Genomic DNA, 72089 nt, shown 5'->3' on the forward strand with positions numbered 1-72089 from the left:
AGCCTACCAGCTAGCATTTATGTAATTGATGATTCTCACCCGTGCCGACTGGCTCAGTGATGGCTGCCAAATCATGATTTGATTCCCTATTTTATCAAGTGATTCAGAAAAAAAATGATGAACTACTCTGAGGAAGTTCTTTTCCTTCTTTCTTATTTATCTACTTATGTAAGTGTGGAGTGGTGGATTTCTACTTTATTTATTGGTTTGCAATCTAATATTCTCTAATCTATTGTGATGCTCAAATTTTAACAAATTTGGTGAATAGTTCCTTCAAACTTGAATCTGTGTGTTTCTGCCATGTCCCCAAAAGCCTTTAAGCATTTACTTATTTTCTAGAACAATATGATACAAGCTAATCTTAATACTCCTGTTAGATGCTCACTGGCCCCAGCTCTATAATCTAAGGAGCCTTGGTTCCTTTTAGTGGAAGACTGTTTCCAAAACTCAAATTCAAGTGTTCGATGTTTACATTACTCCTGGATTTCATAGTTCACAGTCTCTCAGCAAAAAGTGCTACAAAATATAGAAAGATACATATATATATATATATAATTTTTATCTATTTTTATTTTTATATATAATCTATTTATAAAGCCATACATAATATCCATATCTATATACAAATGTTTATATACACAATAATGCACATATACCTATTAACTCTCAGTATCTATGTATTCACAGTCCTGAGCTTTATAGGTTTACAAGTCCTAGTTCTTTAATATTTATTTATTTGAGAAAGAGAGAAAGAGAGAGAGAGCTAGTGAGAGAGTGCACAAGCACAGGGAAGGACAGAGGAAGAGGGAAAAGCAGATTCCCCCACTGAGCAGGCAGCTTGGATGGAGTGCTCCATCCCAGGATCCCAAGATCATGACCTGAGCCAAAACCAAGAGTGAGATACTTAATCAACTGCACCACCCAGGTGCCCTGAGTTCTGAAGTTCTGGTTCTTAAGGGAGCACTAAGATATAGCAAGAGTCCCACTCAACTTTAAATTACAGCTGCCTCTCTCCTGCTTTGAATTATTTGTGCCAAGGGATTAGGGGGCAAGAGCAACAGTCATCATGCTGTCAGGGATCACTGGCTCTGGTCAGGAGAAGATAGCTTCTGTTAGCTAAGTAGGGCGAGGAGTCATTATTTGGCACCAATGTGAATCATCTAAGTATGTCTTGGTATTCCTTTGCTCATTTTTAAAGTTAAATAAAAAAATACAAAAGCCTGAGAAGGATGGGTCAAGGACTCAGAGCCTTCAGTGTAGAGAGTCTGGTTCACACCACCGAGTAAGCTACCTGGGACAGCAAAATGCTGAGACTGAAGGCAATCCAGAATGGACAGTAGAGGGAGATGTTAAATACCAGTTGCAGCCCTGAGATCTTGACTCGTGTAGATTAAAGTGTATACCACTGCCCTCCCTTTTCAGCCATCTCCCCTAGGAAAAGAGGCCCACCAGAGTGAAGTCACTGTACCAAGAACGTTCATGAAGAAGTGGACACCTTGTTCTGCCACTGAGATCCCCTGTATAGGACCTGAGGGCTAATTCCTTGCTTCTGTGAGTACAGCCTACCAATAGGCATCACCTCTTAATCTTCCCCAGAAATTGCCCTTGGCTCAAAAGAGCTATCTATCACCATCAAAAACTGATCAAATGTATTATTTTTTATTCTAAAATTTGAATTATACAAATTAATATATGAATACATTCTCTTCATTAAATGCAATGACAGATAAGGTAATTAAGTTCTCATGTTTGACAGCATCTATCCTTGTCTTTTCAGAGACATATATTATATTTGGGACATATATTATATTTGGGACACAATATATATTATATTGATGTTCTAGCTTGGATATTTTTCTCCAACTTGAAGTAATAATTAATTATTATGATAATTTCCTAAGGACTTTAACAAGCCCTTAGCAGTATATAATAAATAATAAAGCTAGCATTCCAGAAGTCTATAAGGATGTAATTTTACAATTTACAAAAAAACATTTGAAATCATTAATGGTAATTGCTTCTGATTACAAAAGAGAGGATTAAACATTAGCAAGTAAAAAAGAAGTCACTTATAATCCAATGACTCATGTTTTAGATGTATATAACAGTAAGAAAAAATATCTTTCTCCAGTATGACAGAGGTACCAATACCTTATTTTACCTATATATCTGCTTATATATCAACATGTTTTGTTTAATCTCATAGCTAGAAAGATAACACAGACATATGTACAAAGCTAATTTTGTTTAGTTTCCTACCAAAACAATGGTATTTTACAGCCCACTTTGTTACAGATGAAGCATATATCATGAGCTATCTTTACAAGTCAGCACATAAATGTGAATGCCGTTTTCACATAAATGATGGAAAACTGTCATTTTAATTGGCCTTTTATAATATTTATCTATTTCTATCAGATGATTTTTAGTCATTACAATTCAAAACTGAATTGTTATTCTTTATCTACTGTCTACTTCTCTTCTAGGCTGTGGGATTTTTTTTTCTTGTATATTTTGTTGCTCTTCTTCTATATAGTGAGGTATTAAACCTTTTTCTATTCAAATTCATCGTAAATGTTTCTCCCCATTTTCCCTTCTAACTTTGTTAATAGAATCATTCAATGTTTTTCATGTTAATGTAACCAAACCTGTCCATCTCATCCTTTATGACTTTCAAGGTTTATGTCATCGCTAGGAAAGCCTTCCCTACCATAGTATTTATAGCTTCTTTATCTATATAAAACCCACAGCAGTTTTGGTCTGCTTTCAGTAACTTTTTTTGATAATGTTAAATATGGACAAAGTTTATCTTTTTCCAAGGAAATGGAAAATTGTACCAACCCAGTTAACTGAAAAATAATTATTTTTACCAATGATATAAAATGCTTTATCCTAGCCTACAGTAACGTTCTGTATCTTTTTTTCTTATATACATAAAATAACAGTGTCTCTGTGATTAATACTGGTGTGGTGGTAAAAGCAAAAATTTTACAGTTGAAAACACCTGCATCATGTGTTATCACTGTGAATATATAACTTGATCTAAATCTGTTTCCACATCCTTAAAATGGGGATAATTGGCTTCCTCCTAGGGTTGTCTTAAACATTCAATTACATTAAAGTCAATTGCCTGAAGTACAAGTGTGTGCTAAGAAATTAATTGCTGTAGGTCCCTTTTCCTCTATCCATTCTTACCAACAGCTTTAATTAGGTTTTCCCAGGTAATAGACTTCACTTTGGCTCATTCTAGTGGAACACTTGAGGTGCAAGTAATACATACCAAAATTTAGAAATTCTATGAGCCCCCACCCTCAAATTCAATTTTCCTTTGTAATTGCCCCAGCACTGAGATATTTATAGGACCTCATCTCTGGGGAATGATAGGAGCTTACTGTAAGCGAATTAAAAGTGGATGACTTTCAGTTCAGCACAACTGTCCCTTCATTTTGATGTATAGTAGGCTTCTTAACAGACTTTCACTGTAATAATGTTCCGTATCTGCTAGGAAGTAAGTTTTCTCCAAACTATTCTATTGAAAGTACAAAGAATCTCAATGTTCAAGAAGCTGAAATAGAGTGGGAGTTGTCAGAGGAGTAAATGATGGCAAATATACAGCATTTCATTAATGCCAATGGGGTTAATAATGGTATGAAGTCCTTAATAAGAGGAAAAAATGTTATTACTCAGACTTTCAATAATACTTTTAGTTTTAAAAAACACAGATAACATGAGGTTACCTATTAAAGAGGGAAATTAAAACAGAAGGAAAACCAAGGGCAGATATCTTTGTTCCATGTTTTAAAGAAGTTTAAGTCAATGTTTATTTTATAAATTACCTGCTATTCCCAGGTACTGGGCCAGCTCTACAAGTTACAGTCTTAGAAAAAATATGCTTTTACCAAGTTTTTCCAGAAATACTATAAATAATAATTTCATATTAGTTTTCAAAACTTGGGAAAGCTTCCACTTCCAACCCAAGTCAAAATATATGTGATGTAACTGAATATATGATATTAACAACTTTTTAAATTTGATAACAGTATCATAGTTCTCTATTTTTTGAGATAAGATACAATATTTTGGATTTCTTTAAAGTAATTTAGTTTTCTTAAAGGGTATGGTTGGGAGTACAAAACAAACAAGATTGGGTTATTACTGAAGCAGCATAATGGATATAAAAAAATTCCCCCTACTTTTCCATGTATTTGAAAAATTCTGTAATAAAAAGATTTTTTGAGGGGGCAATGGGGGGGAAGGACAGAGAGAGGCAGAGAGAATCTTTTTTTAAAGATTTTATTTATTCATTTGAGAGAGAGAGAGAGAGAACATCAGCAGCAGAGAGGGGCAGAGTCAGAACCAGGCTACCCACTAAGCAAAGAGCCTGAAGCAAGGCTCAATCACAGGACCCTGAAATCATAACTAAGACACCCAGGTGCCCCAGAAAGACAATCTTCAGAGTTCCCACCAAGCCCAGAGTCATATGCAGGGCTTGATCTAAGGACTCTGAGATCATGACTTGACCCAGAATCAATAGTCAGACTCAATCGACTGAGCCACCCTGGCACCCCTATAATAAAAAGCTTTTTAATGACAAAATAAATCCACAAATCTCAGTGGCTGGAGTGCCTATCATAGTCCATACAAAAGAGCAATTCCCTGATCTCATCAGATGAGTCTATTCTCATTCATATCTTTTAGGTTCATATCCCAAACCCTATCACTTACTGTTTTATAAATCAGGTCAATTAACCATTTTGTGCCTTGACTGTCTTACCTGTAAAACTCATTATGAGTATTGTGACAATTAAATCAGTTCATCCCATTTAACTGGTTAGAGGTACTTAGAACATTGTAAACAAAAAATAGTTGTTTGCTATTTTTATTATGTAGTAGGAATAGTTCTATTTGGTCTCCAGGTTCATTACTCATATTAGAAATGCCTACAGATTACTCCCTGGATTATTGGGCTTCCAACAAAAACAATTTACCTGTCTTGTTAAGTCTCAACTAGTTAACCAAAGTCTTGTTGTATGTAACAGTAAGAAGCAATATATCCCTAAGTTTATAATTACTGTGTTATCAAGCTCAATATTGGCAAAAGATTAAAAGAATTTTAAACAGTTTTAGAAAAGAAAAACACACTAATTCAAGTTCATACATGGCTAAATAAATATAAAAAAGGAAAACAAAATACATGATATAAACATAAATATATAACTACTGTATTTAGCCCGAAGGCCAGTAACCAAATATACAGAAATGATCTCAAAAAAATAAATTTTAAAAAAATTAAAATAAAAAAAGAAATAATCTCAAAGCTCCCAAATGGTAATATTTCATGTCAAAATAACTTATTCAGGAAAATATTTTATTATTTATTATTATTTTAAATATTTATTATTTATTTAATATATCCCAGTAGGATATATTAGATTATGCAGAAATTCCTTTCATACTTATTATAATAAAAGTCTAGCCTTAAAATGTGGTCAAATTTGTCAAATAATTTCACACACGCCATTCATTGTCAATGGTAAGCCTAATCATAAAAATTACTTTTAAAATCAGCAGAATAGGGGTGCCTGGGTGGCTTAGTCAGTTGACATCAGACTCTTAATTTCCACTCAGGTCATGATCTCAAGGTCTTAAGATCAGCTCAGTGATGGACTCCTTGCACAGTGGAGAGCCTGTTTAAAGATTCTCTCCCTCTGCCCCTCCCCTGTCTCTCCTGTGTACACACTCTTTCTCTCCCAAATAAATAAAATCTATTAAAAAAATAAAATCAGCAGAACATATAAGGAAAGATGAACCAAATCAAGGGGATGCATCCAGAAAGTATAACATGACATCTAAAATTAATAGTTAGGACTACTTTTAATTGAGTGCTGACAAACTCACATGTTTCAACTCTGGGCCTCAGGAATATAGTCCAAGAGGTGGAGACTGTGGCAAATTGGGTTTCAAATTACCTGGTGAATCTAAACACATTCAAACTCACTTATTTTAAATAGAAGGAACCAGGACACCATTGGACCAAAGAATGTTCATAAGTCACTTGGCAATCTATGTCTTAGACCAATATATTGAAATAAAATAAACCATTATCCATAAAATTCAGATGTTTCTTTCAAAGGATTAATTATCTGTATTTTTCCCATCGTGGATAATGAAACCACTCACATGAATCACCTCCCTGGAATTTTTTTTAATATTTTAAAATATTAAATATAAATATTTAATATCTTAAAAATTCCTAATTGGTTTCTCTGAAAATTGCATGGGCTTTGACTCTCTCTCCAGTGCAGCTGTAGCATGCTATTTCTTAGAACCCACATCTGCTTTAAATGCTAAGAATGGCCTATAGAACCCTGCAAAAATGTTCTTCAACATGCTAGCTCTTTCTCCAGCATTCCCCATACCCATTCCCAAGCTTTCAGTCATGGTGAAGCACTTAATATTGCAATTTTCCTAATGTCTCTCACCTTGGTGTTTTCTACACTGTTCCCTTTCCTACTTGGTTAAATCCTACATTATTCAAGCTCCATTTCAAGAGTCACATCGCCTGACTTCTGTCTTAGCTGAGACAGAAGCTGCTCCTTAATGTTCCCACCGTTCTCTGTTCTTACTTCTTGCATGACCTTTATTAGGTTATTTTGTACTCACTTAAGATTGCCAAGGGAAGGGCAGCCCGGGTGGCTCAGCGGTTTAGCTCAGCCGCCTTCAGCCCAGGGTGTGATCCTGGAGACCCGGCATAAAGTCCCACATTAGGCTCCCTGAATGGAGCCTGCTTCCCTCTGCCTGTGTCTCTGCCTCTATGTGTCTCTCATGAATAAATAAATAAAATCTTACTTTAAAAAAAAAAAAAGAAAAGAGATTGCCAAGGGAAGATTAAGTCTATGTCTCTTTTTATTTCCTACCTTTTCTTTCTGTATTCTCAGCTTTATGCACATTACCAGGCACATGGCATATACTCAATTTCTTTTTCCCGAATAAATGAATTCATTAATTAAGTGGAACACAAACCAGGTCTGCTCTATTCCATACAATGTTCTCTTTTGTTGAATTGTGCTAAACACATAGTATGGTTTTCATTTTTACTTAAGCACATAGATACCACGTCATGAAACTAACCAAGAAGAGACACTCAGGTGGCTCAGTCGGTTGACTATCCAATTCTCAATTTCAGCTCAGGGCTTGATCTCAGGGTTATGAGTTCAAGCCCCACATTGGGCTCCATGCTAGCTGGGGAGCCTACTTAAAAAAATAATCAAAGTAAATAAACTAACCAAGTACATACCTACAAAACAAGGGAATAAATAATTCTACCTCATTGTAAAAAAACTACCACCAACAAACTGAATACTGATTTTCTGTAACTAGAGAATGCCAGATGTAAAGGAAAAAAGGTTTGTGTAAGGATTCTTAACATGAGAGCAATACACAGGTACTAATTTAGGTGTCTTCTAATTTTTCAAAACTCTCTGATAAGTTCACTAATTAAGAGATTTTTCTCCTCACTCCAAAAGCAGTGATATATTGTCATTTCACGGGTGTCTTATTGCATCTTTTTCCCCCCAGAGTGAGCCTCAAACTTCATTATTCTATTTCCAAAGAAATTTTTCCCCCCAGATTATTTTACATGCACCTTTCTATTACCACATGACAAACCCCAATAGTTTTTTTAAACTTAAGAAGATACAAAAATATGTCTAATGAAGTCACTCATTGGCAGGTTGGGTTGAATTCTGGAGCACCTCATATCTGTGATCAGAAAGGTGGAGGAATTGCCAGGACTTATGGATGTCAGTGCCCTCGGGGCCATCTCTGTTCAGTTCACCTTTGTATCTCCATGGAAACGATGGGTTTTTTTTTTTTTCTCCATTTCTAGAAAATAAATCATGGGGAACACTTACTGTGTTCCCATGGAGATGTGGAAGCCGTCCGTATTAAGCTTCTCTTTTAAATAATAGCGAAATATAAGATTCTCCCTCTCTTTTCAAAGGTAAATAACTCGGGGCACCCAGGTGGCTCAGTGGTTGAGGGTCTCCCTTCGGCCCAGGGCATGATCCTGGAGACCTGGGATCGAGTCCCACATTGGGCTCCCTGCATGGAGCCTGCTTCTCCCTCTGCCTGTGTCTCTGTGTCTCTCATGAATAAATAAAATCTTTAAAAAAATAAATAAATAAAAATGAAAGGTAAATAAATCTCCATGAATTTTATAGAAATAAAAAAATGGTTGGTACCTTATGAATGAAAATATGAAAAGATAATTAAGGATATCATTTTATACTAGAAAAAATTAAAGTTAAAAAAAAGTCAAAAAAAATCAGAGTGTACCTAAAAAAAATCATTTGGTTAAAAAAAAAAGAAACACACATACACTATCAAGTTGATATTTATAGGCCACAAGGTATAAGTTATTATGTAGACAGAAATGGAGAATTTCTTCGAACTATTGGAAAGTAATAATTTACTCCTTCTGAGAATAGTTCCAGAAAAGAAATATTCCTTTAGGGAATGAGGGATCAAACAGTTAACTTTCTAGGATACACAAACTCACATCCTTAATTTTTCTTTTCTTCTCACAACATATTTAACCTTCTAATCCTCTTCTAAACCTTGAGCAAAATTTCGTAAGTCACTTGTTTTAAAAAGGCTCAAATTTATTCTACCTATGAGGCACAATTTCGGGTAACAGGAATAGTCTTTGGGTGTTAAAATGGATTTAGCAACTCATTTTATTATACATTGTAATTGACATCTATCAAGGATCAGCCATACATCTTCTCCAATTTTTATGAATGGTACTACAATCTCTACTTAAGGCTCACCTGATTCCTACCTTTAGTTCATACAGTCAAGGAGAGCAACTCCACCCAGCCAGGCAACATGAGTAGGCTTATAATGCAGCCACAGCAATTCAGAGAACTGCATACATACCCTAGTCTGGCCTAACGTGAATATGCAACTTAGGTAGCAAAAATGAGAATTAGGCTCAGATGCTTGAAAGCTTAAAAGGAATAAAATATTCCGAAGTTAACTGTGGAGGTGTTGCATAGGGTATGCCTGTATTACTGGTCTATTAATGCTCAGAGGAGAAAGTAGAATGAAGGTATTAGGATTCCTATCCTGCGTTCATTATAGGTGTGTTCCAAAATTTTCAATATAAGTCCTAAGATTTTTGATTGAACAAGCTAAAGCTTTATATTTGAAGGCACAGTGGAATCAACTTCTCTGGAATCACAAGGATATGTGGTATAATCAACAATGCTAGAAAGTGGTAAAGTAGTGGTGGATAATGGGAAAATAACGAAAAGATAATCTCTCTGCTTCCCAAAGTTAGACATTCTTTCCTTAGGTTCCTAGAGCACCTTATGCTAATGTCTACAGCTGCAGAAAATACACTGTATTACAATGATTCACTTACTGCTTCCTTCAGTGACCTATGAACTCCTTGATGGGAATGATTTTATATGCTTATCTGTAACAGTGAGCACAGTGGTAGACACAGAGTAGAGGGGGGACATAAATGTTTATTGCTACCGAATCATACATTTTTAGAAGTTGAAAATTCCTTAGAATTTATCTAGCTCCTTCCATTTTTCTAAGTGTGGATGTAAAGAGATTGATCAGAGGTGAAATTCTGAACCTGAAGTCACAGTTAGTTCAGGGGGATTTAGAAGCAAGTTGTATTATCTCCAATTTTGTATTTATTAAACATTACCCGTTACATGTTTACTAATATTCTTCATTTTTTCAAGTGAATGAACCATACAAAGGTTCACCACTAGGATTCACAAACATTCTAGCATGATGGCAGACTGGTGGTTAAGGCAATTAAAAAACACTTTTACATGCAGTCTTCTAAATAAGGACTCATCCTAGAGAAACAGCATAGCAAACTGCACTTAGTAATCAAATCGAAGTAATGAGCTGTCAATCATCTAGATTTGTTCCTGTTCTAGCCCTTCATGTATTTATGTCTTAGTTCGAGATGAAACATTGAGAAAAGTTTAAATGTTTTTTTGTTTTATTTTTTGAAGATTTAACAAATTGCACATATAAGTTTTAACAGCTAGACAAAATCCCTCCCCCAAAAGTTTCTTCCTTGTCAATTACCATCCCTCATGTCTTCTCCTCTCCCTGCTTTGCCCCAGGGAAATACTGATGTGCATATTGCCACTATAAATTAGTTTACATTTTCTGGAATTTTTATTGTTCGCAGTTTTAGAATTCTATACAAACAGAAGCAGGAAGTATTTACTTTTGGGTTTTTTTCCAATCAACTAAATTATTTTTAAATCCCTCCATGTTACTTCTTCTATCAAGAGTTCATTCCCCATATAAGAAAAAACATATGATAATGTGGAATATGAGAAATGGCATGAGGAACTACAGGGGAAGGAGGGTAAACTGAAAGGGAAAAGTCAGAGAGAAAGACAAACAAGATTGCTGGAGGGGAGGTGGTAGGGGATGGAGTAACTGGGTGATGGGCACTAAAGAGGACACATGATGTGATGAGCACCAGATATTACATGCAAATGATGAATTATTGAAAACTACATCTGAAACTAATGATGTACTATATGTTAGCAAATTGAATGTAAGTTTTTTTAAATAACCTAAAGGAAAAAAAAAAAAAGAGTTCATCCCCTTTACTGTTCTGTTGTATCCCACATAATGTTTTTCACCAGTTGTTGATGGACATTTAAGTTTTTTTCAAGTTTTGGCAATCCAAATTGCTATGAGCAATTGTGTATGAACCTCGGTCCAGACATATGCTATTTTCTTACTTTCATATCTAAAGATAAAATGGCTGAAACAAATTAGAAATGTATGTTTAACTTTTTAAGTAACATCCAAACTTTTTTCCTCAGCGGTTGTACTATTTTATATTCCCACCATCAATCTACAAGAATTCCAACTGCTACACATTCTTGCCAAGACTTAATATGATCAGTCTTATTTCTAGGCATTTTGATATATGTTAAATGTTATTTCATTCTTTTTTTTTTTTTTTTGGTCTGTTTTATATATTCTGAAACTGGTATCATTGGTTTGGTACATAGCTGTTTAGAATTGTTTTATCTTCTTGGAGAATGGACCCCTTAATTGTAATGAATGTCTCTCATTATCTCTGGTCTTATTTCTCCTTATGAAGGTTACAGGTCTGACATGAATATATCTACCTGGCTTTATTTTAATTTGTGTTAACACAGTTTATCTTTTCATCCCTATGCTTGTCCTGTACATATGTCTTTTTATTTATGTTAGGTTTCCTATTGGCAACACATAATTGGTCTATTTTTTAAGTGTAATTTCATAATCTGTGTCTTTACATTGGTGTGCTTAGATTCTGTGTACTTAGCATAAATGTTAATATTGTTGATCAAAATTTACCATTTTTCTAGCTGTTATTTTTTCTGCCTTTTTTTTTTTTTTTTTTGAATTAAGTGAGCAGTTTTTAAGACTCAATATAATCTCCTCTATGGGCTTTTATTTACACCACTTTAAAAATTGTGTTTGGAGGCTACCCTAGGTTTTATATGTATCTTTAATTAATGTATTACTTCACATATAGCGTAAAAACCCTACAAAAATATATTTCTAGTTCTCCCTTTCCATTTTTTGTACTATTGTTGCCCCACATCTTACGTTTGCATATGTAATAAATACAGAACACTTTGCTGCTATTTTTCTTCCTAGAGTCTGTAGATTTTTTTAGAACAGTTAATAAGTCATCTCATCTTTCCCTACGTCTGAAAAGAATCCACCATGGCTTTGTTAGAAAGTTCTTTTCTTAACACATACCTGACACAGAAGGTACACAAATAAATATTTGGTGGATGAGTAAATTAATATATTCTTTCCTGAAAATACAATTTTTGTAGTTTTTGCGAACTAAGAAAACCCAGGAAATAATTCACAAGTCTACACATTATTTCAATTAAGAAAATATTCACACTATGAGGAAGTATGGTTACCCAAACTTACAGGAAGGGTGGGGAGCAGAGAGACAGAAAGGGAGAATGGGAATTAGGCTATTTGAACTCCTACTAAATGATACAGCAGAGTTAGCACGTACCTAAGAAGGAGGTTAATATTCAAATAAATCATATTAACAGAAAAAGTGTACTTTCAATTCTGCGTCTTTATTTTTTCTCAGGATAACTTTAACTAAAAGAAGGAAAGAAATCCAGTCATATATTTCTGGTCTCTTACTGCCCATTTTGCATTTTAAAATTAATATGATACCAATTATTATTCTACATTGCTACTCCTGCCAAATATTCAAGTGCTTATAGTATTTCAGCACAAAATATTGCTAATTACTTTTATATACTATGTCATGTGGCTCCTAGTCAACAGCACTGCTTCTTATACTGAATAGCATTTCATACGACTTAGAACATTTTTGACATTTACTGTCTTATTTGATCCTTTCAGTAATCTTATGAAGTAAGTATGATAATTCTTATTTCATGGATTTGTAAATATGAAGCTCAGATTTTACTGTGTAAGTCATAAACTTCATCAATGAATGGGAACACAAGACCAAATCTGACCTCTGCACCCTGATATCTCCGAGATATGTATCATCCCAGCCATCCTTAATGTCCTGATGCCATTTTGCACTTAACTCTTACTATCCATTACTAGTCATGGAACCAATCAAAACAAAACTTTTTATTATAAAAAATTAGCAGCCTATGTCCATATATTTAAGGATATCTCAGTTTAGGTCTATTTGATTTACTGTATGATGATACCCTTTTTTTTTTTTTTTTTTTGAATACTGAAGAATTAAAAAGTACACAGAGAAGTCCATTTTTTCTCCAAAATCAGATAATTGTGCTATAACTAAATATAGTCGTATGGTTATCATTTATTAAAGAGTTTTTAAGACTACCCTATCACCTAGTGACTGCAAACAGTGTGCCATGAATATTAATGTTAATTAAATACTAAAATTACTTAAGTATAATATTTCATTAAATTAAGTGATAGGAACATGAAACACTAAAGATTATTTTGTAGCATGTTTACTGACCATATGATACAATTAAAGTATGTAAATTATCAGAGTTGACCTAGCTTAGTAGCATTTCAAGTGAAGATACTCTATTACTAGGAAATAGGGTTTATGAATGACCTTGGATGACACCTACCACAGATGATTCCAAAAGTATGGTGTTACCAGAAATTTTATATTATGATAGAGAGGAACAGAGACTCCTAACTCAAAATGTATATAATATTGCCTTTAGTTACATTTGACTGACAATAAACAATACCGAGTTTAGTGGAATTATTTTTCATGACAATGAAATCATTTAGGACACAGAAGAAATTGTCACTTTTAGAGTTTGAATTCAGTTTGCATGGCTAAATCTAGACTGCTTCTCAAGGAATCTTTAAAGCTCTCCTGATAAAATTCTTTTTTTAACTAATTACCCTTATCCAATTATTTATTTTTAAAAATTTTAAAGTATTTGACTTCTCATTTGTATGTATAGAAACAAAAATGTAAACCAATCTCTGAATTAACTTCACAGCAGAATATGAGAATACACTTTCTTTGGTATTTCCCAAAATCTCTCAGTTGTTTTGCAAATGTGCATGTTTCTGTCTTAAGTTAAAAGTATTTCCCAAAATATTTTTGAAAATATTTCCCAAAAATCAAATGATGAGGACACATTATTCATGTGTCCTCTAATAAAATACCTGACTCAATAGGAGAGTAGCTGCCAAAGGAACCAGAAAATACACATTTTTAATGGATGAACAACACTTAAAAACCAGCCATGATATTTATGTTTTAAAGCTCAAAGGAATTTGTAGTGATTCTCTTCCTCATGAGTGAAAAAACCATCTTTATCTATCTTACAAGGCTTAGGATTGCTAGGATTTCAACCAAAATGAGAATGGCATGGAGAAAGAAGGACACAAAGGAGAATGCTGTTTGAGTGATAAACAGAGTTAGGGGATAGAGACAGAGACAGATGGAGAGCAAGAAAATGAGAAAAACTCAAAGAAATACTTAGGCTCTAGGCAACTATTTATGATGCCCTGCACCCCATATAATATTAAACATTAAAATATATTCACCTCCTCACTAAATACTGTTTCTATATATGACCATCCAAAACTGGAGTTTATTGCAACCAACAAGATGCAATTGCTATGCAATGTGTGCCTTTAATATGAGTGCATTTTAAATGTACAATTTTCAAAAAAAATAAATAAATGTACAATTTTCTTTTTTGTATTTTGGAGCCAATAATTTTTAGGTCTCCAGCATTTTCAGTCCCTTGAAAAGCTAACAAGACCAAGGAATTGTGACAGCAAGAGCCAATGGAGAATGCAGCTCTCCCATGGCCGAATTTTGCTATTGGCCATGAAGCTACCTATCTTTGAATTGGTCATCTTGAGAAAATGTTTTATGTTTTCTACTACTTGTCTTTAAAAGTCTTTAACAGAACTGAATGCAGGCATTGGAATATTGTCAAAGTATATGTTTCTTAGCACATGTTTTAGGATGCTATGTGAGTTTGAGTTTCGTTTGATATTTTATTTCATTCTTTATAAGATAATGAAGGCATTTTTATTAATCTTAACTGCCTAATGAGTCTACCTTGACTTCCAGTGCTATCCTTATATTATTTGCTCATTTCTATATAATCCCTTCCATCTTCCAACTGAAATAGAAAGCACTATTAACGATAAGGATTAAATAAGAGATAAAAAGTGAGGATTGATTTGGAAAATAACATAGTCCTTACTAATATAACAATAAAATAGTTGGCAGGGTCCGTGGCCCTATTCTCAGAATAAATGATTACCTTTGTTTTAAACACCCAATAAGCTGCCTTAAATTTTAATTCTCCCCTCCCCCAAATAAATGACAATTCTTACATGTCTGTTACCTAAACTGCCAATCATTTACCAAAACAAAAACTCAATCACTTAAATATCCAAACTTGGTTTTTATCTTTGACCTTCCCTGATCTCATCACCAGCTTCCCAGAACAAAATATGCTTTTTATCTTTGCTCCTTAAAGTCCCAACAACCATAGTCCTCTTCAAACTTTTGTGTGCAGGCCCAGCTTTACTTTCTGATAAAGACGGACAAAATACATTCTTAATGCTATACTACTTTTTGATAAATAATAATACTTTAAGCTAGGGTTTCCATAACCTTAAATGCCTTCAGGGGCCAGGCATTCATCACAAACATATGAAGGAATCTGATCTAAAACAGAGATCTGAAGAACATAAATTACAAATTGTGCCTACATTTAAAAACATTCTTACAGCCAAACAAAATTGCTGCAGTCATTAATTTTCTGCAGTCATTATTTAAAACAGTAACCCTAATATAAACATTCATTACAGAATATCCTCTTACATGGTAATTATTCAGTAAATAGAAAGATGGATAGATGGATGGATCAATACAGGCATGATAGAATGATTAGGTGAATGGCTTGATGTAAACTTTTTTTTTTTTTTAGTATAAACACTCAAACAGGTAAACTATTTCTTTTCTCTTTGAATGAAACCAATTCTTTTTTTTTAAGATTTATTTATTCATGAGAGACACACACAGAGAGAGAAAGAGAGAGAGAGAGAGAGGCAGAGACATAGGCAGAGAGAGAAGCAGGAGTCTGATGCAGGACTCGATCCTGTGACTCCAGGATCACGCCCCGAGCTGAAAGCAGGCACTAAACTGAAGAGCTACCCAGGGATCCCCTGAAACCAATTCTGATTAGAAGTTTATTTCATCCCAAGACTGTTGGTAGCACAATAAGCATTTCACCAAAAAGCAAAAGAAAGTCATAAAGTACCTTTTTCTTTTCCAGAACTATTGCCTAACCACGACTAAAACTTTTTCAAAACACCGTAGGTATTTCCACTAAGACCAAGGAATATATGAAAATATGGAGCTGCAAATGTTCCCTGTGACCATCAGTTCAAATGTCTAATTTTATAAAAATAAGACTGAGGCCTAGAAAGTAAATACTTTTCCATACACCATGTAAGTTTAACAGGATAAATACTAGAATTCTGTCAAAAATTCTTTCTATAACATCTCACTCTTTAAGGAAGGAGAAGGATAATCTGCTGTGACATATTTTTTTCCATGAGCAATGACTTTCCTCAACAGTAGTATGAACACATCATATTCTAATTAGTACAATGAATTATATCTACATAAAGCTGCTGCCATGGAATCTTTGAAGGTTTTTGGAAATAATCTCAGTAATTTGAGAATTACTGGATTACATCATAACAGGCTTTATGAAAACTGTCAACTTTCACATTATTTAATTCCCATCATAGCCACTGTGCAGATTATCTCAGTAGTGGACTGCAATGAACCATATATCTATATATTCGTGCCTTTAAAAACCACTCCAGACACTGACTGTGAGCCCTACTATAGGATTTTGCATTGCCCGATAGTAGAGTGGCAAGCATGATGCAAACAGGGGATTGACAATTACTTTATCACCAGTTCAGGTCATCCTTGAATTCTCTTCTCAGAGCCCAACCATGCTCCAAGCAAATCAAGGCCATACCATGGTAGAAAAATAAAGAAACCATAAGGGGGAGCACAGAGATACCAGACAAGTCAATGATCTCAGATTCCCAAATATCCAGCTGAGCCCTATTTAAGTGCCTGATGCACAATATTGTAGGAAATAATATTGTTGTAGCTTTCACTCACTTTAAGTTCCAAAGTGACTTGCTACCAGTCAAAAATCAGCAGAGGTACTAACTAGACAAAAGATCAAAGCCATGCAGAGTGGGGGCAGGTAAGAGGATAACCTAAACATATGCCAGAAGATACCTGACAGATAGGCAGAAGTTAGCATTGTTGAGAGAACCAGTATCACATAAGCATCAAGAATATAGAAAAAAAAAAAATAATTAGCTCATCAACAATAGGGGAAGACATGAAATTTAACAACCTTAAAATCATGACTTTAATGATTTTTACATTAAATATAATAAAGATTAAATGTAACAAAAATTACCAATAATCTCTTAACAGTGTATCTTATTATCTCCAATACATATAGAAGGAAATGGAAATCCAAAAGGATGAAGCAATTGGTCTCTGGTCTCTTGGATGTCGGCAGACAGGACTCCAAGACTACATAAAGATTAGACAGCTTTCTTACTATCTACTGGATAGATGAATGAAATCCCTTCATTCTCTACATTAGTATTTCTCTTAGTAGATTGTATTCAACTTTTGTGAAAGTGTCAACATACCATCTAAAAGAAATATTATGTTTGAGGGTCTGATTAATTTGGATAATGCCATTATATTACTTTCATATTGGAACATTAGTAAAAATCACTTTTTTTTTACTCTTTCTCTTCTTAAAACATTAAAACTTTCTGTGATTCTTACAAATAAATTCCTATTATGATTTTTTAGAGCAATTTAAGTTCCACAGAAAAAGTGAGGGCAAAAGAGAATTTCCCTAAGTTTCCTGCCCCCACACATGCATAGCCTCCCCCATTGTCAATACCCCCCCCCAAAGTGAGACATTACAACAGTTACAATAGTTACAACAGAAGAACCTACACTGACACATCATAACCATCCAGAGTCTGTAGCTTACATACAGTTCACTCTTCATGGTGTGTGATCTATGAGTCTGGGACAAATGTATAATGACATATACCCATTATTGTGGTACCATTCAAAGCATTTTCACTGCTCTAAAATCCCTCTGTGCTGAAGCTCTTCATCTTGCCCAGCCCTCATTCCTCATCATACTGTGGTGACCAACTATCTTTAAGTCTCCATAGTTTTGCCTTTTCCAGAATGCCATGTCAAATAGTTGAAATGATACAGCATGTAGCCTTTTCAGCTTGGCTTCTTTCACTTCATAATATGCATTTAAGGCATCTCCCTGTCTCTTCCTAGCTAGTTAACTCATTTCCTTTTATCTCTGAAAGGTATTCTATTGTATAGATGTACTCTGTTTATCAATTTACCTACTAAAAGATATCTTTGTTGTTTCCAAGTTTTGTCAATCATGAATAAAGGTGCTATTCACATCCATAATAAGGTTGTGTGGATATATGTTTTCAGTTCCTTTGAGTAAATACCAAGGAGTGTGACTGCTGTATCTTATGAGTATAGTTTTCTAAGAAACTGCCAAACTGTCTTCCAAAGTGGCTATACCATTTTGCATTATCCATGAACAATGAATGAATGAGAGTTCCTGTTGCTTCACATCCTCACTAGCATTTGGTGCTGTCAGCATTGAGGCTTGAGCCATTCTAAAATACCAATGGCATTTTTCACACAACTAGAACAAACAATCCTAAAATATGTATAGAACCACAAAAGACCCAGAAGAGTCAAAGCAACCTTGAAAAAGAAAAACAAAACTGGAGGTAACACAATTCTGAACTGCAAGTTATATTACAAAGCTATAGTAATCAAAACAATATGGTTCTGGCACAAAACCAGACACATACACCAATAGAAAAGAATTGAAAACCCAGAAATAAATACACATCTATATTGTTAATTTATCTTCAACAAAGCTGGAAAGAATATCCAATGAGTAAAAGACAATCTTTTCAACAAAAAATTTTGGGAAAACTAGACCACTACATGCAAAAGAATGAAACTGGACCACATTATTACACCATACACACAAAAAACCCTCAAAATGGACTGGAGACTTAAATGTGAGACCAAAAACCATAAAAATCCTAGAGGAAAGCACAGGCAGTAATTTCTCTGGCATTTTTCTAGATAGGTCTCCTGAGATAAGAAAGGAAAAGCAAAATTAAATTACTAGAACTACATCAAAATAAAAAGCTTCTGCAGAGTGAAGAAAACAGTCAACAAAATGAAAAGGCAACAAATGAAATGGGAAAAGATATCTGCAAATGACTCATCTGATAAAGGATTAGTATCCAAAACATATAAAGAACTTATATAACTCAAACCCAAAAACCAAGAAGACATGAATAGACATTTCTCCAAAGAAGATGCAAAGATGGCCAATAGACAAATGAGAAGCTTCTCAACATCACTGGTCATCAACAAAATGCAAATCAAAACTACAATGAGATATCACCTCACACCTGTCAGATGGCTAAAATCAAAAGCACAGGAAAAAACATATGTTGACAGGGTTATGGAGAAAAAGGAATAACACTTGGGCACTGCTGGTGAGAATGCAAACCAGTGCAGCCACTCTAAAAAACAGTATGGCAGTTCCTCAAAAAGTTAAAAACAGAACTACCCTGTGAACCAGTAATTGCACCACCGGGTGTTTACCCCCAAAATACAAAAACATTAATTCAAAGGGACACATGCATCCTCATGTTTATAGCAGCATTATTTATAACAGCCAAATTATGGAACCAACCCAAGGGTCTGCTGAAAGAGGAGTCAAGAAGGTATAGCCATTTGCAGCAATGTAGATGGAGCTACATAATGCTAAGTGAACTAAGTCTGAGAAAGATCAATACCATATGATTTCACTCATATGTGAAATTCAAGAAACAAAACAAATGAGTAAAGGGAAAAAAGAGAGAGAAAGGGAAACCAAGAGTCTCCTAACTGGTCACCAGAGGGGAGGGTTGGTGCAATAGGTGATGGGGATTAAAGAGTAAACTTATTATGATGAGTACTGGGTAGTGGATAGAACTGATGAATCATTATATTGTACATCTAAAACTAACATAATATTATATGTTAACTATACTGGGATTAAAATTAAAATCTTAATTTAAGAAAATGTAAAAAAAAAAAAGATTAGCTGACCATTTATTATGTGGGTCTATTTCTAGGCTCTCTGCTCTCTTTGATCTATTTGTCTATTTGTAATACCACACTGTCTTCATGACTATAGCTTTGTAATAAATCAAAGTTGTACAGTGTCACCCCTCCAGTTCTGTTCTTCTCATTCAATATTGTGTTGGCTATTCTGGATCTTTTATGGATGCTTTTCCATATAAACTATATAATCAATTCATTAATATCCATAAAATGACTTCCTGGGATTTTAATTGGGACTGCATTGAATCTATAGATTAAGTAGAGAAGAACTAACATCTTGACAATACTGAGGTTTCCTACCCATCAAAATGGATTATTAACTCAGTTCTTTGATATCATTCTTCAGAGTTTTATAGTTTTCCCCACATAGAATCTTGTGCTTTTTGTTAGATTTATAAAAATTTCATTTTGGATGGTGCCAATTCAAGTGGTGGTGTGTTTTTCATTTTAAATTCCACTTGTTCCTTGTTGGTATATAAAACAGCAATTGACTTCTGTATATTAATCTCATATCCTACAGCTTTTCTGTAATCACTTATTAGTTCCTATAGTTTTGTCAATTCTTTCAAATATTTTACAGAGATGATCATGTCTCTGAGAACAAAGATAAATAAATCTGTTGAGAGAGACTGCTTGAGATTTGGGCTGAATATTATGCTGTATTGCTGTAGGACAAGTCTCTAAGTGACCAAGCAAAAAATACTAGAGAAATAGTAACTACTAGAGCATAGAAAGGGCTCTGAATAACTGCTAGAGCAATAATGAAAAGATTAGGAAAGACCTCATTGAATACTCACTTAGAAGAGAGCTCTTGAGAACTATACTTCATATGTAAGTCTAATATAGCCCCAATTAAAGGTTATTTCAGATCCTTCATATACAAGTTTTAAGACAACTTTTAAAAGGAACTGATATGAAAGCAAATCAACTGCCAGCAGAAATAACACCCAAAAATCCATTAATAAAAGAAAAAAACAAAATCTAGATGCAGAAGATTAATGTTTCATATAAAATAAGAATTATTGGAAAAACAAAGCAAAATGATTTCTTTAGCCAGAAAATAAATCCATTTATACCAACAGACCTAGAAATCACAGACATAGGAAATTTTACATTAGCCATTCCTTTGAATTATTATAGTTTTAGTTTTTATTTATATTTTTCATTCTAATATTTTCATTATATTTAGTTGTCTTCTGAAGTCACCCACTCTATCTTTAATCCTTAGATTTTTAATTGTAATTATTTGAACATTACACCTAATTATTTGATGATCTGGATTTCCTGTAACTGTTTCTATAGTCACTCTTTCCTGTTGGTTTTTGATGATCTATGTTTCTGAACACCTGATTATTTTTGATATGGTGCTAGATAGTGTATGTAAAAATTAGAGAAATATTTTTTGAGAGGACAGAAAATTTTTTTGCCATGTGGGCCAGAAACAGGTACCATTACACCACTCAAGACCTGTATTTGCAGCAAAGCTTTAGTTTGGGAACCAGCAGCATTGTTTCTGATTAGACTTAATCCTAGGGCTGACCCTTAGAGAATCTCCCTTAGAAAACTGTGGCATTTACCAGGACAACTTCTCCTTAGATCTCTCTAAATGGAAATTTTTGTCTCCTAATCTCCTTGAAACTCCTGAAAGTTCTGTTCAGTTTCTCAGCCTGTCATCTACTGATAATTACATGAGAGCAGTCATTTATTGCCTTTAAGCAGACAGTAACCTTTGCCTATAAATGACTAGGAAGTAAAACATTTTAGACTTTGCAGACCAAGAGAAGAAACTGAGTATGTTGTACAGGTAAATATATAGCAAGAGAGAAATCTTATATCTGTCCCGATCTATTTTCCTACAGAGGGTGACCCTGGGTAGTCAGCACACTTTAAGGCCCAACTGCCACAGAAGAGATATCCTCCAGATGAAGAATGAGCAGCCCAAGGAGAGATGCTTAGTGGACTGGGCAGGCAGAGATAATATATTGAAGGGACACAACTGTCCATTTTAGTCCCTGCCTCACTGAATCTGAGAACATTATTCTCTCCCGTTGGGGAGCCAAGCCATCTCCACGTGGGTAGTTCACCAGAGTGGAGCCAGTTCACTGAGCTATCAATTATGACTCAGATTCTAGGCTCCCGGCAGATACCAAGAGCACAGCTCTCAACTTTTAGGTAAAGACCAACATGGGCCATCGACAGTAGCAACCCACCACTACTGACATGGCTGGGAATAGAGGGAGAGGAATGAATGAAGGAAGATGTCCCAGCCTGGTCTCCATGGCTCAAGGGTATTTGTGAGCCATACAAAAATCCAGCAGGCTATATTTGGACTAGATATGGGCTATAGTTTGCCAATACTAGCTATAAAGTGAAGAATGACCTCTGATACCAAACTATCTACTCTACTTCCCTTTTTAAGATTTCAATCCAGAAAAAAAAAATTTTTTTAAGGAAAAGAATAGACTTTACTAAAATCCAGTGGGAAAATATATAAACTGTACATAACATAAAAACATCCATGTTTACAAAGCTGCAGTCTTGATAATCCACCAGCCATAGACACAGCACCAAGCTTATCAGTCCCAAATTCCCACATCTGTGCTAGAGGGGCTGGTTCAGTTGGGTCAGACTTGCTTTCCTGATTCTTTAGGACTGGTCAAAGAAGCTGGCATGGCTTGGTCACAAGAAAACACAAAACCACCCTTCTCAACCATGAAGGGTTCTGTGTTTTGTTTAGTACTAAATATTTCTTTATACTCCTGACTGACCAATCTCTCGAGTATCCTGGGTTCTGGAATATTTACTATTCTTCTAGTTCTTCCAGCTAGTTCTGATGGCTGAAGGTAGACTGTGGTGCCAGAGCAGCAGCTCCTTCCAGTCTGTAGATAGGAGCAGTAGCTTCTCATGGGGAAAGGCAAGGCTGAAAAGTCCACCACAAGGGTCTCCTGAGTGACCAAAGACCCTGTGGCACTGACCCTAGGCCATGCGGCATAGCAGGCGGTGCCATTCTACAACAGATTCAATGAGCTTTGAGAATTGGGCATGAGGAGCACATCCAAGACAAGAAAGGGCATTCCAGAGAGGCTCTCCATGGGGAGGTATTACCATCAGCCAGCTCTGGGCACAGAAACCACCAACCTGGGGTAAACCCCTTTGCCTGCAGGCTAATGGCCACAGTAGAAGTGCCAGCCCTTCTTCTGTTTCTAATCAAAGCTGTGGATTCTCTGGGCAGCCTCACTTATCAGACAGGCAGCCCAAGTGAGCTGCTGGTGGTTAGGGCTGTTGGGACTTGTGTTTTCAGCCAGTTTCAGCCAAAAGTATCTGGAGCCTCTGCAGAGGCAGGGGAAGCAGATCTTAAGACGAAACCTCCTAAACTCATGCCAAGCTTCTTGCAGTCACATAAAGCTCAGGAAACGGTTTTTCTTTAGTTGCACCTACTGAGTGGTCTGGGACCACTCTCGGTTGGCAGCAAATTGGATAGAGAACTCCAGGTGGGGTCAGAAGACTTCCAGCCCCTGTCCCTAGGTGCCCTCCTTGGAGGGAGGGAAGCAGCTCTTGGCTGGTGCTCTAAATGAGCTCCCAGGGCCCAAACAGGATCTGGTGTTCTGCTGGTCACAGGATGCTCTTGGCTTTCAAAACTCAAATGAAGTATGAGGCCACCAGCCCCAGCTATTCCTGGTAGCACCTCTCTGTCTCCAGCCGCTCCCAGGAAGGGCAAGTGCATTTCCCCTCCTAACAGGTGGCACGCTTTTGCACCTGGCACCATGCGCTGGTGCCTGGCCTCTCCATGGTGGGCTGAGGAGGTCAATGTTCTCACATAGAGAATTCATGCTGCCTACAAAGCTTTCTCGCTTTTTTTTTTTTTTTTTTTTTTAATGCATGGGCAGACTTTTCTCAGTAGAAGATATAGTCTAAAACAGTTTCTCAATCTCAGCACTATAGACATTTTGGGTCAGATAATTTATTGTGGAGGACTGTTCTATGCACTGTAGGATGGTAGCAGCTTGCCTGACCTCCATCCACTGGATGCCAGTATCACTTCCCCAGTTCTGATAACTAAAAATGTCTCCAGACAATGCCAAATATCCCCTCAGGGTAATATTGCCCCAGTTGAGAACTACTGGTAAAAAATAACTATTGTATCATTACCAGAAGAGGCAGCTGAATATATATTTAAATTCCTTGAATTCTGATTATTTTTATGTGAAAAATACTGAAATATAGCATTATAAGGATTATATAACCTATAAAATGCTTGGCTTAGTGTTTTGTATATAAGACACTATTCTGGAGAACTAGAAATGTGCATAAAAGTATGTAAAGATATAAAAATAGTTAATATACTTAGGATGTCAGTAAACAATTATTAAATTTGCACATAACCCATGTTAATTAATAATTTTAACTTATTACATGTTTATAAGGTTACAGGTTTTATCTAAACCTCTTTTACATTTATTATCCTATTTCACCCTCAGAATAATGCAAGGAGACAGGTACATTGTTAATGCTCATCTTCAACATGCATAAATTGGGGTACAAAGATGTTAAGGAAGCTGCCCAGTACTGACAGTAGGTAAGTGACAGAGCCAGGATTCAAAGTGAAACTTTCATTCTCTAGAGGCTGAGCTTTCATCATTTGCCATTTTTAAAGGAATAAAGCTTAGTAATGAAAATGTGCTTTGAATTCCTGGTTGCAAGGATTTCTGGATGTGATTGATTTATTGAATTAATTACTGTGTTTCTCTTCAGGGTTCTTTTAATGCTCTATCATATCTCTTAAAAAGGATGAAGACAAAGTTCCTTTAAGACCATTTTGTTCAGTACTTAAGAAAACTGAATAATGTTCATAATAGTGATATTGTGGGTTATATGTGTGTGGCTTTAAACTGTCCCAGGAGGAATTTACATAGAATTTGTAAAATATTTCCTGACAGCAATGGTTCTTTAGCACCATCATGGCCAAAAATCAGAATTTTCCAAACTGGAAAACATAAAAAACAGCTCACTGCATGCATGCTAAAATTTACCAGCAGGACTTCCTAATAGGACTTTGGTCATAAATATAATTTTTAGGTGAAAAGTCACTATTAAAAGTCATTGAAAACCAAGAAGAGATTACTAGATGATGTAGAATAAGTACAGAGAAAGGAGAAGAGCAGACATTTTTAAGTAACATCCTCTTGTCCTAAAAATCAACTGTATTACTAATTAAAAATTAATACATAAAAAAGTATAGGGTGTATATACTACTATAAAATTTGGAGTCAAATTTGGAGGTAAATAGTTATATACCTGAGGTGAAATAGGGAAGACATGATGCAAAAAGGAAAGAGATTTTAGGAAAGAGGGCAAAGATGTGGGCATAGTTAAATTTGGTAAGCAGAAACAAATCTTTATTAGAGATTATACAATTAGAAATAGGTATGTCAGGTTAGGATACCAGACAAAAGGGAGCTGAAGAGAAAAGAAGGTCCATAATCTACATGAAGTTCCCTTTAATTTATTGGTGAAATAGTAAGCTGTGTGTATTGTGAGTGAGACTCTGCAAGGTCTGGAAGAGAACAGCTACTGGAGCTGAGGGCTAGCTGGAGATTTCAGCATCTGTCAGGTGCTAGAACACACAGCAGTCCAACAAGAATGGAACGTCTCTCCTGAAGAGGTAGTACTCGGCTGACTCCCAGGAAGTCACTTACTAGTCCTAGAATAATAGCAAATGATGACTCACTTTAACAGAGCTGTTTAAAAGCCTCGAGATAAGGATGGTTACTAGTAAGGTGATGCCTTTGAGAATAAAACTCTACACTTCCCAGAGAAAGATAACAGAAGCTGACCACAAAAGCCTAAATGTCGGAATGAGTAGACAAGGTGCTTTTGCACTTACATTTATTCAGAGACTTAAATGTTCATAATCAATGAACTGATAGACCTGCAAAATAACTACTTGAAAAAAATGGGGAGGGAATGTGTCAGTGAATGGGTTAATACAACTTAGAAACAACAGATTAAAAAGAAAAAAATAGATTTAAAGATCTGTGAGTTCAAATTAAGTGGTAAACCATATATATAAATGGTGTCCCAGGCAGATAATGTCAAGGGGACAGAAAGAGTACATGAAAAAAAAAAAAAAAAACACCAAAATTTGGTACAACAACACAAAACCAAGATCTAGGAAGGTCAGCAAAACCCAAAAAGAACATACAGAAATAAAACACATTTAGATACATCATATCCTAACAGCTGAAAAACATAACAAAGATGAAATATTAAAAGGAGGAAGAAAAACAAAACCTATGAGAACAATGAAATAAAGGACAATTGATTTCTAACCAGTGCAGACCAGAAAAAAACATTATTTTAAAAGTTAAAAAAAATTGTCAACTCAGAATTTTATATTAAATGAAAATACTCTTCAAATGTGTATTTGATATAAAAACATTTTAAGATTAAAAAAAAAAACATGAAACAAATGCTTTAAACTGTTCTTTAAACTGAAGGATATAGACCAACACAGCAACTTCAAAATATAGGAAGAAACAAAGAACGTAAGTACTATAAATACATGGATCAATACAAAAGACTATATTTTATTCTTTTTCTTTAAAATACATGTAAATGAATAAATGAATTTTAACACTTTATCATGAGGCTTATGGGTGGACATATATGACAACGATAGCACAAATTCAGTAAGAAATAAAGACAGTAGACTATTGCAATGGTTTTACACTTCACATATAGTAATGTAATAAATGGTGATGCATATTAACAACCAAGAGGAACCATTAAATCTTACGTATACTCACACAGAGAGACAGAGATATGCCCTACAAAGCCAATAGGGAAATGAGGATTGAATACTATATATAATTAACTTGAAATAAAGCTCAATGATGGAATAGATCTCAAAAAAAAAAAGTTTCTCCAGATTTGGTTTCATAATTTCATATTGAAAATTAAACTCATTTTTGTTCAAACTGGAATTAAAAAATCAAGTATATTTGACAATGAAGGCCATGAGATATGCCAAAAAGAATAGTCTTAAACATTTAAAAACATTGTTCAATGAGCACACATGTAAAAAATGAGTATTAGAAGTCATTTAAAAATCAAGTCACAAAACTTAGATTTTAGGCATTCCTTCTTTAAACAAATATGTATTAAATGCCCATTTTGTGTCATGCACTGTTCCAGGGGCTAGAAACAAAGAAAAAGAAGGGAGAGGGCGTGGAGGAAGGGTACCAGGTGAGAGAGAAGGAGAGGGAAAATGTCTAACAATAAATTCTATGAAGATAAGCAGGGGCTCCTGGGTGGCTCAGCAGCTTAAGTGGTAGATACTTGGTTTCAGCTCAGGTCCTCATCTCAGGGTCGTGAGATAGAGCCCTGCATTAAGCCCTGTGCTTAGCATGCAGTCTGCTTAAGACTCTCTCTCCTTCTGCCCTTCTTCCCTTTCCACAAATAAATTAATCTTTAAAAATAAAAAAAGCAGCAAGGAGGCGAGAGACTGCTCAGAATCAAGAGGAAGGGGGTCACCATCCTAAGTATCAGAACAGCCCTCTCTTGGACAGTGACATGCAGACAAATATCTCAAGATGGTGAAGGAAGAAGCCATACGAGTATCTGAGAAAAAAAAAAATTCCAGGCAGAGGAAAGAACACATGTAAAAATGTTCTTAGCCAGGGATTTGTCTGATGTGTTCTATAAACAACAAGTAGACCAGAGTAATTGGAATGTTGTCGGCAAGAGGCCAAAAGGTTAGAAATGAAATCAGGTATACAGGGGGAAGGCCACTTTTTAGAGCACTGGAAGAACTTCAACTTATCTTACTATCAACTACTTTGGGGGTAAATTTTTATCAAAGGAGGATAAAATAAAGTGAGACCTTAGTTATACAAAAATTCCCTGAACATTTAGTGGGCACAGTCACGGTGAGTTTTGAGATAATTTGATCTGTTTCAACTTTCTGAAAATTACTATTAGGTTGAGAAGAGAACATGATGTTGACCATGGTGATCAGTGAAGAGACTATTATAATAATCCAGATGAGGGGTAAAAGGGATTTGGATAATGATCACACAAGTGCTAAGGAACGATTTGCTTCATAATAGATTTTAAAGGTAGAGCCTACATGGTAAGAAAATGGATTTTCAGTAGAGTACCAGAGGCAAAAGGAATCAAGGATATCTTGGTACTCGGCTAACTGTAAATTATGGTCTACACAACTGGAAGTAGAGATTTACCACCAAATGAGCTGAGGAAGAATGTGAGAAACCTTGGTTTATGGGGGTTAGATTGAGGACATTTTTTGGACAAGTTTAATATTAGTGTATACAACTGTGAGACAAATATATGCTATTCAAAGCTGTGATGACTGAATGTGATCACCAAGCAATGACTGTAAAGGGAAGGAGGTGTGGTGCAGAGAGAAAGAGATTAAGAAGTTAAAAAAAAAAAAAAAAAAAACTAAAAACTGAGCCTTGGAGCAGTTTAAAATTGCAGACCATAAAAGAAGGTAACTATTAGCTTTTAGGTCAGAAGTATACAATTTAGAATGAATTATGCTAAGAAAGGGAAGAAGTTATACACAAAATTCCCTCAACAGTTATGAGACACAGACATGTGACAAGAAAAAAATGCATTTTTCAAATATGATGCTGTGATTGTAAGGAAATTCTTAAAAAATCTCAAATTGGCTGTCATCCCACAATATACAGAATTTCAGAGTTGACATCAGTTCAGTAGTTGTGTCTACTAAGTAAATGGCAGAGAAATGTGCTGAGTGAAGGATCAGGTTTTACTGTCCCTATCCCTAGGAAGGTGATGTACTCGCAAAAGAAGGGCTCTATCAAGGTATCTGCATTAAAGTGTTTAATTCAGTATATGAACAATGACTAACAAATGAATGCATTGTTAGAGGGAGGCTGAATCCCCTTTAATTCAATGGTTCACGTGTACCTAACTTGGAAATAGGAAGGGAGGGAGGGAGGGAGGGAGGGAAGACTTTAAAAGATTTCATGATGCCACTGACTTCAGTCTCAAGCATTGTTCCAAGAATCTAGTCTCTGTTATAGTTCTCTTCCTTTCTAGGCCCTGCTTATAGATGAATGTTCACTTGGGGCTCCTCTCAAATCCAGGCTTTGTATCTTCCTTGATTAAATTCCAACAGGAAAAAAAAAAAAAAAGATAACCTTTTCCCCAAAAGTTCTAACTCATACTCTGGGCCTGAGTCTGATGAGTTTTGATTAGGTTACACTGGTATCTATAAAGGAATCATTATGGCTGGGCCAGGGATGGAAGAATATGGAGTGTGTTGCTGGGATTAACCATATGCCACAAGTACATGAGATAAGGAGGGGAATGGTTTCAAAGAAACATCGGATTAGTCTTTTGAGGAGGGAAAATACATGTGCTAAGCAGAAGCCCCAAAACCCCAAAATATATACAAAACATACATATATATAAAATATGTAATGTGTATGTATATATTATATGTGAGTTACTGTGTGCATGTGAGCAGTTAAAGACATCAGGGGAGTTGTACACTTTCAGATGAGACCTTTCAAGTTGACGTAAAGGCACCTGGAACAAAGAAGACTACTTAGAGATTGAAGGAATTACAAAGCAGAAGGATAGTGGCAAAAAGATTGAATGAATGCTCATAATCAAGACACAAATCTGACTAGGGAACTTATATATGGAGAGGGAGGAAGGGAGGCAGGTAGCAAGGGAGAAGAGGAGGCGGGGGAGAGGGAAACAAGACAACTCATGTGAAATGCTGCTAAAAAGCCCTAAGTGCCATGGTAGAGAACTGACACCTCAATTATCAATTGGAATCCCTGGCCATTTGGATAAAATGAGATGTATTATTTAAAATGCAATTGCAACCACTACAGAATACCCATTTAATAGCTGCTTTGGTCAAAAAGTATTTATTGTTTACTAAGAGTCCAGATGTAGGCATTTCCAAACCTTAAGCTGTTAACATTCTCTACTTTGATCCTTGACATGGTAACATTTGCCTTTGGGCTTCATATTCCCACACAGCACAACAATAAACTCCTCTTTATGCAGTTCTCCTTCTCAAGGAGGAAAATATATCCCCAAAGTTCCCAGAATATGTTTGATTACACCTCTTTCACCTAAATGTGACCACGTGCCCACCTGAGAGCGATCTCAGGCACAGGAGGACAGTCTGCCAATATTAGACTAGGTCTATCATTGAGTTAGACTCTGCATTGGGCATTTTGCTACTGCTATTCAATCATCATTCTATTGGTAAAAATAAAAGGGGGATGTCACTGGCTATTGAATAGATAAACAAGAGAATGTATAGAATGTATCATGTTTGGAAACCTAAAATTAATCTGGAATTTGCGTACAGAATAGATGAAGAAGCGAGTTATAAGGGAGTGATGGACAGTGTACAGAGGCAGGACATCAACCAGTGCACAGCCACCGAAAAACTGCCCAGACAGTAAAGGAGTATAAAGTAGAGTATAATGACTAATCTTGGAGGACATAAACCACCATCTAATGTGAAGTTATAAAAAAGAGAGAGAGAGAAAGATAGATCCTGTTTGGTTTGTACTAAAGTTTGGTCTTTAAGGTTTGGTCTGCATTACCAGATTGTTTAATTGCTTTAATTTCCTCATATCCTCAGGAGACCACTTAGAATTGTACTGTGTCTCCCAATTTAATTTCTATTGAATACTCTTAAACCTCCTTCTCATACGCTTCAGCTACCCTCTGGCTTTCCTGGCAGAGGAGTACCGGTAGTCTTGTTACCATCTTTCACTTATTAAAATTTCTTCACTTGCACCAGCTTAATGCAACATTCAGCACTTGGCATTCTGCCATTCTGGTTACTCCTTTTGGCTTAGGCTTTCAGTTCCTTCTTTAAAGGAAGTTAATACCCACTGGGCGACATGGAGACGTGAAGCAGCATGTGGCAGGACAAGGGCAAAAACAAACTGTTACAGACACTATTAATCTCTCTATAAGGGTATGAGTAGCTAGCAAAATAAACACAGATAATAAAAGTTCTGCTTCATTCTGATTTCTATGTTTATATTTATATACATGAACTTATATTTCTATGTCATATATGTGTATATATTTTTAAATATATAATACATAATTATATAGAATATATATATTTTTAAATCTATGATCATGGCTGTGCCTGTATCCTATCTGTTTCCTGCCCACAGAGCTACCATACAAGACCCCAGAAGTTTTCTAATTCAATGGGAATAAGTGCTTGCTGATTTGTCCAGAGGTCTGGATTATGTCTGCACTGCAGCACAATCAATCCATTTATTTTTCAAGCAGTTCCACATGTGGTCAAATACAACTTCCTAAAACAAACACCGTTCTTTGACCAAAACTTGATTCATAGAAGTAATCAGATTTCACTACTAAGTTTACTGAGGACGTCCTTTATAAGCACAAGCCAGAGCTGATATTGTAGGTGTGGCAAAATAATTTTCAATAATAGAAAATTAATGACCAGAGATTAAAACATGCAGTGGTAGCAGTCACAGTACCATAAATTATAACCTACATTTCTCAGTTGATAATATGAACTGCTCCTCATTCTCTAAAGTAATTGCTCCTCTTTTTTTTTTTTTTTTTTTTTAATAAAGAAGTTTCTTCCTAATTTCATGACAAAGGAGACTGACAAAAACCCTCCCATCTACCCTGGAATGTTAACAGAAAGGCAACAAATTCTAGGTATGTAGAGCTCAGCTCTTCAATATCCTTATGTTCATGTAAAACAGTAATGCTAAAAAAAAAAAAAAAACAACCCACTCCGGTTCATTGTTGAAGTCTCTTCCCATTATTTAAAAATTAGATATCTCGGAGATAGGGGCAAGACGGCGGAAGAGTAGGGTCTCCAAGTCACCTGTCCTCAACAAATTACCTAGAAAACCATCCAATCATCCTGAAAATCTACGAATTCGGCCTGAGATTTAAAGAGAGACCAGCTGGAACGCTACAGGGAGAAGAGTTCGCGCCTCTATCAAGGTAGGAAGACGGGGAAAAAGAAATAAAGGAACAAAAGGCCTCCAAGGGGAGGGGCCCCGCGAGGAGCCCGGCTGAGGCCGGGGCGAGTGTCCCCAGGACAGGAGAGCCCCGTCCCGGAGGAGCAGGAGCTGCACCGACCTTCCCCGCGGAAAGGCCTCCCGGGGAATTGGAGCAGGATCCCCAGAAAGGCGGGGATGCCCTCGGGCTCCCTGGGACAGTAACAGAGGAACTGCGCCCCGGGAGATGCGCCGAGCTCCCTAAGGGCTGCAGCGCGCGGCGGGACCCGGAGCAGCTCGGAGGGGCTCAGCCGGCGGCTCCGCGGAGGGGGCTGCGGGGCTCCGGGAACAGCTCGGAGGGGCTCGGGCGGCGGCTCCGCGGAGGGGGCTGCGCGGCTCCGGGAACAGCTCAGCGGCGGCGGCTCGGGCGGAGGAAGAAGCTCCGCGGAGGGGGCGGCGCGGCTCCGGGAACAGCTCGGAGGGGCTCGGGCGGCGGCTCCGCGGAGGGGGCTGCACCGCCGGGAGCCCGAATCCAACAGCGCAGGCCCCGGAGCACAGGGCGCCGGGACACAGCCCAGGATCCGGCCTCCCCCCCCCGCCCCCCGGGACAGGCAGAGGCCAGGAGGGCCCAGGACAGCGAGGACGCTCCTCCCTGGAACTGAGCAGATCAGCGGCCCCGCCCGGGAGCCCCCAGGCCCTGCACAGAGAGCCCCGGAGCTACTGCGGGAGCTGACTCCAAGGTGCCAGAGCTGCCCCCGCCACTGTGGCTTCCTCCCGGGGCCTCACGGGGTGAACACCCCCCACTGAGCCCTGCACCAGGCAGGGGCAGAGCAGCTCCCCCAAGTGCTAACACCTGAGAATCAGCACAGCAGGCCCCTCCCCCAGAAGACCAGCTGGACGGACAAGTTCCAGGGGAAGTCAAGGGACTTAAAGTATACAGAACCAGAAGATACTCCCCCGTGGTTTTTGTTTTCTTTGTCTTGGTTTTTTTTTTTTTTTTTTTTGATTTCTGATTGCTTTCCCCACCTTTTTTTCACCTTTCTTTCTTCTTTCTCTTTTTCTTCTCTTTTTTCCTTATTTCTTCTTCTCTTTTTTCTTTTTCTCTTTTCTTCCCTTCTCTCTCTTTTTCTCCCTTTCCCAATACAACTTGTTTTGGGCCACTCTGCACTGAGCAAAATGACTAGAAGGAAAACCTCACCTCAAAAAAAAGAATCAGGAACAGCCCTCTCTCCCACAGAGTTACAAAATCTGGATTACAATTCAATGTCAGAAAGCCAATTCAGAAGCACTATTATACAGCTACTGGTGGCTCTAGAAAAAACCATAAAGGACTCAAGAGACTTCATGACTGCAGAATTTAGATCCAATCAGGCAGAAATTAAAAATCAATTAAATGAGATGCAATCGAAGCTAGAAGTCCTAACGACGAGGCTTAACGAGGTGGAAGAACAAGTGAGTGACATAGAAGACAAGTTGATGGCAAAGAGGGAAACTGAGGAAAAAAGAGACAGGCAATTAAAAGACCATGAGGATTGATTAAGGGAAATAAATGACAGCCTGAGGAAGAAAAACCTACGTTTAATTGGGGTTCCCGAGGGTGCCGAAAGGGACAGAGGGCCAGAATATGTATTTGAACAAATCCTAGCTGAAAACTTTCCGAATCTGGGAAGGGAAACAGGCATTCAGATCCAGGAAATAGATCCCCCCCTAAAATCAACAAAAACCGTTCAACACCTCGACATTTAATAGTGAAGCTTGCAAATTCCAAAGATAAGGAGAAGATCCTTAAAGCAGCAAGAGAAAAAAAGTCCCTGACTTTTATGGGGAGGAATAAGAGGGTAATGGCAGACCTCTCCACAGAGACCTGGCAGGCCAGAAAGGGCTGGCAGGATATATTCAGGGTCCTAAATGAAAAAAACATGCAACCAAGAATACTTTATCCAGCAAGGCTTTCATTCAAAATGGAAGGAGAGATAAAGAGCTTCCAAGACAGGCAGGAACTGAAAGAATATGTAACCTCCAAACCAGGTCTGCAAGAAAGTTTAAGGGGGACTCTTAAAATTCCCCTTTAAAAAGAAGTTCAGTGGAACAATCCACAAAAACAAGGACTGAATAGATATGATGACACTAAACTCATATCTCTCAATAGTAACTCTGAACATGAACGGGCTTAATGACCCCATCAAAAGGCGCAGGGTTTCAGACTGGATAAAAAAGCAGGACCCATCTATTTGCTGTCTACAAGAGACTCATTTTAGACAGAAGGACACCTACAACCTGAAAATAAAAGGTTGGAGAACCATTTACCATTCAAATGGTCCTCAAAAGAAAGCAGGGGATGCCATCCTAATATCAGATAAATTAAAATTTACCCCGAAGACTATAGTGAGAGATGAAGAGGGACACTATCTCATACTCAAAGGATCTATCCAACAAGAGGACTTAACAATCCTCAATATATATGCCCCGAATGTGGGAGCTGCCAAATATTTAAACCAATTAATAACCAAACTGAAGAAATACTCTGATAATAATACACTTATACTTGGTGACTTCAATCTAGCTCTTTCTATACTAGATAGGTCTTCTAAGCACAACATCTCCAAAGAAACGAGAGCTTTAAATGATACACTGGACCAGATGGATTTCACAGATATCTACAGAACTTTACATCCAAACTCTACTGAATACACATTCTTCTCAAGTGCACATGGAACTTTCTCCAGAATAGACCACATACTGGGTCACAAATCGGGTCTGAACCGATACCAAAAGATCGGGATGGTCCCCTGTATATTCTCCGACCATAATGCCTTGAAATTAGAACTCAATCACAAGAAGTTTGGAAGGACCACAAACACGTGGAGGTTAAGGACCATCCTGCTAAAAGATGAAAAGGTCAACCAGGAAATTAAGGAAGAATTAAAAAGATTCATGGAAACTAATGAGAATGAAGATACAACCGTTCAAAATCTTTGGGATGCAGCAAAAGCAGTCCTGAGGGGGAAATACATCGCAATACAAGCATCCATTCAAAAACTGGAAAGAACTCAAATTCAAAAGCTCACCTTACACATAAAGGAACTAGAGAAAAAGCAACAAATAGACCCCACCCCCAGCAGAAGAAGACAGTTAATTAAAATTCGAGCAGAACTCAATGATATTGAGACCAAAAGAACTGTGGAACAGATCAACAGAACCAGGAGTTGGTTCTTTGAAAGAATTAATAAGATAGATAAACCATTAGCCAACCTTATTACAAAGAAGAGAGAGAAGACTCAAATTAATAATATCATGAATGAGAAATGAGAGATCACTACCAACACCAAGGAAATACAAACGATTTTAAAAACATATTATGAACAGCTGTACGCCAATAAATTAGGAAATCTAGAAGAAATGGACGCATTCCTGGAAAGCCACAAGCTACCAAAACTGAAGCAGGAAGAAATAGAAAACCTGAACAGGCCAATAACCAGGGAGGAAATTGAAGCAGTCATCAAAAACCTCCCAAGACACAAGAGTCCAGGGCCAGATGGCTTCCCAGGGGAATTCTATCAAACGTTTAAAGAAGAAATCATACCTATTCTACTAAAGCTTTTTGGAAAGATAGAAAGAGATGGAGTACTTCCAAATTCGTTCTATGAGGCCAGCATCACCTTAATTCCGAAACCAGACAAAGACCCCACCAAAAAGGAGAATTACAGACCAATATCCCTGATGAACATGGATGCAAAAATTCTCAACAAGATACTAGCCAATAGGATCCAACAACACATTAAGAAAATTATTCACCATGACCAAGTAGGATTTATCCCCGGGACACAAGGCTGGTTCAACACTCGTAAAACCATCAATGTGATTCATCATATCAGCAAGAGAAAAACCAAGAACCATATGATACTCTCATTAGATGCAGAGAAAGCATTTGACAAAATACAACATCCATTCCTGATCAAAACCCTTCAGAGTGTTGGGATAGAGGGAACTTTCCTCGACATCTTAAAAGCCATTTAGGAAAAGCCCACAGCAAATATCATTCTCAATGGGGAAGCACTGGGAGCCTTTACCCTAAGATCAGGAACAAGACAGGGATGTCCACTCTCACCACTGCTGTTCAACATAGTTCTGGAAGTCCTCGCCTCAGCAATCAGACAACAAAAAGACATTAAAGGCATTCAAATTGGCAAAGAAGAAGTCAAACTCTCCCTCTTCGCCGAAGACATGATACTCTACATAGAAAACCCAAAAGCCTCCACCCCAAGATTGCTAGAACTCATACAGCAATTTGGTAGCGTGGCAGGATACAAAATCAATGCCCAGAAATCAATGGCATTTCTATACACTAACAATGAGACTGAAGAAAGAGAAATTAAGGAGTCAATCCCATTTACAATTGCACCCAAAAGCATAAGATACCTAGGAATAAACCTAACCAAAGAGGTGAAAGATCTATACCCTAAAAACTATAGAACACTTCTGAAAGAAATTAAGGAAGACACAAAGAGATGGAAAAATAGTCCATGCTCATGGATTGGCAGAATTAATATTGTGAAAATGTCAATGTTACCCAGGGCAATTTACACGTTTAATGCAATCCCTATCAAAATACCATGGACTTTCTTCAGAGAGCTAGAACAAATTATTTTAAGATTTGTGTGGAATCAGAAAAGACCCCGAATAGCCAGGGGGATTTTAAAAAAGAAAACCATATCTGGGGGCATCCCAATGCCAGATTTCAGGTTGTACTACAAAGCTGTGGTCATCAAGACAGTGTGGTACTGGCACAAAAACAGACACATAGATCAATGGAACAGAATAGAGAACCCAGAAGTGGACCCTGAAATGTATGGCCAACTAATATTCGATAAAGGAGGAAAGACTATCCATTGGAAGAAAGACAGTCTCTTCAATAAATGGTGCTGGGAAAATTGGACATCCACATGCAGAAGAATGAAACTGGACCACTCTCTTTCACCATACACAAAGATAAACTCAAAATGGATGAGAGATCTAAATGTGAGACCAGAGTCCATCAAAATCATAGAAGAGAACACAGGCAACACCCTTTTTGAGCTCGGCCACAGTAACTTCTTGCAAGATACATCCACAAAGGCAAAAGAAACAAAAGCAAAAATGAACTATTGGGACTTCATCAAGATAAGAAGCTTTTGCACAGCAAAGGATACAGTCAACAAAACTAAAAGACAACCTACAGAATGGGAGAAGATATTTGCAAATGACATATCAGATAAAGGGCTAGTTTCCAAGATCTATGAAAACCTTATTAAAGTCAACACCAAAGAAGCAAACAATCCAATCATGAAATGGGCAAAAGACATGAAGAGAAATCTCACAGAGGAAGACATGGACATGGCCAACATGCACATGAGAAAATGCTCTGCATCACTTGCCATCAGGGAAATACAAATCAAAACCACAATGAGATACCACCTCACACCAGTGAGAATGGGGAAAATTAACAAGGCAGGAAACAACAAATGTTGGAGAGGATGCGGAGAAAAGGGAACCCTCTTACACTGTTGGTGGGAATGTGAACTGGTGCAGCCACTCTGGAAAACTGTGTGGAGGTTCCTCGAAGAGTTAAAAATAGACCTTCCCTATGACCCAGCAATTGCACTGTTGGGGATTTACCCCAAAGATTCAGATGCAATGAAATGTCGGGACACCTGCACCCCGATGTTTCTATCAGCAATGGCCACAATAGCCAAACTGTGGAAGGAGCCTCGGTGTCCATCGAAAGATGAATGGATAAAGAAGATGTGGTTTATGTATACAATGGAATATTACTCAGCAATTAGAAACGTCAAATACCCACCATTTGCTTCAACGTGGATGGAACTGGAGGGTATTATGCTGAGTGAAATAAGTCAATCGGAGAAGGAGAAACACTGTATGTTCTCATTCATTTGGGGAATATAAATAATAATGAAAGGTAATATAAAGGAAGGGAAAAGAAATGTTGGGAAATATCAGGAAGGGAGACAGAACATAAAGACTCCTAACTCGGGGAAACGAACTAGGGGTGGTGGAAGGGGAGGAGGGCGGGTGTTGGAAGGGAATGGGTGACGGGCACTGAGGTGGGCACTTGACGGGATGAGCACTGGGTGTTTTTCTGTAAGTTGGTAAATTGAACACCAATAAAAATTAATAAAAATAAATAAATAAAAAATAATAAAAAAATAAATAAAAAATAAAAATTAGATATCTCTATTTTTATTTTTATATTCCTGATAGCAAAGAAATGAGCTCTGAAAAAATTTATAACAATTATTGATTTAAAATATAAATTCTTACATAAAGATGGACTAACATACTTAACATAATCATTCCCTTTGCCATGACTTTATATATATCAAGTATATACTTAATGATTTTAATATATTTTATTTAATGGTTTACTCTCAGAATTGGAAGATACTATGTCCTAAGTTGCTACAGTGATTAATTTTTTTGCCAACACATGGAAAACAGAAGACAGAGAGTAAAAGATGTTTTATGTAGCTAGCCACTTTTACCCATATCCTGGGTTGAAATATTTGGTTTTCTTTTTTTTTTCTTTTAAGAGCAGTACTAATGACTAATATATAGGACTTTACATGTTATTAACAGATTAGCAAGCCAAGGTTTTCATCAAGTTACCTTTCCCAACTCCAAATAAAAAAAATTTACGTACTATACAAATTTAAAAACTCTGCATGCAATTTAAAATATCTATTTCTAAATACACAGCACCAAGACTAAATATCTAACATTGACTAAAAGGTTAAAGAGCTATCTTTGGTTTTTCCCTTATTGGCAAAATATTCCATCTGCTAGTTTATATCAGCTGGAAGACAATTCATTAGAACAACTAAATACTTACCATGCCATTCTACTTTCCCACACAGATATATTGGTTCCTCCAGCACAGTGTCCCTGGATACCTAAACGTTATTGACATTCTTTATACTGTACATGTTTAAACAAAGGTATCTACTAGTCTAGCCATGTCCCATCAGAATTCACAAACCATTTCACTTCAGCAATTACAAACGAAGATGGAAGAGCAATAAAAGGTATTAGCCATGTGATCTTGCAAGACTCATGGTAAAAGATGAAGTTTAAACAGAAAAGGACTTAGACCCTAAGAGACAATTTATTCTTCTTCCCTATGCACCATGTTTTATATTTTAGAAAAGAAGCTTCAACTTCAAAACTAATCAAAATACTAAAATGAATTTAATGTTAAATTTAAAAAAAATATATGTTGGTTCTTCAAAACAACTCGGGACTCAGCAAAGATAATGCACCAAAAAGCATACTTCTATTCACATTCTTTATTCATTTAGGATGTATTTATTGTGCAACCAATACTGAAAACTATAGAGGCCTGGCAAGAATATCCTGATGAATAGGTATGATAAGTGCTCTCAGAAGGCTTTTAACCTCACCCTCAATTTTATACAGGCCCCCTTCATGCTTTCTAAAAGTTTGCAGTTTGAAATATTTGAAGCACTAGCCCAAAAGCTGTCTTTATTAGCATAAAAATATTATCCTAACAATAAAAAATTAAAACAATCACTTCTTTAATATTACTTATTTCCCCTTCTTGGGTGACCAGAGAATACAAAATCCATTTATTGCTTCCTTTTGCAGTTTCCAGAAGCCACCAAAATCATCTTCTCAGTTCTCATGCTATTTTTGATAGTTCTTTTTAAACTCCTACCTCAGCTTCTCCACATCGAATATACTCCTCCCATGCTGCTGTCTGATGGCTCAAAATGGATTTGCTACACCTTTTCTCTGAACAAGTTCCTGAAACTCAGAGGGTTCATGATCTTAAACCAAATAGCTGTCCATATACCTGCCTTGCTGCAAAGCATTATGATCACCTTCTAGGAACTTGGTTTCTGTAACTTTCAAAATAAATCTGATATTTGGTTTTTTGAAGACCTACATACCTAAAAATAAATTAGTAAGTTGACTGAGAGGCTTCAGATGCCCAAATATCAGGCATATGATCCTTTTTATATAGAAAATAAAGAGTATTTCAGTAGAATGATCATCCACTTTATACAAAAAAATAAACCAACACATGAAATGCTTATAAGCAACTGGGTGAGGTTTCAGTGGTAAATAAAATTATTTTAAATTCCTCAGATTTAAGTCAGCTTTGGAATCATTTAAGAAATCATAAAATATGCAAGTCCTGGGCTGGTCCAGCTACTTAATTTTCCAGGATTATTTATAAATCACTTTTGTTCAATAAGTGAAACTACCTTCCCTGCTAAATTTAAATTATCAGATACTTCCAAAGTATTTCTGAAGCCAGCAATTGTTTTCTCATTTGCTACTTGGCTTGTCTTCAAACTTATTTAACACATGTAAGCAGTGTCTCAGATATCTCATCTACCAGGTTTTAGTGATTTGTTTTCCCACTGTAGCAGCATCTAATTTCCAGCAGACGGTGTTTCTACAAATAAGCTTCACAAGTGTGAAGCACCCATATCACAGTCATGCACAAATGTGCCCCCACATCAAGGGCAGGAGATAGTTAAATGGCAAAGCCCTGAGCAGCTGCAGCCAACAGTGACACAGGATCTGGTTCAAGAAACTACCTTAGAGACATTTCTCTGATTAATGGACTGAAGGATGCTGAAAGGGTTGCACTCTTTCTGCCAAAAGCCAGAGTGGTCTAAAAGTGGTGGTCAAATTCAAATGATCATCAGAATGACCTATGCAGCATTTTAAATCTAGAGATTCTTGGGCTCCATGCCCAGCAATTTTGTTCAGTAGTCTTGGAGGAAAAAAGAACTTCTTTTTTTTATGAAGTTACCCAGTTAGGAAACTTTCTCTAATCCTCTGCTCAAGCAGAATCAGAAAAAATGATAGAATCATGGATCAATACCAACTTTCTATATAAATACCTATTTCGTTTGGCATATTTATTTTCAGATATCAATCATACGTGTGTGTGTGTGTGTGTGTGTGTGTGTGTGTGTGTACATGCTTAGTTTAGGGATCGATCTTGACTACATTTAATCATGTGTCTGGGCATTATTTACTTGACGCTTTTGGTTGTCTTTATAATGTCCACCCAGAGAAATTCAGATATTCTTACACAGGAATTGTTGAACTCAGGGGACCCAAATGATCAATATTCTCACTCAAGAATAAGTAGATCATGTAATCAGCAACCCTCACAGAAAAAGACAGCAACGAAGTCTATTTGGATTTTCTTCTTCTTCAAGTGAAATGTGATGAAAGAACCATCTGAGCTGTGACCATATGGAATCCACTGATCCAAACCTTTCCTTCCCCCTGCCCTCACCATTCCTTTTAAGGAGAGGAGTGGCAACTGTACTGGGCCATTTTGCCAAGCGCAAAGTGCCAGCACTTTTTACCTTCTAAATTTATATGGATAATTGCCACAGCACCTAGGAGCAGAAGAGCCAAAGTTATATATATGCAGGAGGCAAACCTAGAGGTGATGCCACTTACACAATTTTTATTTGGGTCTATGTATTTAATCTCTCTTTCTTTACTTTCCTTTATCCAGAGAAATTGGGTAAATTTTATTATCTACCTCATTACTGTATCCATGAGTCCTACTTTACTATTCATACCAGATCAGTAGCATAGCACTACCTATAGCCTGTCAGAGATGCTGCTTCTCACGCCCTGTACCAGAATCTGCACTCTTAATAAAATTTTCACACATGGCATATGACAGTTTGAGAAGCCCTGATTTAAGGCATGTGAGAACCTCAAAATTGTAAGGAATTTACAAATTTGCTATTAGTTTAAATCTGAATTCAACCATGAAAGCCAAGAACTAAAAACTCTGCCAAGAGGCATACAGACCTTATAGAGGCAGTGCTCAATCCAATCTGTGGTGGGACAAATCAGAACAGTGGAGATCAGTTTTGACCAGAGAAGAATGTGTGCAGCTGATGCAAAACTCAGAAGTGAGAAAGATGACAGAAGTGTATCTCTGATGAATGTCCCTCAAGATTGTCTCTCTGAGAAGGGAGATGGAAAAGTCGATAAGTAATCACGCTGTAGTGAAGTTTAATAATGCACATACACAGAACAGAGATAAGGCAAAAAATAAATAAAGCAGCAGTGCATGCTGCCTGGAGAGGTCAGAGAATGCTTTTCCAGCAGACCCACATCTGAATTGGGCTTTAAAGAAGACATGCAGACAAGAAAAGTGGCTTTCTGAGCTTTAGAAATCTCAAATACAAATGCCTGGCGTCTTGAGGACATGATCATTGAATTTCAAGGTTCCTATACCTTGCATGTGGATGACAGTGGCTCTGAGTTCATAAAGGGTGTTAAGAAGAAGAGGGTGTTAAAATGCTGCTAGATGCTGGGCCTGAGACACAGTTCTGTTGTTCAGGGTGGGCCTGGGAAATTTACATTCTTATATGTTTGACTAGACATGATGGTGTGTGGCTGAATTAGGAAATGTTTTCTTAAAAAAAAAAAAAAAAAGGAAGAAAAGGTTTTTCTATTTCTTTCTGATAAATCATAAACTGTGTCCTGGACCAAGTGAGTCCTTCACTAGTGGAGTACACTGATCAACACTATTTTTTAAGTAGCTAGCTTGGGGAAAATGTGGTTATGCACTTCTTTAGCAAGAGACAGTTAAAGATATTGGCTCTGGAGCCAGTCCTCCAGATGTACTTTGCAACCTTGTACAAGTCACTTTAATGCTCAGTGCCTCAGTGGACTTCTCTCTCAAGTGGGACACTTAATGGAGCAACTGAGAGGATCATGAAACACTATGCACACTGCTTAACATGCATTTAACATGTAGTAATACTACATGTTCCGTCATCACCACCATTATAACCGTGCTACACCAGATTTTATATAGTAGAGCTTTAAGAGCAAGGCATTTGTCTCAAGAACAGATTACAGAGGATTTATTTAAAAATCCTGTTAACAATTAGTGCCTCATACATAGATATAAGTTCATACTTATTTCAAAACTCTCAGTTCCTTTTTAAAAAGTGGAAATATTTACTTACACAAGTCTCCTTTTGTTTTGAGGTATATATGGGATGGCGGCTCAGTGATGTCCCCTCGAATCAGCAAGATAAATGCTTGGCAACTATAAAGCAACAATACTTAAAAGATTTCTTGGGACCAAATGTGTTCTTTCTTAAACCAGACTCACTGAAAAACTACACTGAGTCTCAACTTAGACCATGACATGAGCAGAGACAAGTCTGAAGTACTTTATTTAATACAGTTACCGCATTGCACAGAATTCAATCTCTCCTTTCTTAAAAATAATCTAATACAAGAATAGGTTCTACAAGTCCTGGCTCATTGTAACAACAGATGCATAATCTAGGAATTCACAATCTGTTTGTACATTCATTCTTTTTTGGTATCTTGCACTTAACACAATACTGTTGAAAGCCATGAGCTTTGGTAGATTTAAAATACTTCGGTAATAGGCATGCTCATTCTCTATTAGCGATAGTATGGATCATTCATGATTGACCTATCAAAAATTTCAAACAATTTCTTTTCCAGGGATGACAGATGTCCAACTAAAATGCATTAAAAGGTCAATATACCTTTCTCTTGATAGTTCTGCATTTGAAACAAGTATATAACAAGATATGAATACCTAAAACCATGAAAATTATATATTATATATCCATACATATATATACATACATATATATATATACACACACACACACACACACATACATATAAATTGAAACTAAGGGAAAAAAAAAAGAAACTAAGGTTTACTTTTTAATTCTGGACATGTTGCTTTTTCTGGATATTAAACAAAAGCTGATTATATCCATAATTCTGTATAGCTGGTATTCCAGTAACTGGAAAATCTTAAAGTAAAAGGAATGCAAAATAAGATTGTTTGCCTAACAGGTTGAAAATTCAATGTTTTTTTTACCTTCTACTCAATGTTGAGAATAGCTACAAAAGTTGCTATAAACACTCCTTTCAAACCAGACAACTTTAAAATAGTAACTCAAGGAGCACCTGGATGGCTTGGTGGTTGAGCGTCTGCTTTTGGCTCAGGTCGTGATGCCGGGGTCCTAGGATCAAGTCCTGCATCAGGCTGCTCACTGGGAGCCTGCATCTTCCTCTGCCTGTGTCTTTGCCTCTCTCTGTGTCTCTCACGAATAAAAAAAAAAAATCTTTTTTTTTAATGTAACTCAATAAGAGTGGCCTGGGGGACTCAGTGGGTTAAGCATCTCACCTCAGCTCAGATTATGATCTCAGGGTCCTGGCATGCAGCCCTGCATCAGGGCTCTACACTTAGTGAAGAGTCTGCTTATCCCTCTTCCTCTGTCCCTCCCCCTGTTTGTGCTCTGTCTCTCTCTCAAATAAATAAAATATTTAATTTAAAAAAATAGTAACAGTAAATTCAATTCCACCATCGCCTAATCTATTTAGTCCTCCCATGTGGCCCCTCCACTAGTCCTTAGCTCGCTTGTATCTCTGCTTTCCCCTCCCGGCTGCTGTACAATTCTGCTCTGTCCTTAGCACTCAAGTTGAAAACCACTTCCTCAGATGAGCCTCCCCTGACCTCCTCAAATAGGTTAAATCCTCTATTACAGACTACCTTTCCATGAACTACTTTATTCCAATCTCTGTCCATATGTCAAGGTAAACCGTGTGTGGGCACACTTTCGCATGCTTAATGTCTGTGTCTCCACTGCCTCCATGATGGTAGAAACTTCTTACTATGGCCAGCCTCACTGCCTATCACATAAAAGACACTTAAATACTGGTTGAATTAATGAATACATTTTTTAAAATTCATAATCATCAAATACCAAATGGACAAAAGTGTCCTCAAGACAGTATCATCAACTGAAATTGTTTTAATAGCTTTCAAAACCTGGATCCTACCCACTTGAGGCCACGCTACACCAGCTACTATTCCTTCCCTCCTCTTCCTCAACATTTTCATCATAACCAACACCATTTATATGATAATATCCCATGTTTTGAGCATTGTGTAAATATTTCAGTTTCATTGTTTTATTTAACCCTGACTATAGCTCTCCAAATAGGTACGGTCTGACTCCCATTGTACAGGTGAGGACACTGATACTTTATTAAGTGACCTGCCTTAAAGGAAGGTCTGTTATTTTTTAACCTGTTGTCACTTAACCCACACCAGCCCTTTCACTTTGGTCTATAATATTAGCCTAGGAAATGGCAAACTATATCTGGCTTCCTCTAAGTATGAACTAAATCCTGGCAAGAACACAAAATCATGTGCTATGATAGACGTTATCTGTATTTATCAGCAACATCATTCTGAAGTATCAGAACACATATATGGAGAAATCACTATGTGCGTTCACTTTTCTTGCAAAAGGTCTATAAAAGTGCCCTAGGAAGTACCTAATTTAAAATAAAGTACTTATAATTCAAATTAACAATGCTTATCCAGAATATAGTTTAGAATAATTATACTCAAACATTTAGAGCTTCTGATGCTGTTTCTATTTCAAGAAGGAGAATTTTGCATTAGTGGAATCATATCAAAAGTGAATTCCCAATACAAAAGATAAAAATGAGTCACTTTAAATTTCAATAGATACAGTTAAGATTCTATAATGCAGATATTGGATTTGGGCAAAAATAAGTAATGTAATAAGAAATCCAGCTTTGATGTTTTAGTAAGTGTTTGCCATTTAGGACTCTAGAAAAATGCTGAAGAAGGAATCTGAAACACAGTTGGCTACTGGAAAGAAGGCAAACTACGAAGGTAACATAATCCCTCTCTTTGGTAAGCAAGTGAGGAAGTTGGTTTAAGAGAGATGAAATGATTATATCCGTTAATGAAATATCAAACAAGATCAGTCTTTACATATATGACTATCCAAGTAAAGGCAAAAACTATCTTCTCTAGCCTGTCCTATGTCTGATGCTATCACTTAGATACTAGTTCACCCTTTATTGAACAGCAGCAAAAATTAATGGGTTCCTTAAATACTTCTACATATGTTGAACCAAAATATTAAATGTACATTCTTTCCTGGATACTCAGTTTACAGAAACACCAACTCTTTTATTATGCTGAAATTCCCTGGTTGTCTTCAAATTTTTCCAAAACTAACATGACAATGGGAAATGTTGAGTGATTCCTCCATTAACACCCCATTCCTCCAAAAACACCCCATTTTGTTGTACATCACATGGTAAATTGCACAAACAGAGCCACCTTTCATTTCAAACAGTGTGTATCTTACCAACAGAAAAAGAAATTTCCTAAGTTCACAAGGACATTATGGTCTTTTTGTTTGTTTGTTTTACATTTCATACAAGTAAATTAGATTTTAGTTTAAGATTCCGGATGTAATCACTTTTGATTTGTTTCCAATATTCTACAACTGCACCTTGGACCTCAGCCAATTTATTGAAGGTGAATAATACTCTAACAATGAATGAAAAGATTTCAAGAAACACCTTATCTCTTTATACCAAATAATATATTGGCTCTGCTGAATCTCTAAAATCACAGGCATGTGTGTGAATATTTACATGCTTTCTCTCTCTCTCTCTCTCTCTCTCTCTCTCTCCTCTCTCTCTCTCTCTCTCTCTCTCTCTCTCTCTCACACACACACACACACTTACACATAGTCATGTAGTCATATAGAAAATTGTTGTCAACCTCGTCAAAACTTCTGGTTGGATACCTCTGAGTACACACTAGAGAAAATTCCTACATGGAACAGGCTTTTTTAGTCTGGGATAAGAATGGTTCAATCACTGCATTGTACACCTGAAACTAACAGAACATTATATGTTAATCATACTACAGTAACACATACATACGTACTTACATACAGCAAATAAAAACAAAAACATTGTGGGTTCTGCCAGATGACAAGAAATTGAGTTGTCCATATGCATAAAGTGTTTCAGGCTTATTTGAACTGAACCAAACTTTTGTCAATCAAATCAACAACAATTTTTAGCCATAGCTGAGAAGCTGTGAAAGAATTATTTTCTATCTTGTGTTTCCTTACTCCTCTCTATATGCTGATTTTTATCTGGAGGGAAAGCAAAAGCTAAGCATACCAGGCTAGTTATTTTTTTAATATTTTATTTATTTATTCCTGAAAGAGACAGAGAGAAGCAGAGACATAGAGGGAGAAGCAGGTTCCTCACAGGGAGCCCAGTGTAGGACTCGATCCCCAGACCAGAATCACGCCCTGAGCCAAAGGCTGACACTCAACCGCTGAGCCACCCAGGCGCCCCTAGAAGGCTAGTTCTACACCACGGTGTCAAGATTCTACTTTACTCCTTCCTCCGTAATCTCACATAAGCAGACTTTTACATTCACCTTTAGGTGATGGCTTCTGTTATTCCAAAACCCAACAGAGTAGTGAGAGATAGGAAGCACAAAATGTTTTCATGCACTGGACTTAAAAGAAGTTTCTTCAGATATTTAGCCTCAGGGAAATGAAAATCACAGGAACTTTTACAGTATTTATTTCTCTTTGATACAGATATATACAGACACATAATCTTAGAGATAAACTGTTCACTCTCTTCTACACCAGCCCCATGATGCTTCACTACCACAGTTAAGACTTCAACATATTCCCAAGATTTAGTCATGCTGCTTTAGTTATAAACCTTTTATGAAAAAGTTACCTTGTTGTGAATCAGACCTTCCCACACAAGGCCACAAAAATGTGTTAGTTCATTTCTGAATAAAATATTTAGCTTAGTTAGGGTTGGTTTGCTTGTATCTCATATAAAGCATGAGGACAGAAATCTTATTTTTGAAACAAGTGATCCATGATTTTTGCTTATAATATTGTAATAATCTTCACAGGTGAGTAAATCTAAATCATTTTTCATGTTTTTTTTTCTTTTTATCTTCCTACAGACTATTGAACAAAGTTAAAAATGCAACCTATGGAATGGGAGAAGATATCTGCAAGTGATCTATCAGATGAAGGACTAGTATCCATGATCTATGAAGAACTTATTAAACTCAACACCCAAAAAACAAAGAATCCAATCAAGAAGTGGGCAGAAGACATGAACAGGCAGGTCTCCAAAGAAGATGTACACATGGCCAACAGACACATGAAAAAATTCTCCACATCACTTGGCATCAGGGAAATACAAATCAGAACCACAACGAGATACCATCTCACACCAGTCAGAATGGCTAAAATAGACAAGTCAGGAAATGACACATGTTGGTGGGAATGTGGAGAAAGGGGAACCTGCATACGCTGTTGGTGGAGGTGCAAACTGGTGCAGCTACTCTGGAAAATGGTATTGAAGTTCCTCAAGAAGTTAAAAATAGAACTACCCTACCACCCAGCAATTGCACTACTGGGTATTTGCTTCAAAGATACAAATAATCCGAAGGAGCACCTACACCCCAATGTTCATAGCAACAATGTTCACAATAGCCAAACTGTGGAAAGAGCCAAGACATCCATTAACAGATGAATAGATAAAGAATATGTGTGTATATATACACACACACAATGGAATATTACTCAGCCATCAGAAAAGATGAATCCTTAACCATTTACATTGACTTGGATGGAACTAGAGGGTATTACGCTGAGCAAAATAAGTCAATCAGAGAAAGAGTTATCCTGTGGTTTTACTCATACGTGAAATATAAGAAACAGCACAGATGATCATAGAGGAAGGGAGGGAAAACTGAGTGGGAAGTCATCAGAGAGGGAGAAAAATCATGAGGGTCTCTTAACCATAGGAACCAAACTGTGGGTTGCTAGAAGAGGTAAGATGGGTAGTAGATGAGGTAACTGGGTGATGGGCATTAAGGAGGGCACGTGATGTCATGAGCACTGGGTGTTATATGCCACTGATGTATTAATGAACTCTACATCTGAAACTAATGATGCACTCTATGTTGGCTAATTGAATTTAAATTAAAAAAACAGATTTGAAAAAAAAAAACAGATTTGATTCTAATTCTCACATGAGAGAACGAGCCCATGTTGTTCTATTTTAAAAAACTATATAGAAGGATAATGTTCTATGTCAAATGACTGAAGCCCACACACAAAATGCCCCATTGCCAGTGAGCCTGCAGTGGCCATGCAATCAGCTTACACTTCTGAGTCAGCACTGGAGGGCTTGCTTTCATGCCAGTCATGTGCCTGGTCAGCAGGGACCTTTACAAGGGTCAAATGAGATTTCATCCTCCAAGGACGAGGACATCAATCCTACTCATGACCTGAGGTTTTTCTCCTCCACTGGGTAATTCACACTTTCAAAAATGAGTATTTCAATATATAAACACTTAAAATAGTTTCACATCATTAAAAGGGATTTTTGAATGGTTAGGACTACACACAAACACACTTTTAGCTTCCAGGATTCAGCACATCAGGTAAAGAACAAGGCATAAAAGTCTTGGCAAAATGGTATTTCTAGCATGCTGGTCTCCTACTTGCTTGGGAAGAGGGCTTTTAATGAAATGCAGGTCTTCAGAGAGGAACGAGAGTGGCCAGAACAGGACTTTTTGAGGCTATATAGCTTTCCTAATTAGGCAAGGCTGTCTTACTTGAGAGTTTTGTGATGGAAATCTATTTAGAGACAAATGCTATACCTCAGGCTATGAAGTATAGCAGTTGCTTTAGAGTATTTCACATCTACTCTCTCACAACAAGGCCAATTCAAGTAAACATTTAAATAACCATTTCCTATAGATGCATACCTTAAAACTAAAATTCAACACTGGCAGTTGTTGCATTACCTAAAATGAAAAACCTCCTCAGAGTACTCAATGAGAATCAGTTCCTTCCAACACCACCTCTTCAAAAGATGCTGAGGTTAATCTAGCACCTAATAATAATTCTCACTCACAAAAATAAATAAAATAAATAAAATAAAATAAAAAATAAAAAATAAAATAAAATGAAATAAAATAAAATATAAAATAAAATATAAAATAAAATAAATTAAATAAATTAAATAAAATAAAATAATAAAATAAAATAAAATAATTCTCATTCACTCTCACCTCTTGGAAAGCTCCAGAGTCTCCTAGGACACTCTATAAGGGATTTTCTAGTACAGTCCATCTAAAATCCACTAGAATTTAAAATCAAAGTCCTCCAAACATTGAGAAACCAAAGAATCAGTTCAGGAACAGAAAATTCCTCAAACTCATTAGAGAAAAGGTACAAAAGAGTGTGTCTGAGACACTAAATGCCAGTAAAGAACTGTTGCAAATACGTTTTCAAAGAGTCCTAGCTCACCTCTCTCCATTTATCTACCTTGACGTTTTACAAGAAATCTCTTAAGCAATCTGAGCTTCAAGTTCCTCAGATTGCAAAACATAGAGAATAAAGCCTACCTCACCAGGTTGTGAAAATTAAACTAAACTACACATTTTAAAGGTCTTTTAAAAAGTTAAATTTTCATGTTACAGTGAGATATTGCTTATTAAATGAGGTTGGAAAAAGAGAAAGACAAATGATCATGAAATGTTCTACAATTTGTCACTAAATAGCCAGAAATACTTCCATGAAAGTGTAAATCTACCCTCTATATCAATTAAACAAGTAGTCCCCAGAATATCCTACATGGGAGAGAAAGAAGCTCGTTTTATGATGTAGATATAAATCCTATTATCAAAAGTATGCAATTCCATACAGATAGTATTATGAAATACTTGTGGGAATCAAAGTTAACACTTCTAAGGATCGGGCAGAGAAATTTGGTTCTAACTAGACTTGTTTCTTGCCTTAAGCCCTCATAGCTACTGCCAAACACTTGTTTACAAATCTAAAGATCTGACATTAATAGATCTCAGTACATTTTTCTTTACTGAAATAGGAACTCAGCCTTCTGAAACCTATAAGCCATAAATGTATAAATCAGAGACACATACAGAATGAATAATAAATAAACGTTTGATGTCCTATGTTTTTTGCTTACCTAAATATACTAAGAATTTTTTTAACCATCACTCTGTTAGGAGCTAAAAGCAGCATAATTTCACCCTTCAACTATATGGAAATAACTTTCAGTCATCCAAGTTAAGACTCCTAAGTTAAATCCAGGGGGGAAAAAAGCCAATTACTTGACTTTGGAATGGTGTCATCTGTGCAGAATAACCTTTTTAATCGTTATATTTATACAAGTGTAGTTTACTGACTTAAAAATTTATTCGACTCTATTTTCTGTGGTCTGGGATAACCAATACATGGTTAAAGCTCTGATATCTGTATATAAAAGCCATTATCCAGATCATCCATCAGCCTTGGGCACATGAATCTCATGTTATCTCCTGGCTCTTTTGACCCAGAGCAGAGCACCCCTGCTTCACTCTTTCATGAGGTGCACTGGATGGTCTTTGACAGCACCTGTGGTACTTCCTCCTCATCTCCTAATGAAAATCTTCTTCCAGAAGAGAGCTGATTCCTTCCCTCTACTTATGTCTCCTTAGAATCCCAGTAAGTCAGTCCCTCACACAGCAGATCAACTTCATGAGGTATCCAAAGTGTTAGTGCTGTACATCCATCTTTTGCCTGCTTCAGAATTATGGGAAAACCAGGTATCCTACCACCCCAGTCCTTGCTCCATTAGAAGTATGGGAGAGAAGGATGAGGTAGTTATGCCATTAGCAAACTGATGACATTTCTTTCTCCATGGCAGAAGTATGGGTCCAAAGATTCTAGACCTCAACAAAATACCCGGTGAGGAAATAGGATTCTAGTCTTTGCATCTTGCAGAAACCTCCCAACATGAGGTAGGGAAGGGGGGAATAACAAAGAAATGTTGTTAGTATGTACTTTTTTACCTTTTCCCCCAAAAATTCAATTATTGCTTATTTTTGTCCCTCCTAATGAAGGAAACACACACACACACAGGTTAGGCCTCCTTCAAAGTTGAAGCAATTAGGAGAGTCTCAAACTATGAATCACACTCATTTGGATTTGCCTTCTTTTCGTTTAGGAGCTATCTCTGTATCACTCCCTACCGAGTGTAAACAAGTTACCCATTCTGTTGATTTCATATAATTTGTTCACATAACAACTGAACATATGATAAATGGTAATCCTTCTATTAGCCTACATGATGCAAAGTGACATTAAGAGAAAAAAATACCCTGGGATTCTGAGTGTTATAGAAAGCCTAATCTTAGACGAGCAAGCCTCTATCATCCTACAATTTTGTTCTTGAACCACTCAAACTGTTATCCACATTACTCATTATAAAGGGCCAGTCTTTTGGACTCTATTAGGGCATTGATATCCTATTTCAGGTAACCTGAAAATAAAGTGGCAAGAAAGAGAAAAAGCCTTAGTTTTAGGGAGTACCACAGTTGAACCCAGAATACTGGTGAGGCTCTGAGCAAAGAGGATGAGATGTAAGGGTTAACATGCTCCAGCCAAATTTCACACAGGCTGGCCTTCTGCAAACTTCTCCAGAAAGCAGCCCCTGCCAAACTCTTGAAGCAATCAGTCCTAGTGAAAGCTGAGATGGCAGCTCAGACCACAGGTTCAGGAGAGCTACAACCTCAAGTCTCAAACTCCATCCTCCTAATCAAGCCAACACAAGGGCATCAATCAATAAATGCTGAGAGAGCAGAAAAGGGAGAGAGGACAAGCTCTAACACATTGTACTGCCACTATAACACAGGGCTTGGACCCAAGACCTTGAATGTGGCTGAACGAGGGCTGGCACTTCTTCACTAACATTGCGTGAAAACTCCACAACACAAAAGCCAGGATTCCTGTATCAAAATCTAACGACCAGGGCAGCCCGGGTGGCTCAGCGGTTTAGAGCCGCCTTCGGCCCAGGGCGTGATCCTGGGGACCCGGGATCGAGTCCCACATCAGGCTCCCTGTGTGGAACCTGCTTCTCCTTCTGCCTGTGTCTCTGCCTCTCTCTCTCTCTCCTCTCTGTGTATTCTCATGAATAAATAAAATCTTAAAAAAAAAAAAAATCTAACGACCAGCCTTGCTAGATCCTTGTCCCAGCTTTTATAGACAACTGAGTACCTGGAGACTCAGCAAATGTTGCTGCAGATCACTTGGTCTTGTCATCTAGCCAACTGCCCTTCTATTCTCAACACACACACACATACACACACACAATTTGTCCACTCCTGGAAGAAGTGTACATTGGTACAATTACAGAATTAGAGAATAACTTTATATATTTTATCTATCAAAACTAGTAATATACATTTTGACTCAGAATTTCACCTTCTAGAAATTTACCATATATACCTATTTGCAAAATGATGTTTGTACAAAGTATTCATAGCAGCACTGCTATTTTATAGCAGATTACAAAGAATGTAATGTTCATCAACAAGGTACTGATTAAATATATAATGCTACATCTACATGATGGAATATTCTACAGCTTTTTTTTTTTCTTTTTCAAAAAAAGGATAATAAAGCTTGCTTTGTGTTGATATAAAATACCCCAAAAGACACTGTTCAAGGTGTATATGGTGGGAAATAGACCTTCCTTTTTTTTTTCCCTTCCTAATATTTGAATGATAGGGACATAATGCAAATTATTAAATGCATAAAGACTAAAAATGATGACAGGTAAATCTTTAAAAGCAGAGTATTTAAAATGACCACAAAATAAGGCAATAAAATTCTGTATCATTTAGAATTCTGAGAGTTTTCAAGGTGAAGTTCAAATGAAGCCTTATGTGATTTCTTAGGCAAGACTCAATTAAGCACACTCATGAACGTACTCAATTTATGAGAACATGAGAAATGATCAAAGTAAGGTCAATCTACAATCTGACTGATTCATAAAGACTTTTCAGGTCATATGCCAGGATTAGTCATAGTCACCTAGTGAGCTTAGTTTATAAACTTTTTAATTTTACATCTATAGTTATAAAATGGAAACTGATGCTCAAAAACAAGGTCTTGTGGTGTGTGGCACAATAAACAGGAGAGAACTAAAAAATATCCGGTTTAAATCAAAGCCCTGATTTTTGACCAATCATCTGGTTTCTGAGGACTTCAGTTTCCTAAGAAGCTATTAAATAAAAGCTAGGCAGGGATCCCTGGGTGGCGCAGCAGTTTGGCGCCTGCCTTTGGCCCAGGGCGCGATCCTGGAGACCCGGGATCGAATCCCACGTTGGGCTCCCGGTGCATGGAGCTTGCTTCTCCCTCTGCCTGTGTCTCTGCCTCTCTCTCTCTCTCTGTGACTATCATAAATAAAAAAAAATAAAAAATAAAAGCTAGGCATAATTATCACCAAGATTCCTTCCCGCTTTACTATTCTACAATTCCATTCATTACTATTGTAATATAGTAAAAACTCTAAGATTTTGAAAATATCTTAAAAAATCATGATACAAACCACAGAATGAAGGCAGCAACATATAGTAAAGAAGAATATGCAGACAAAATACAGCAAATAAAGGTTCTGATTATGCCATCTTGACTATTTTTTAAATTTGACTACTGAGAGATGTGGGTGATAAAGAACCTACTATAAAATCAAGCCTAGTATTTTCCAAAAGCTTCTCAAAGATTCAGAATGAATATTACCACCTCTGTAGACAGATCATGAGATTAGTGTCTTCAGACCCAAAATGGTCACGACTTTGAATGAGCTATGGAGGTACCAAAAAGTTCCATCTTGCAACATGAAGCATAATTCAAGAAGCGCTAGCTGAGTGATAAAGTATTCGGAATTCAAATGTTTGGAAGGAGAGGGGAGGAGTAAGATCAGTATTATTTGCTTTGGTCTGAGTTTTTTCAAGCTCTGCTTCTGTATCCTGGATAATTTTCACCAAAGATACTTTTTAATACAATGTTGAATAAATGAGAATGCAAAACAAAAATCCCAAATCAAACAAAAACAAAACAAATAACCAATTAAATACCCACAATGGGAAAGTGAACTAAAACTTAAATGGTAAGCAGATGCCCTATGACAGGGAAATGAACCAAAGACTTGGGCTCCCATAATCCAGGGAGCTGAGTTTTAGTCCATCCCGTTAAGCCAGAATTATCTAAGGGGGCTGACTTGAAAATGTAAATGAAAACATTCCTAGAAAAGCATGCTCAGTTTACCTAATATGACTTGAGAAGAAATAAAAAATCTTAACTAGATCTACAACCATTAAAGAAATTTGATCGATAACTGAACATTTTCCATAGAAATATCACATCAAAGAACACATATCCAATGGACTATCAAATAATACAATGTCATTCAATAAACAAATAATTTTAATCATTTATAAATTCTTCCACAGGGTAGGAAAATCAATTTATGAAAAAAAAATGCTGCAAGTTCAGAATATGGCCGAAATTTTCTCTAGTAAGTATACCTAGGAGAGAAGTTGTTGGACCATGTGATATGTACATCTTTGGTTGAGTGAGATAACACTAAATTATTTTCCGAAATGCTTATACCTGTTTCTATCCCATTAAGTGGTATGGAAGAGTTTCAGTTGTATTATCTTCCTGGCAACATCTAATATCATCTAATATCTACTTGGCAACTTTTCACTTTGCCAATCTATTGCATTTAAATTATTTATTCTGAACTTCCTTACTTTCCTTTGGTTTCTCCAAGTTTAGAGTCATGTGAAAAGCTTTTGCTTATCCCAACACCACCTTCACTCCCATCAGCTATCCTTTGAGCCTTTATTCTTTCCTTCCTTTCCAACAACTCACTACCTTTCGATTTTAAGCTTTCTTCAAAAAAATACATCTGTAAGTTATACTGTTATTATCTGTTATTATCTACAAGACCTAGATATTTGGTGTTATTGATAACTAGGATATTTATTGGCTGTCATGTAGATCTGGTAATTCTCCAGTATCCTCTACTGAAGCCAAGTATCAACAACCATGTGATAAAATTGGATGGTTAGTTTTGCCATATGCTTATTTTGAAAATGCAAATTTGTTCCAAACGATTGATACATTTGAGAACTATTTGAGCCTAGCACAAATTTTGCATTTGCTTATGCACAGATTCATTTGTGAAAAAATATGAGGTAAGAAAGAAAACTGTATTCAGCTGAGTGTAAGCCATGTAGGAACACACAAAAAACAATCTCAATTTCAAAGCTTCCTGCCCATATAGCCACCATCACTTTAAACCACGTATTTTAAAATCAGATTGAAGTAATTATTGTGCTCTTTCTACCAGGCACTGTGGTAAGGCACTAGTAATCAAAATTCTCCGTGGTCCTCAAACTCACAAACTGATGTGCAATCTCATGGAAGCTATTTTTGTGGCAATAATTACTAAATTATAATCGGATTAAGTTCTGCAAAAAATAAATGCATGATGTTCTGATGATCTGTTACATGAATAAAGCTCTAACCTAACTTGAAGGCTACAATTCAAGGAGAGCAGAGAAAGCTGCCTTGAGAAATTGACCTTCAAAGTGAAATGGCAAAAGTGAATTAACGTCAGTCTGATACCAGATAAGAATGAGAGGAAGGAAAGGCTACATGAGAAGGCTCTGAAATATAAAGAAATTTGTTCCTAAGGAGGAATAGAGAGAAGGCAAGTTTGGCAGAAGCATAGTGAGAGAGGATCCCTGGGTGGCTCAGTGGTTTAGCACCTGCCTCGGCCCAGAGCATGGTCCGGGAGTCCCAGAATAGAGTCCCACACCCAGCTCCCTATGAGGAGCCTGCTTCTCCCTCTGCCTGTGTCTCTGCCTCTCTCTGTGTGTTTCTCATGAATAAATAAAATCTTAAAAAAAAAAAAAAAGGCAGCATTGCGAGAGAGAAGAATAATGATACACTAAAAGGATGCAGCAGGTTGGATGGTAGCCATCCAGACGGTAGGTGCATCTGGAACCTCTGAATGTGATCTTGTTTGTAAAAAGGGTCTTTGCATATTTAATTATGAAAAATATCTTCAAGATGAAGTCATCATAGATTAACTGCATGGGCCCTAAATCCAATGACACACATTCTTCTAAGAGATGGGAATGGAGGAAAAAAAGGGCACACAGAAAAGAAGTTGATGTGAAAATGGAGTCAGAGGTGGAATGATGGGTCTACAAGCCAATGAATACCAAGGATTTCCAGAAGTCACCAGAAGCTAGGAGGTAGGCATGAAGAGATTTTCCCTCAGAACCCACTGAGGAAACCAAAAGTGGTCACATTGTGATTCTGGACTTCCTCGGAACTATAAGTGAATAAATTTCCATTTCTTGAAGTCATACAGCTTGTCACAGACAACTGATACAGAAGTCCTATCACTCAAGGGCCTTATAACTAAGGTCTCTGTGGCAGGCAGCTTCTCAGAGGGCTCCCACTAATCGCTATCTCCAGGTATTCACAACCTTTGTCAAGGGCTGCCGTGGAATGTGCCTTGAGCTCAGGTATATAGCTCAGGGGGTTTTGGCTCTTTGTTTTATATTTTTCATTTTATTATTTCCAGGGCTTAGCATAGTACCTAGAACATCATAAAAGCCCAATAAATATTTAAGAAATGACTACTTGATAACTTTTAGAGAACTGGAGTGTTGGAGAATTGTGCAGTTGGGAGAGGGTTCCTTAAGGAAAGGATCATTAAAATCACCTATGTTCAAAGGAGGGAGATTCTTTTCAAAAAGAGAGAGTATACAAAATATAGTCATGACTGTATTGTGACCTGCTATTGGATCAAATGATAAACTGCAACTTTACTTCTAAAAGATGGCAAGGAACGTATTCACTTTGTGCTACGTGAACTTAAACACGTAACTTAACCTGTTGGTTCTCATCTGAAAAATGTAAAGAATAAATGAGTATAGTGAAGACAGAAAGGCAATGCTTAGAACTGCACTCAAAATATATAAACTCAACAAATCTTTTTGTCAACATTAGTAGAGAACATTCCATTCAACAGCATCAGAATGCATACTCTTCTCAAGTGCGAAGGGCACATTCAGCAGGAGAGACCTACAGCAAACAAGACTTAAACACAAGAAGACTGCAATCATATCAAGGATCATTTCTAATCACAGCTATAAGAAGCTAGAAATCATTAGTAAGAAGAGTATCAGAAAATCCACAAATATATGGAAATTAAACACCGCATTCCAGAACAACCAACAGGTCAAAGAAGGAGATCAAGAAGGAAACTCTAAAAAATATCTCGAGACAAATGAACATGGAAACTCAACATACCAACATGCACGTAATGCAGCAAAAGGAGTTCTAAGAGTAAAGTTCATAGTAATAAACACTTACATTAAGAAAAAGGAAAGCGACTGCGTGGCTGGACTCGGCCGCCGCTGCGGTGGGAGGCGCGTGTCCGGGCCCTCGCCGTCGCCGTCACCGTCGCCCTCGCCGTCGCTGCCCCACCCGGCGGCTTTCGCCTTGCGGCCGCCGCTCAATAGCCAGCCTTCGGGGGCCCTGCCCGCCACCAACATGCCGCGCGTCTACGGTGGCTATGGCCGCCTCCTCGAAATAGACCTCGGAAATGGGTACGGCTTCGTGGAGTTCGAGGACGCCGTTGAGGGGCTGAAGGGCAAAGAGCTCGTTGGCGAGCGCGGGATCGTGGAGCACGCCCGGCCCGCGCCGCGACCGCGAACGGCTACGGCTACGGCTACGGCTACGGCTACGGCTACGGCTACGGCTACGGCTACGGCTACGGCTACGGCTACGGAAGCCGCAGTGGTGGAGGCGGATTCGGCAGTCGGAGAACCTCTGGCAGAGACAAATACGGACCACCTGTTCCACAGGATTCAGGCTTATTGTAGAAAATCTTTCTAGTTGTTGCAGTTGGCAGGATTTAAAGGATTTCATGAGACAAGCAGGTGACGGAACCCACGCGGAGGCTCACGAAGCACGCGCAAACGAGGCGTGACTGAATGCCGTCCCTAGGCGGACGTGAAGCGGGCTTTGGGTGGACTGGACGGTGCCGAAATCAATGGCGGAAACGTTAGGCTCGTTGAGGGTAAACCACGAACGAGCCACAGGCGGTCTTATTCTGGAAGCAGATCAAGAGTAAAGTTTATGGTAATAAACACTTACATTAAGAAAAAAGAAAGAAAGAAGGAAGAGACCAAATAACCTCAGTTGACAATTCAAGGAAGTAGAAAAAGAAAAAATGAGGCACAAAGTTAACAGAAACAAAGAAGTAATATCAAAGCATAAATAAATAGCATAGACAAAAGAAAGGAAAAGGATAAAGATCAACAAAATTAAGCATGCGTTTCTTGTAAAGCAAAACAAAACTTACAAACCTTTGACCAGACTAGCCAAGAAAAAAAGAGAGAAGACTCATGTAAAATTATAAATGAAAAAGGAGACATTACAACTGAAATACTCAGGACCATAAGAAACTAGTATGAACAATTATACTCTGACAAACTGGATAATCTGGAGGAAATGAATAAATTTCTGGTGACATATAACCTGTCAAGAAGGAAACGTGAAGAAATAGAAAATTCAGACAGACCAATATCAGGATTGGGGAAAAAAAGGTAAGAAGACTGAATTACTAATCAAAATCTACCCCCACCCCACACAGGACCAGATGGTTTCAGTGGTGAATTCTGCCAAACATTTAAACAAAGAACCCAATTCTTCTCAAACTACCATCAAGAAATTGAAGTAAGGACCCCTAAAAACTCTTGTTATAAGGCCAGCATTACCCTGATATCAAAGCCAAGGGCATCTGATCTGGGTAGCTCGGTAGTTGAGCTTTTACCTTTGCTTCAGATCATGATCCTGGGGTCCTGGGATCAAGCCCCCTATTGTGGGGAGTCTACTTCTCCCTCTGCCTAGGTCTCTCATGAATAAATAAATAAAATCTTAAAAAAGAAAGCCAGATAAAGATGCTACAAAATAATTAAATGATAGGTCAATATTCCTAATGAGTAAATATGCAAAATATTTGTATGAAAATACTCAACAAAATGCTAGCAAATAGAATTCACACATTAAAAGGACGATACATCATTACAAATGAGATTTGTTCATAGGGTGCAGAATCTTGGTTTCACATATGCAAATTAATGAATGTGCTATGTCACATTAACCAGAATGAAGGATAAAAATCTAATGATCATCTCAAGAGATGCAGAAAAAAGCATTTGACAATATTCAGCATGCTTACTTGATAAACCTAACAAATTGAGTACAGATGGAATTTACGTCAATATTTTCAAAGTTCATTTATACCAACCTACAGCTAACATTATATTCAATGGTAAAAAGCTGAAGGCTTCTCTTGAAATATTTAGGGTGCCCACAGTTATCGCTCCTATTCAACATATTACATGAAGTTCTACCCAGAGTATTAAGAAAAAAAAAAAATAAAAAAGATATCCAAAGCAGTAAAGAAGAATTAGAGTTGTCCCTGTTTGCAGGTAACATGACATTATATATAAAAAGCCATTTTACAGACACATACACACACGTACATGTATACACTTACAATGGATTCTTATTCAACTATAAACAAAAAGGAAATCCTGCCTTTGTAAAATGGATGAACCTAGAGGGCACGATGCTAAATTAAATGTAGACAGGGACTTAAAAATACTCTATGTTATCACTTATATGTGGAATCTAAAAAAGTTGACTTCATTGCAATGGAGAGCCGACTGGTTGTAGCCAGAGCCTGAGATGTGTGGAAAATGGGGAGAGGTGTAAGTTCTAGGGATCTAATGTACAGCATAGTGACTATGACTAATAATACTTTATTATATACTTAAAATATGCTAAGAAATATATCTTTAATATTTTCACCACTAAAAAGGGGGGAGAATGTACCTCTGAGGTGGTAGATATGTTAATTAACTTGATTGCAGTAATCATCTCACAGTGTAAACATATATCCAGTCATCATGCTGCATATCTTAAATACAATGTTGTGTTTCAACAGAACTCAAAAAAGCTGGGGGAAAAAGTTGTCATTTTTTGTGAAATGATGCATATAAAAACATTTAATGAAAAATAAAGTGCAATACACATAGCAAGGGTTATTATCATAAAGAATCACTAAGCTTATGATCACAATTTCTTGAGTTCCAAATAATCACAATTTTTATTAGCTGTTCTTTATTAGCTCTTTTTATTAGCTGTTGGAGCTGTCCTCACACCTCCAATCTCAGACACTTAGCACGTGACCTATCTTCTACTTCAGAAAGAAAAGTTCTTATATGAAATTACTTAAAACACCACCCTATGACTTCCTCAACTTCTCTTTTCTTCTCCATCATCTCTAGTTTCTCCATGAACATTCTATTACAGTTCATGCCTTGTCAGAAAGCACATGCTAGGGATTAGTCCATCTCTTGAGTACCCTGAAGCTTTATTTCCAAGTTTGGCCATTCTCACCAGCATTGAAAACTATTTTGGCTCCCTGTCATAAATACAATCATAACCAGAACAGTAATTTAAGATCATGATGAAAACCTCTCTCCCTGGAACAATGCTTCTTGTCCATGCTTCTAAGTGTCTCCAATTTCCCAATTCTCTTTCCACTGGCCTCTTAACTCTACCCCTGGAGTAGCTACTGTCCTCTCTGTTACCATGGGCACCATGCTGCCATCAACAATCAAGCCTGTTATAAACAATAAACTGTGCCCATTTCTCATTTCACCTGACTTCTAAAAAGTCTTAGACACATACTTTTATTGCCTTGTATTCTTCACTTTAAGGAAGGCCTAAGAAATAGGTGTCTGCTCTTCACTATCAAAATGCCAAACAATAAAACTACACTTTGCCACATAAAACCCCCATAGACAAGAACAGACATTTATTACTCCTGTTTTTGTAATTAAGTAGGCTGAGGCTGAGAAAGTTTAAGGCACTTTCACAAGACTACAAAATGTGTGAAGAGCTTAAAAATCAAACCATTCTGATATTTGAGTCTAACTCAGCTAACGTTTATAAATTTTAACATGATTTTCGATTTAATACAACTCTGTATATTTCTACTCAGCAATCTCCAGAATCTCATTTCCTAACCTAATCAGCATATATTGACTAAAAGAATGACTACCAATCTGTACCGATCAATAATGAATACATAAAATTTTTGAAATCTGTTTTCAGAGTTAACTCTAATGACATTAACCTTAAGAAGGATATGCCAACTAAAGCCAACTTAAGCACTCGTGGATGCCCAAAAACTATTTATTCCTATAAACCTATCTTGTTGCTATGGTAAGCACTACCAACCCATAAAAAAAGAAAGCTAATTATTGCGGTTATTAAGCCACTTTGCAAAATGACACAATAAGACTCCAAGTAGAATCATCTGTGGAAAACATAATCTCAGTAGTTAAAGCTGGACATTTTTCACAAGCTGATCATGTTAGGTTCTGGATTAGAGTTTTGATAGCCAGCTATTAGACAGCCTTTTAAAAACTGTGATATTTCAGGGTGTCTGGGTGGCACCATCTGTTAAGTCTCTGACTCTTGGTTTCAGCTCAGGTCATAAGCTTAAGGTGGTGAGATCGACTTCTGGATCAGTTTCCGCACTCTGTGTTGGAATCTGCTTGAGATTATCTCTCCCCCCTCCCACTCGTGCTCACTCTCTCTAAAATGAGTAAATCTTAAAAAAAAAAAAAAATTTAACATTCCAAACTTTAACATGTGTCACAGCATCAGTAGTTAAAGGGAGCTGAACAGGGCATATAGCACAGCATCACACAAATCAGCTACGTGAAGAACACAGAATTTAGTCTGACAAAATTGACGTTCAAAAGCAAAGTGCACACAGCCAATAATACATGCCATACAGAGCTCCAGGGTGAGGTATGTGTGTGCAGCCCTGTGAACAGAGCCCACAATCAACTGCTGGCGGCTTTCACAGGAACCATTTTCTCAAAGTGCACCTTTCCTTTCCCTTGCTGTGTTAGTTGGATGCATTTCCCTTGAAATAGTCATTAAAGTTAAGTGCATCCTTTTAAAATGTGAAAGAATAAGCATTTACAAAACTCAACCAATTCTAAGCCAATTCAGAATCAGGAGGAAAAGGTGTATAATGGAGGTTAAAATATCAGATTTGATGCTGTTAAAGATTAGGTTGGAGAAAAGGACTTAGGTGTGTAATAAAAAGGGTTTTCTACAGCTGAACTGAAATGTCATTGGTTAAACCTCAAAAGAGGAAAGCCACATCGAAATGTAATTTTCTGATTATGCATCATAAACTGAGTACTAGCCTGCAAAAAAAGGTCCAATCTCTGCTTCTTTTTCATGGAAATATTTCAAAAAGGAAGAAAAAGCTTATGGAGTACCCAAGAAGTTCACAAAGAACGGAGAAAGAATTGAGGCCTTTCTGGCTTCCTATCACAATCTTAGGGCCAACTTGCACGATACAGTTTCAGTCAGTATCAAAGTGTGTGCCATTTTAGCACCAAGTGGGTGGGATTCACAGGGTAGATTCCCCTCCATGCTGCTTTGAACTGAGGATTCCTGCTCAGAAAAGATAATGGCGGATATCTACTCCTTTAAAGACCATCTAAAGATGCCCATCTCCCTCATGTCAGTCAGCTCTTCATGCAATTTGACACTTTAATAAGGCTCAGAATTTTACATTTTGGGGGGGAGGGGGAAAGCAACAGCCCTTCTCATCAAGTGTGTGGCTTCAAGTGTTATGAAGGCAGAGAGAATGTTGGCCTCCCTTCTCAATTCCATATGGCCCAGGAGCTCAGAGGAGGAACTTCTGATTCAGATTAAGAGTTCCTCATATGGCAAGCTAACGTTAGTTAAAACAGGCCAACTGTAAGTTTCCTAAGTAGGTTTTCCTAATTCCACAAACAACACAGATTTTTTTTAATAATAAAAAAATAAAATATTCACATTTCACCTTTACATTATTTTTATGATTTGGGGGGAAACATTGATACATATCATGAGCAATTTCTAAAACTCTCACTCCAGCCATGTGTAAATAACAAGACCATGGATAGGCAAGACCACTGATCCACTCCAAGAAAGCATAGCATCTGGTGTCAGAGGTGTCTACACTGTGCTTTCTACGCCCTCCATCTAGGTAACTATGAACTCCCAGAGCCCTGGTAAATCCCTTTCTCAGGAGATCTCTTTATCATCCCATAGCCCTGACTTTCCTTTTATAACTGACCTAAATTCTCAAAGGAATGGGACATTTTTTTCCCATTTTACTGCAAGACAATACTTACCACCAAATTGTATTGATGTCTTGCCTAATTCAGAAGTGGCTTTTCAGCAAATGTACTTACTACAAAGAGCACAGACATAAGTATAATACAATCTTTAAAAATAAGGACCAAGGACAGAAGGAAAAATTAAATCACCTGAGCCAAAATATCTATTTACAATTGCTTTGATAATACTATAAATGGCTCTGTGATTCTTCCGGATGGGAGAGAAATGGAAGGCTAAGTGACTCTGTTTCCATTATCAAAATAGAGGGTAAATTCTGGCTCTAGGTAGTTGCTCTGCTATCTACAAATAAATTAACTTAGACAATCAGAAGTCTACCTTTATTTTGTCTTCTGACAGAATCATTACAATGCACTTGAATGGTATGCTCTTTGTTTTTCTCATGGTTATTTACAAAAGTGCCCTCACAAAAAGAGATTCTTTCTTTAAAGATGCATCAGGCTACTAGGTGCTGAGTACTCAAAGATAAATTTAAGAAGTTCATTTTAGACTTCATATCATGAAAGTCCTTTTATATGGAATAATCTTAATAAATCAGTATGAGTCCTTGAGTTTAGAAATGAAAGGATTGGATATTGATGGCATTCCATATTGTATATTCATATACCATTAACCATATTTCATAGCCATATTCCATTTTCACTGGATTATCATGAAAACTTTTAAAAGAGGTTGATAGGCTTTCATTTCCAAAGGTTAGCCAGCATCGCTAAAGTTAGTTTCATAAGAAAAACATTTAGTGTATTAAAACATTGCAGAGTAGAAGAGAAAAGAGAATTCCTAAAGGAGTAAGATTCTAATATGTAGCTAGTATCAAGTGACATTATTATCTTGAAATTTCCAGATTCAGAGACTGTTTTTGCTATAAGGCATCTTAAGATATGCAGACTATCTCCCCAATTTATAGGAAGAGGGGGAGAAAACAAAACACTGAAGCACAGAGAGGTTAAGTCCCTTGTCCAATGCTTCATAAGCAACCAGAAGTCAAGTCCCCAACTCTCTGTATTGAGGATCAACATCCTTCCCACTGCACAATTCTCAACTCATCCTTGCCCCAAATTACTTGCAAGACAAATTTTCTGTCCCCCTAGAGTGATCCATGCAACTCAAATCTAAATATAAAGGACCCTTGGGTTATGTACTCTTTCTTTCCAAATTTTAAAGTGAGTCTACTTATTAACAATGGTAGGTGACTCTTTTTAACAACTTGGAGATTGAGTTTTGGAGGTTTCTAGATTTTTGGATTTAATATGGCTCAAAATTAATATGCTATCTTCTTGGTAGCTGAACAAGATCAATACGTTCTCTTTCATGAGTCAGTGAACACCAGGAGAGTATAGTGGTAACTCATTCATTGATTTTTTTTTTTTTAATCAAATTAACTTAAGTTATCAGAGGGTTCAGCCAATGTGACTGATGCATTTCACTCATCATTGAAAGGGGTAACATGGATTCATCACAACACATATATAGCCCTTCCTTTTATCTCTTTCACGTAGTTGCTCCTTGGTACTCTGCACATGTACCTATCATGGTACCTATCACACTGGTTTGTAAATTTTTATCGTTATACTACAAATAAAACAATATTTATACTATCACATCATTTTTCAGTCTGATTTTGCTTAATATTTAAAGAGTGCCTATCTCATTTTGGACACCATTATAGCTATTGAGTTAATGAGGTTTAAGGGGGAGATGTATGATTGTATTTACAATATCATTACAGAGGGGTACACAGGAAGTACTGAGAACCATGTGGGGATTAGGGGTCATGATGAAAATAATTTTATCTGAACTCAATGTGAGCAAGCAGACCTAGGTAGCAAGTAAACCAAGGTAAGAAAATTATTGAGAGTGTTCCAGGGAAAGAAAATAAACACACAGGAAAAAAATAAAGTAGCATGAAAAAATGGGATGCCTGGGTGGCTCAGTGGTTGAGTGTCTGCCTTTGGCTCAGGGCATGATCCAGGGGTCTGGGATATAGTCCCACATCAGGCTCCCAATAGGGGAGCCTCTTCCTATGTCTCTGCCTCTCTGTTTGTGTCTCCCATGAATAAAATCTTAAAAAAAAAAAAGCACAAAAAATTATGGTGCACAGTGGGGCAGCTTAGAAAGGCAAAAAGTAAGGCACATGGGTGGCTCAGTTAAGCAGTTAATCTTGATTTCTGCCCAGGTCATGCGTGATCTCAGGGTTGTGAGATGGAGCCCCAAGTCAGGCTCTGTGCTAAGCATGGAGCCTGCTTAAGATTGTTTCCCATTCCTACTACCCCTCTCCACTCCCTGGCTGGTTCTTTCTCATTCTCTCTCTCAAAAGAAAAAAAATTAAAATTAAATAAGGCAAAAAGTTATTGCTCGTATTAGAACAAACATACTCAGTCTTTTATGTACCAGAATTACCTGGAGTACTAAAAAAGCAGACAGAAGACCAAAGCTATTTAAGCAGGAAAGCTATCTTATCAAATCTCCAGGTGATTCTAACACACTCCAAAATTAAAGAACTATTTTGTTTTAGAGCATCAAGTGCTAGATGAAGAAGGTCAAAGGACAAAGTAGAAAAGCCAGGCTAAAGGAAGGTCAAGATTATGTGCTAGGTTACTCTAAGTCACAGAGCAATCCCTATGTTAAAAACAAATCTACTGGGGAGCCTCAGTGGCTCAGTTGGTTAACTGTCTTTGGCTCAGGTTATGATTTCGGGTCTTGGGATCAAGCCCCACAAACATGGTGCTCCCTGCTCAGTGGGGAAGTCAGCTTCTCCCTCTGCCCCTGCTCATGTGCACTCTCTAATAAATAAATAAAACCTTTAAAAATAAAAAGAAATCTACCTATAGCAAAGGTAATAGGGAGTGACACAAACATGGCTGCATTTTATAATTATTGTCAACACTAAACAAAATACACATAAAAGGTAGAGAAAAATCTGAACAGGGTAATTAATATCCTTTACAATAGCACAGGTAAAGACAAGGGCCTACACTAGAGTTCAGTTTGTAGGGATGACAAGGTGGAAAATATTTCTTTTTTTTTAATTTTTTTTATTTATGATAGTCACACACAGAGAGAGAGAGAGAGAGAGAGAGAGAGAGACAGGTAGAGACACAGGCAGAGGGAGAAGCAGGCTCCATGCACTGGGAGCCCGACGTGGGACTCGATCCCGGGTCTCCAGGATCACGCCTTGGGCCAAAGGCAGGCGCCAAACCACTGCGCCACCCAGGGATCCCTGGAAAATATTTCAATATCAAGTCATCACCTTGTATTTAGTAAAACCCACAACAGGCTCATGTAATACATGTCATGACTGGGTGTCAGTCAATTAGAAAAAAGAATCTCTCACTTTACCCCATCTTAACTAAAACCAACAGAACAGGTGATTAGCTAAAAAGTCTTGGGCATCCATGGGTGGCTCAGGCACCTGCCTTTGGCCCAGGGCATGATCCTGGAGTCCCGGGATCGAGTCCCACATCGAGCTCCCTGCATGGAGCCTGCTTCTCCCTCTGCCTGTGTCTCTGCCCTCTCTCTCTCTCTCTCTCTCTCTCTCTCTCTCTCTCATGAATAAATAAATAAAATCTTTAAAAAGAAATTATTGAACCCATTATAGCCTATAAGAGCCACTGGACTGCAATGAGAAGTGATTGAATGGAAACTATTCCTAAAATTGATTTTATTGGAAATATTTAATGCAAAGAGTATGTCTTGATTATATCAAGGACAATAAATCAAAGATCCATGCAGATCCACCACTTAATACATTACCAATATGCTTGAGGACTATTTTCTTCCCCAACCACATCCTCCCACTCCCAAGGTCACCATTCCTCTAAAACTTGTGTTTACCATTTTCTTTTCTCTGTTTTTTTTTTTTTAAGTACAGTGGATTTAAGTATAGTGGATATACCCTGCATAATACTGTTTAGATTTGTTTTACAAAATTACTGTCTTAATGTCTTCTAGAGCCTTCTCTTTTCCCACAACATGTGTTTGAGATGATGATTTCTTATGAAGCAATGCTTCAGCACATTTTATTTTTGTTGACTGGTCTTCTGTATCAGGAGACCACCATTTCATCATTTTTCTGCCAGGAGACATGAGTTGTTTCCAATTTTTCCTCATCATAAACAATACTATCATTTTATTTTCATTTTTTAAAACACTACTATTTTTAATATTCTTACACAGGTGTCTTGAGGAACAAATCAAAAAGTCTGCTCTAGGATGGTGGCTATTTTAAAGATTCTATTTTTTTTTTTTGACAGCACACATGCACACAAGGGGGAGTGGGAAGCAGAGGGAGAGGGAGAAGCAGGCAACCCATGGAGCAGGGAGCTGGACGTGGGGTTCCATCCCAGGATCCCAAAATCATGACCTGAGCTGAAGGCAGACATTCAACCGACTGAACGACCCTGGTACCCATTAAATGGAGACCCATTATATGGCAGCCCAGGATACACACATGTACACAAAGACACATGCATGCATGCACACACATAATCTAAGCAAATATTTCCTGAAACAATACCTAGCCCTTTAATACATACTAATATTCTTTAACTTTTATTCTATTATATTGCATACTATTATATTTCATTTCAACATGTTAGTATTCAGTTGTTGAATTAATTTTAAAATGCCCTAAAAAGTGCCAGAAACCTAGGCTTTGATAAAAATCACTGCTCTGGGTTGTAAACCTAGAATTGCTGGAAGGTAAACACTTGAACATTGGCAGCTTCCTAGGAAGAGGCCAAATTGTTTTCCAAAAAGCTTGTAGTTGTTTACTAGTCTATCACTGATACCTGTTATTGCTCCAAATATACACCAAAACTCATTTTATCCACTCTATTTAATGTAAAAGACTATCACTTTGTAGTTATGGTAGAGGTTGATTGGGTTTTCCCATTTTCATTGGCAATTGTGTTTTTTCTTTCAAATGCCAAATCCATGTTTTCCAAGATGAGCTCTTCATCTATAGAAATTTGTTTTAAATACATTGTCTTGATATCAATCTTTTGTTGGCCATCTTCACTCGATATGGTTTATCTTTTTCTTTTTTTTAAAGATTTTATTTATTTATTCATGAGAGACAGAGAGAGACAGGCATAGGCAGAGGGAGAAGCAGGCTCCCTGTGGAGAGCCCAACATGGGAATCGATCCCAGGACCCCTGGATCACGACCTGAGCCAAAGGCAGATACTAAACCACTGAGTCTCCCAGGTGCCCCTGGTTTATCTTTTTTTATGGTGAGCTTAAATGTAACAAGTTTTCATTGTAAAGTGGTTACATTTATTTATCTTTCATTATCATTTTTTCATTAGTAATCTTGTTTTGTCTGTTTTAGAACTATTAAAGGCAAAATTACTAATGATTAAAACAGGATAGATAACCTTAGCTATACACAGAAGTAATTCTACCTAAGTGAGACTTGGTTACTACCAAAGACATATGCAAACTTATTTATAAAGCTATCGTTCCACCACGTTGACCTAAGAGTGGTCTTTGGCATGTGTCCATCAAAGTAAATGGATAATAAGAATTTGTTTAAGCTTACTGAACACTATTAGAGAAACAAACTCTATAGTCAACAGCTATTAAAGGTCAACACCAAAGGGGTGACCTTTGTGGGAAATCTGCCCTTTTCACAGCTTGCCTAAATAGATTTCGTGACTATGCAATTCTCTTGGCATAAATCATTGTTCACCTGAGAAATTTATGCACAATGATTTCATTTCCTTGATATTTTAATAGTATAGACAGGGTATCTTGAAATACTGACACCAATTGTTTGAATAATAGATAAATACATACACCAATGCAAGGTTGATAAATTATTTTCTGATATAAGAATTATCTCTACCAAGTTCATGTTCATTCCATGTTATCCCAAAAACTTGATCAAGTTGGGACTCACTGATAAAGCTGAGTAGATTTGGGAACTAAAGACTCAATTCACCAAGAACTATAACCCCCATAAAACTCTTTCTGGAGTTTTCTGACATTTCTAATGTTTCTGACATTCAATGCTAACCATTGTTTCTGACATTTCTAATGTTTGTTGAGGTTCACAAATGAATTGCCACTTCAGACCAACATGTGACTTAGAAGTGTGAAGAACTGTGTAACATCCTAAAAAAAAACAACTACCTGGAAATGCAGGTCCCATCTAAATATGCTAAAGTTATTTTTTTAGTCCTCAGCTTTACAAAGGAAAAAAAATCTGCAGACTAAGCTCCTGTCCCAAACCACCATTTTCCACCTCTATTTTAAATGTAACACCACAGAAGTAGGGAGACACATATATACTCTTAATCATCTATGTTTTTATAGAATTAGGAGATCTATTTCTAATGATGAATTTTTATTTGCATTTAAAAAATAAATTTTATCATAGATCCTAAATTTTTTATGTCCCGAAGCTGGAAGAATTGTCAGTAAATGTATGTTTTGTTGTGTATTGCATTTTAAATACTTTTTTTAAAATTACAGATTGTACCAATTTTGTAGGGAATTTCTACATTTCACAAAACTCTGTTTCTCAATGCTGAAAATCTATCACTTATAATCATTTACAACTGTATGGGAGAGAAGAGGATTTGTGCATAAATATAGAACTGGCACTCTGTACCATATGAAAATTACTGCAGTAATTTTATAAACTTAATCTCTAACACATGTGTTTAGCTGAATGAAACTACAAATATCGGTCATATGATTTGATGATGATTCTTTTTGTTTGGTTCACAATTATATACCATGATATGTGCATGTTTAGCTTTTCATGATCTGCTAGGAAATATATACTTCATATTTTAAAATATGATTTTGCCTTAGTCTCTTAGACCTCTCTGTATGTACGTGTGTGCTTGTGTGTGTGTGTGTGTGTGTGTGTGTGTGTTTTCAAATCACAATCTTTTGAATAAGGTAGAAATAAAAATCTGCTTAGGAGTATTTAATTGTTTTAATATTCTGAGAAACACAATTTTAAAACTCCTCTTTCTCAGCAGCATTTCCCCCATTTTTCTCTTCTTCCCATAACGGAGTCTTATGCGTCCACATCAACATTCTGGCACATCTCTAATTATAAGGAAGACTACTGTTCTTTCTTTGCTTCATATTTAGAAACTATTTTTAGGTGCTGGCTTTCACATGCATGGCTTTTTTCCTAAGAGATTCTTTCATCTAAAATCTGAGATAAAATCTCAAGCTAATGTTGCCTAGCTAAAAATACAGGAGAATGCAGTACTTTGTATTTACATCATATGAAGTTGCAGAAACATTTCACTGGATGGAAAATGACCAGGACTCAAGTTAGAAAATCAGGAAAGAAAATGTTTCAGATTTTCTAAGACTATACTGTGTTCAGGTATATGGACCTTTTTCCTTTGGGGAATACAGGTTCTTAAGTGCCCAATCAAAATACCCAAGTGAAATTTTGAAATTGAAATCTGCCTAAATAAAGAACAGTTTCACATTTCTGGATTCTGGATATTGATGGCTCTCCTCATTTCCAAATATACTATATTTTATTGAGGGATCAAATTGCTTCCTAACATGACTGAGGAGTATTCCTGAGGTATGGCACGTTCAGGAATCCATCAAAGCAAAGACTCTGTACATGTGGAAGAGCACAAAGGAAAAAGGAAGATTATCTGCCTACATCTAAGAATACTTTCAATATAACTAAATTCCTCTGTAGTGCAAAAGTTAGATTTGCTTTCTAGTTTACGGTAGTATTCTAAGCCATTGCTTTATATCTTTTAGTTCATTATATAGTTTCAATCAACTTCATACTTGTCTCTTCAATGACTGTACCCTACTGGGCAGCTTTTGAAGACCCTTGTCAGGACAGAATGGGGTCAGAGAAACACGCTGGAAAGAAACAGGGCAGTGATCAATAGTCGGGAAACCAAGAAATGAAACTGGGATGAAAAAAAATGGTCTAAATGTAATCAGTTCAGTTTAATTTATTAGACAAAAATTCCAATAGCAATGGAGTTAAATTCCATCACTATCAATGAATCTTAAAAAGGTTCTCCAGGTTCAATATGCAATATAAGCTTCAAACCAGAACATAAATTAAATTAATGGTATTCTCTTCTCATTGCATTAGTTTAAGTAAGAT

At 37.0% G+C, this 72089-nt stretch overlaps 1 pseudogene; it reads right to left on the bottom strand.

Annotated features, from left to right (window-relative positions):
* Positions 1-22636: 22636 nt before the first annotated feature.
* LOC112912246 (rho guanine nucleotide exchange factor 39 pseudogene) lies at positions 22637-27833 on the bottom strand (annotated as a pseudogene).
* Between the last annotated feature and the right edge of the window lie 44256 nt (positions 27834-72089).

This window comes from Vulpes vulpes, chromosome 12 (assembly GCF_048418805.1).
Source record: "Vulpes vulpes isolate BD-2025 chromosome 12, VulVul3, whole genome shotgun sequence".
NCBI classification, from domain to species: domain Eukaryota; kingdom Metazoa; phylum Chordata; class Mammalia; order Carnivora; family Canidae; genus Vulpes; species Vulpes vulpes.